Source organism: Amblyomma maculatum, chromosome 2, assembly GCF_055883805.1.
Source record: "Amblyomma maculatum isolate TAMU_Amacu chromosome 2, ASM5588380v1, whole genome shotgun sequence".
Lineage (NCBI taxonomy): Eukaryota > Metazoa > Arthropoda > Arachnida > Ixodida > Ixodidae > Amblyomma > Amblyomma maculatum.
Genome location: NC_139345.1, coordinates 175,696,811 through 175,761,568, shown reverse-complemented (window position 1 = coordinate 175,761,568; position 64,758 = coordinate 175,696,811). Strand labels below are relative to the sequence as shown.

The 64,758-nt window shown below is 47.6% G+C and overlaps 1 protein-coding gene and 1 pseudogene across 1 annotated transcript; both read left to right on the top strand.

Moving 5' to 3' along the window:
• The first annotated feature begins 4,118 nt into the window (after positions 1 to 4,118).
• Positions 4,119 to 6,362, top strand: LOC146200487 (uncharacterized; annotated as a pseudogene).
• A 26,238-nt stretch (positions 6,363 to 32,600) lies between these two features.
• On the top strand, positions 32,601 to 38,755 carry LOC146200486 (iris-like). Its single transcript, XM_084592949.1, has 2 exons — positions 32,601 to 32,883; positions 37,786 to 38,755. The coding sequence occupies exons 1-2, from the start codon at positions 32,628 to 32,630 to the stop codon at positions 38,688 to 38,690; spliced, it is 1,161 nt and encodes a 386-aa protein (XP_084449075.1). The 5' UTR covers positions 32,601 to 32,627; the 3' UTR covers positions 38,691 to 38,755.
• Positions 38,756 to 64,758: the final 26,003 nt, after the last annotated feature.

Below are 64,758 nucleotides of genomic sequence, written 5' to 3'. Positions count from 1 at the left end.
GCCTTTCCTACAGCGGCGTTCCCATTGACTGCGCCTTTCCAACAGAAACCCAACGCCACTTACATAAATTCATGCACAACTTTACAGGAACGACAACACAGCTAGCGCACAGCCTCAGGGATCGATACCTGTGCACCACCAAGGACCCCTGGGCGGTCGCCTACTCGTATGCAGGCAAAGAGAACACGGAGCTGGACACTCCGTTCCAGCTCCACGACCTCCGGGCGGCATTAAGCAAGATGAAACGTGGCACTGCACCCGGGCGCGACAAGGTTACGGTCAAGCTTTTGGCCAACCTTTCCAATGCAGCATATGTTGTGCTTCTAAAATACATCAATAGTATTTGGGACGGAGACACTCCTCTCCCTCTCGATTGGAAGTCGGCTCTCGTCACCTTTATCCCGAAAACCGGCAAAGCTATTGATGTGGAGAACCTTCGCCCCATCTCTCTCACGTCTTGTGTCGGCAAGCTGATGGAGGCAATGGTGCGCGACAGACTCCGAATTTCTCGAACACAGCACATTTTCGCGGACACCATGTTCGGTTTCCGCCCTCAAAAATCAGCACAGGATATACTCCTTCAGCTCCACCACGACATATTAGATCCTGTCGAATGTCCCCATAATGACAAGGTGGTCCTGGCCTTGGACCTTAAAGGCGCATTTGACAATGTGAAGCACGAAGTAATCCTCGATCACCTCAGTCACACCAACTGTGGTAACAAAACTTTCAATTACATAAAACAATTCCTTACAGACCGCCAAGCCTACATACGCATACAAGATGCGGAACACGGGCCATACACCATCAGCTCGAAGGGAACACCTCAAGGCGCTGTTTTGTCTCCCCTCCTCTTCAATTTAGCCATGCATCATCTTCCCTCCAAATTGGCTTCTCTTCCCGGGATACATCACGCACTTTACGCGGATGATATCACAATCTGGGCCACGCAAGGTAACCTGGGCCACATGGAGTCCTGCCTGCAGGCAGCGGCGACCGTAGTCGACGACTACGCGACCTACTGCGGACTCCAGTGCGCCCCAGCTAAATCTGAATTTGTGCACGTACGCCCATCCCCTCGAGACACAACTCAGCTTCGCATCAGTCTCCCCTCGGGACCGATCCGGGAGGCCAAAGAGATCCGCGTCCTTGGCCTCTTCATACATCATCAACGCAGAGTTGACACCACTCTGGCCAGATTTCGCATGATGGGAGACCAGGTGAGCCGTATGGTCCGCCGGCTCTCCAACAAGCGGGGCGGATTACGAAGCAAGGATGCACTGCGGCTTGCCCATGCTTTTGTAACGAGCAGAATCCTCTACTGGACACCCTACTTGTACCTGCGTAAACACGATGAGGATCAATTGGAGGCCATCCACCGGAAAGTCATCAAGCGGGCTCTCGACCTTCCGGTCAGCCCGTCCAACCAGAGACTTCTGGCTCTGGGCGTGGTGAACACGTTCCGGGAGCTACGAGAAGCCCACTTACTAAGCCAATACACGCGTCTTACACAGACCACGTCCGGTCGCCGTCTCTTGGACCGGCTACACATCAAGCACGATTACCACATTGAGGAAAGGGTGAGAGTGCCAGAACTCTGGAGACGCGCCCGCCGGATCCGACCCCTTCCCCGCAACATGTCCAAAGAAGACCATAACGGTCGTCGCCAGGCGCGCGCGGAAGCGTTGGAGCGATACTATGGTCACCAGCAACACGTGTATTATGTGGATGTTGCCGGCCCTTACCATGGGTGGTGGTATACGGCTGCAGTCGTACACAACACCAACACGGTTAACGGGCTAACTTTCAAAGCCTACAGCACAACTCACGCGGAGGAGATTGCTATCACTCTGGCTCTCAGTATTCCCAATTCGAAACACATCATCACCGACTCGCGAGGGGCCTGTCGGAATTATAGGCGGGGATGGGCTCCCCCGCTTGCCCGGCGTATACTGCAATCTAGCTGCCGATACATAGACCCAACTCCGCATAATCTCATTTGGGCACCCGGTCACCAGGGACTCAGGGGAAACGAACAGGCCGATCAGGCCGCCCGCGCACTCTCTCCCCGGGCTATCTCCTTGTCCTTGGAAGCCTGCTTTCAATCAGACAATCTGGCCCTTACATTCAAAGTCATCACCGATAACTACAAGGAGGAGCACAGGCACTACCCAGCCCCTTGTAAGGGACTGGATCGCGCTGACGAGCGCCTCCTCATCAAAATTTTTACCAATACAGTACTGTGCCCGGCAGTGCTTAAAGATTTCAAACCGTCCTTTGATGGTGCGTGCCAGTACTGTGGGAAGGTGGCTGACACATTTCACATGGTCTGGGCGTGCCAGTCAAACCCATCTATTCCCCCCAACCCCAATCCAACTAGAGAGGACTGGGAGGCGGCCCTGCTCGGCTGTCAAGACCTCAAGGCTCAAAAGGCCTTGGTTCAACGGACGCGGGCGGCGTTGCTTGCCAATGGGGCCCCGGAATAGGGGCTCCACCTAGTATTGTGAGGGGGAGACCGATGCGTTTCTAACCCAAACATCTCTGTAACCATTTCATTGTTATTTATAAACCTTTTAACCACCACCCAAGCTGGACAATCGACCCACACATCCCCCAAGTACACTCCACAGCAACGCGAGAAAACCCATGCCAGAGGTGGCTCCAGTGCCTCAAGATCACGATCACACCTGAGAAAGGACTCCTCAAAGCCATTTACTGCGTCCCACGAACAGCCGACCGAGCTGCAGGCAAGAAATCCAGCGAATCCCATGCAGATCCCAGAGACGAGGAGCTACGGGCCCTAAGGATGGAGGTAAGCCGCCTCTCATCCCTGATCCCAGCACATTCTCAAACCGCTGCTCCCCCACCCCTTCCCACACAAACTGCCTCATCCCCTCAAACCCTTCCCCCACACTCTCATACCACTGCTCCCTCACCCCTTCCAACACAAACTGCCTCATCCCGTCAACCCCTTTCCCCACACTCTCCTACCACTCTTCACTCATCCCATCCCGCAAAAGCCCTCTCATCACCCGTCCCTAGCCAACCAACCTCTCAACCCGACCCCCCACCCACCAAAAAGAAACGCACAACAGAATCCTCTCAGATCACCCAAGACAATCACAGGAACCTAGAAGAAAAACTCAATGCAAAATTACAAGAAATGGAGGCGCGCTTTGAGGCAAAATTTAGCTCCATCATAAATCACCTCACGCACCGATTTGAACAGCAGATGGAACAACTACTCACCCGAATGCTCCAGACGCTAGAAATGAGCTTAGTACCTCCCCAACCCTCAGTCCTCAAACCCCCCACGCTCCAATATGGCGGGGCAGACCTTTAATTCCAACATGTTACCTCTCCTGCAATGGAACTGTCGCAGCTTCCGGGGCAAGCGCGCATCCCTTCAACTTCTCCTCCCCACCTTCACCCCCCCCACCCCAAATCCTCCTCCTACAGGACACCAATACACCCGCCACGCTCCCTAGTCATGTTTCAGTTCACTCCGACACTACCCTTACCCCTCGAGCATCTACCCTCTTACACAGCTCGCTCACATTTCAAACCCATGACATAACATCGGACGTGCATTGCGTCATCACCGAGATTATACACCACAAACACACTATGCCATCTATTTTTATAGCCAACGTATACCATCCCCCCTCCCGCCCAATGTCCTCACTGGAAATGCTCCTGCGAGATCTCCAACGACTCGCAGGGAAGAATTGGGGGGGACTTCAATTGTGCACACACAGATTGGGGCTATCGGGCCAACTCGAGCCGAGGGCAACGCCTCTGGTCCTTGGTACGTGGGCTCCGTCTCACTAAGCACAATAATTTTCACACTCCAACGCGAATCGGCAATAGCATCTGCATGGGCACCAGTCCAGATCTGACACTCAGCCGCCACCTCGTGGACATCACCTGGAACAGGACACACCATACACTAGGCAGCGACCACTACATTATCTTTCTCGCTGTACCGTTTACACAGCCTCGTAAGAAATTCCTTACACACAAGCTAACAAACTGGGATGATATCCGCAAAATGCGAATGGACTACCTAGATTCAGCCATCACAGACATCGACCAATGGGTGAGCTCACTCATGACCGATGTCTCCACACACGCAACACATCCAAACAACACAGGACATTCCTACATTACACTCTAGACTCGCCCACTTCTTGGAGGCTTATCACAGCCTCCTAGAGCGCTGGAAAAAGAAGAAACTTAACCGCAAGTTGAAAAAGAGGCTGGCTGCACTGCAGTCACAGATCACCCAACATGCAGAGGAGCTCTGCCGGTCCAACTGGGGACAGGTTTGTGACAGCATGGCCGGCAATCTGACCACCAAGCGAGCCTGGCAACTCCTTCGACATTTCATCGACTCTACACAGTCCAAAACTGCTGCGCAACATCACGTAACTCGGCTCATACACAACACGGACTTAACCCCGGACGTCCTTTTGGACAACCTAAAACAAACACATACATCACCCGGCACATCCGACCCGCTTCCTCCGTATACAGGCCAACCAAATTCTACTCTCGATGTTGAGAATACGGAAGCCGAGGTCCGAGCGGCCCTCCTGACTCTCTGCACCTCTTCCGCTCCCAGTGTTGACAAAATTTCCAACTCCATGCTTCGCAAATTGGATGATCAATCGATCACCAGATTGCGGACTACTTTAAAAAATGCTGGGCGGAAGGTACCCTCCCCCAGTCTTGTCGTCATGCCAAAGATATATTTATTCCTAAACCAAATAAACCACTCACACTAGCAAACCTCCGTCCCATCTCCCTCATTTCGTGCCTGGGAAAACTTTTCGAACGCGTCGTGCTGGCGAGACTCACTCAGCACATGACGGACAATGACCTCTACCCCCACAGCATGGTCGGCTTCCGCCTCCGTTTGTCCGCGCAGGATACCATGCTGCAGCTCACCACCGACATTTTTGAACCGGCCATCCCAGGCCATACAAAGGCCGTCCTGGCTTTGGATTTATCCAAAGCATTTTATCGAGTTGATCACACCGCGATCATGACAGCCCTCTCCTGTCTTGATGTGGGTGTGCGTACGCACACCTATATCGGAGCTTTCCTTAACAACCGCACGTCTGAGGTCCACTTTGGCCCACACACATCACCTCCTTACTCCCTTAAAGGGGTCGGTACTCCCCAGGGCTCTGTCCTCTCCCCTTTCCTGTTCAACGCGACAATAATCTCACTAGCCCGCAAACTTACCACGATACCACACCTCCGGCACACCCTCTATGCCGACGACATAACGTTGTGGACCACCCACGGCAGTGATGGCGACAGAGGGCACACTACAAATCTCCGCCAAATTAACACAAGAACACGCACGAAGCATCGGACTCCCATGCTTCCCAGAGAAGTCCGAGCTCCCCATTCTCCGCCCCACCACCCGTAACCCTCCCAGCGCCCCCATAACCGTTGCTTTGGATGATCGCCCCAATACGGAGGTGGACACTCTCCGGGCACTGGGGCTTCATATCCAAAGCAACGGTAGAAACAGCCTCGCAATAAAGGAACTCAAGCGGGTGACAGGTGCGATCTCGCGCCTCATCCGCAGAGTTTCGGGCCAACATAGGGGCATGAGGGAGCACGATCTATGTCGTCTCATTCATGCCTTTATCCTCAGCCGATTCTTATACACGCTCCCTTACCTCAGACTTAGAGGTGGAGAGATCTCCACCTTGGACGCGATGCTTCGTACCGCGTTCAAAACCGCCCTTCACCTACCCCTCAACACTTCAACACAGAAATTACTTCAGCTGGGTCTCCACAATACTGTTGGGGAGCTTGTGGAGGCCCACAGACAGACCCAGTATATCCGATTGACACAGACTGGCACCGGACGTCATATCCTCAGAACTCTCGATGTTCACATCCCAGCTAACGACCCCACACTCCTCTCCATCCCACGCCCTGTCCACTCCAACCTTCTTGTCAAACCCCTTCCCCGAAACTCCCATCCACAACACCACGAGCCCCGCCTCCCAGCCCGGGCAAAGGCGCTCCACAAATATTACGGCTCCGAGACGGATGCCGTATGGGTGGACGCCGCATGCTCGGGCGATGAGGCGGCGGCAGCCGCGGTGAACAATACCCTTCAGTCCATTGCAACTCTCCGCCTCCCCTCTGTTACCTCCTCAGAAGTGGCCGAGGAGGCAGCGATCGCCCTTGCAATTGCCCACACGGAAGCTAAATATATACTCACAGACTCAAAAACTGCACTACTAAATTTCGCACGTGGGCGAGTTCATGTTTCGGCTTTTTGCATACTGACCTCGCCCACTGCCAACCCACCCCGTCACGTGGAGCTTATCTGAGTGCCTGCGCACTCGGGGAACGCTGGCAACGTGGCCGCCAACAGCTTAGCCCGAGGTCTAATACGCCGGGCACGGGCGGTCCCCATGTCGGAGTTCTCCCGGGAGCGCATGCACACGTTTAAAGAGATGCCTCAGGCCTACCGGGTCGAGAGACAGATCTACCCCCCACCTCACTCCTCCCTCAGCAATCACCACCAAACACTATGGCGCCGCCTCCAGACGCGAACCCTCCCATCCCCTTACATTAGATCCCGTTACCACCCCACTCTCACCGACACCTCCTGCACCTTTTGCAACCACCCCACTGCCACCCTGGCCCACATTCTATTCCAATGCCCGGCGGATCCTCCCCCGCGGGGTCTGGAGCACTTCACCACCCGGGAGGAATGGGAGACCCTGCTACGCTCTGAGGACCCGGTCCGGCAAAAGACCGCCACAGACCGAGCTGCCGATGTCATGAACCGTAGGAACATGAACGCTTGAGCGCAGTGGGGCCGTGCGGGGGCCCCGGGGCTGCGCGCCCCGAACTCTTCTGGTAAAATAAATGTTTTTACTACTACTGCTCCGTAGCCCTCCACTACGACTACTATTTCTCTCTTTCCACTTTCACTCCCATCTTCCACCCTTCCCTTACGGCGCGGTTGCGGTGTCCACAGAAAACAAGTAAGACAGTTACCGCGCCTTTCCCTTTCTATAAATAAATCAAAATCTCTTCTGTCTGCACGAGGCAGCGGAGGTGGCTCAGCTGCAGAGCCAGTAGCAGGCCCGTGCATTTCTTTTCCTTCTTCCTACAGCCACAACAACAACAACAGCATATCACGTTCACTGAGCGGTGAAAGCGACCGGGAGTGTCTGACACCAAGGCTGAGAAAGCGGATGGAATCGTCCACATCCTGTTTTTGACTCACAACCTCAGATGACTCCTTTATATCCTTTCGTAATGCCAGCAGCTTCTTCATGCGCCCCGTTTGCTTTTCCAAAACTCCACGAATCTTATAAATGCCAGTAGTGGTCGGCGTCGCTGCCAGCTTCATAATACGACCAGCCTGCGTTCTGAGCGACGCGCGGGTTTTTGGTGGAGTCAAAGCCTTAGATGCCGACTGCACCTTCTTTCCGCAAACTCTATGCTTGGCCTGGACGCCGCGAACTTTAGCCGTGCACGGAGGCGCCGGTGACGATGTGGCAGGAGCTGCCTCGGTAGCAGTAGGCTCACAGGACAATCCGGGGTCCACCAAGACGTCAGCCGCCGTCGCGCAAGCAATCTCAGGCTGCAAAAACTCCCATGATGGGGCTGGGGCAGGTAGGTCACTGCCGCTTGCGGCGGGGGCTAGCCTGCCACCGAATTTTTATCTGTTGTAGGCCGTCATTGCACCCGCCACCGCTTCGGTGGTGGACGACGGCTATTGCTGCGGCGTGCGTCTTTCTTTCCCTCTTCCTTTTCTTTCTGCTCTATTTTCTCTTCTGTCTGCACGAGGCAGCGGAGGTGGCTCAGCTACAGAGCCAGTAGCAGGCCCGTGCATTTTCTTTTCCTTCTTCCTACAGCCACAACAACAGGCTGGGATGGACCAGTCGTATGCTTGTCCAACTGACGTCATCACTGCTGGCCGTTCCTTCGGCATTGTACCAGTAGACGAATTCGTCAACGTTTTTGATGTCGTGCCCTCAGAGTCTGTTTGCACTTCCTCCTTGCCTTTAGCCGACTCAGCTGGCTTGGCAGATGGGGTCGGCACTGTAGGCTTCATGGGTGTAAGCGGAGGAAATGCAGTTGCCGCTGCGTCCGAGTAGGAACGGCGCACCGGGCACGTCACCATCGGGTGGTCATCACTGCAGCGTCGGCAGGGCAGACTGCAGCCTTCGCTTGGATGACCGTGGATACCAAAGCGTCCACAAAAAGGCGCTGAACACTGCTCCCGAAAGTGATCCGAGGAGCCACATTGCCGGCAAACACACACCTTTATACTCAAAGGTTACGCGATGCCCAGCGACGCTTACATAGTTGGGTACTGGTGACGACGCAGACATCTCCATCCGCACATACCGTGTCCCAGTGAGAACACCCTTACGGGAGCTCATTTGGCCCACAGTGACGGACAGGACTTTACCATGCTGGCTCAGGACCTGGACGAGCGCTTCGTTTGAAACGTAAGACGGCAGAAAAGGCAGGCCACGGTGGTAACTTGAGGTCCAACAGGGACGATTGGTACACACTCGCTGCCGATGATGAGGCAGCATGAAAGCCAGCTCCTCACTGTAACTCGAAAAAAGTGGGCGCCCTTATGCTGGACGCAGTAAACTTCAGGTAAACCCACTATCGAGGCCGCCGCGTCGACGACGGTCTCGAAACTGGTCCCCGCAGGGACGACTATGTCGAAGACCAGAGTCTTCGAAGGATTCCATGACGTTGAAGGCGCCATGGTGACAAAACCACGGGACGCCCCTAACGTGAAACACGCAAGGATGCCCGCCACTATCAACCGTCAGTGACTACTCCAGTTGCACTACAAGTTCTCATTGAAACGCAAAATCCATCATGGGTCCGAGGTACTCACCGCAGTCACCGCAGACGTACCTCCATGCGGCAACAGTGCTCTCACCAGTTATTGTGACGCAATCCATTTATCGTGCAGCGTTGTAGTTGGTGACATACGGTTTCTCGTCGCATACAGCACACAACTTTTAATCAAGCTAGAGGACAAGTAGTACGAGGGATTCGAACCGATGATATATGTACCTTCATATAAGGCTGACGCCTACTGGTCTATAGCTTTTGGTATATACAATATTCTATAGCCAGCGAAAACAGGTTATATGGCTTGCAGTCTGTAGCTTTAGAGGTATTGACATTTCTATAGATAGCTAAAGGTAACTGTAGGACTACTAGTCTATAGCTTCAGGAGCATACACTTTTCTATAGCCAGGTGGCCTGCCTCTGACCTGAGCGGACAGGGCGGACGCGTCCACTTCGGCTCCCGACAAAAGAGCCCATTGTGGTGCCAACTTCCATCGGACCACCTTCAAATTACCAAGCGAAGATCGGAAGATGACAGGAGTCTGACAGTACCAACTTTTTGGTGAGCGGACCACCGATTTTTCGATTATCGCAGCACTTCCATCGACAACGCCGGCGTTAGGCTTAGCGCGGCAGCGGAGAAGCGAGTGGGAACGAGAGCGCCCTGCGGCTGGCGGCAGCCACCACGGGGGCGAGGATCTAGACAAAGGAGGTCCATCCGGGCCAACATTTCGCTCGAGAATGGACGGCACCCAAGGCCAAGATCTATCGATGGACACCGCACCGTGCCCGAACCTGCCTCCACCCGACGGGGAAACAGGCGGAACGCCGGCTGCCAACACCAGCTCCACCGATACAAATCCCACGGAAAACACCTTTCAAGGCGAGTGGACAACCGTAGTTTGGAGACTATGGCAGAAAAAAGCGAAAAAACTGGAGCGTCAGGCCAAGATTACCGAGAATACGACAGCAAACACTCAAGTAGGCGAGACGGCGACGACGGCGCCACCAGCCAAGATGGTCGCTGCGGCGGTACATGAATCCAAGATGACGAGCGGCGCGGAGAGCAGCCGGGGAGGCCGCGGAGGCAGCGCCACCATGCAAGATTCCAGCCAACGTCACGAAATAGCTGACGCGCCTGTTCCGAGAGGACGCCGACCCGGCGCGGAGGAAGGAGTGCGAAATTCGAACCGTTTTAAAGGCGGAGAGGCGGAGTGGCGACTCAAGCGCGCGAAACCACTGCCGATGAATGACGCTAAGGTGATCTTCAGACCCCATTGGGGTCTGGTGGTGAAGAACTTGACAACACCTCAAGCAGCCAAGGCTATAGCGCAAGCCTGCGGAGATCCACACAATTTTCGTCTGAAAGACTTGTTGGTCCGCCTCCGACCGGGATCCAACATCATCGTCACCAGCACCCCAGACATGCAGATGGCGGAGCGCATGATGAGCATCCGAAGCTTGAATTTCGAGGGAAAAGACCATCCGGTCAACGCTTTCATGGCTACACCGGAAGAGTACCTCAAAGGGGTGGCCCACGGCATCAACCACGGGGCAACTGAGAAAGAATTAATGGAGAGCCTGTTCGTCAGGGCCCAGGGCGTGAAAATTATCGCGGCCAGAGCAATGGGCAAGTCCAAGTCGGCCCTCATTGTCTTTGAGGGGCCAATCGTACCGAAGTGGGTGTACTACTATGGGGGAGAGATCCCATGTGATCCGTACAAGCCAACGAAGCAATTCTTCTACACCTGCCGAAAGCCAGGACACCGAACAGACGTATGCCCGAACCTGTCTATCAGGGCATGCAGAAGATGCAACAAGCAAGATCCGGAGGAAAGTCACGAGTGCGAACCTCAATGCGCTCTCTGTGGAGAAGCACATGAGACTGGAGCCACCGGATGCCGAAGCAAGCTCAAGGAGATCCCAAAGAAGACAAAGGGACATCCAAAGTCACGTCAGAGCTGCCCAGAAACAAAGGGCATCATGAAGAAGCATCAGAGGTGGTTCAGTTCGGACGGGGAGGAGGAAACATCGCGTGAGCGGTCCAGGTCCCAGTCCAGGTCGTAGGCCAACGCGGAACTCAAGAAGCCAGCGAAGAAAAGCAAGCCAGGCACCTGGGAGAAGAAGAAAGAAGAGAAGAAAAAAGACCTTGATCAGGTGAGCTGGCCAGCCTTGCCCTCCCAAAAACAGCTAGATGAGGAAAGAACAGAAATTCTAGCCGAGCTAAAAGGGATAAGAAAGGAGAACGCAATGATTAAGCAACGATTAGATCAGATGCAGAACCAAATTAACATTACACAAAACAAGTTCGAAAAATCCACACCATCGGTAAATCAGACACCCCCTTTGACTGCCGAAGACATATGAAGAATAGCAGATGAAAAGCTAGCACAGCTGCTCCCACACATCATTGAGCAAATCACAAAGAAAGCCATGGAACAAGTCACAGGCTATATAGAACAAAAGTTTCAGGCGATGCAAATCGAGATGACCAAACTTATTAGGAAGCAAACAGCCACCACAGTAAGAGAAAGGGCTGAGAAGCCGTATCACAGGCCCGGACTGACCAGCTTGCAATCTGAGACCGATCATGACTAGACACCAGAAGGCGAAGCAAGACCGCTTAGAGATTTGCCAGTGGAATTGTAGAAGCATCAGACGCAAGAAGGGGATGCTGTCACAGCTGCTGGCCTCACAAGCGGAACCACCGGCTGTGATAGCCCTACAGGAGGTTGGCAGTTCCCCTTCAATTAGCGGGTACGAGGTCTTTGCTGCCGATGACGAGAGCTGGAAGGTGGCGACAATGATGGAGAAGACCATTACAACAATTCGGCATGACCAATTTAAAGGGATTGAAACCCCCCATATCCTTGTGGAGGTGGTCCAAAAGAGTGACAAAAAAAGGGCACTTTTATCCTAAATGTATACACTCCCCCTCCCAACGAAAGATCGACTTCGACAGGCTTCTCGGAGAAACATTAAACTTGGTAAGAGGAAATCAGCTAATTATATTAGGCGACTTTAATGCAAACGACCTGGCCTGGGGATACACGCGACAGGACAAGAGAGGCCGCATTATTAGAGAGCTAATAGACAGACATGAATTAACACTGGTAACGGACCCGGGAGTGCCCACGAGAACGGGCAACAGTGTGAGCAAGGACACTAGCCAGGACCTTACGATGGTCAAGAACTGCGGCGATGTTGAGTGAATAAACACGCTTAACGATCTGGGCAGTGATCACTATACAGTAAGCACGACCATCCACACCTGCAAGATCAGGCGTCAGGTTGGCACAGCCAGGATTACCAACTGGCACAAGTCCAGAGAAACGCAGGAGGAGGACCAAGGCGAGATTGAGGATCTTGATAGCTGGTGCGGGGCGCTGCGGAAAAACAAGCAGAGATTTACGCAAGAACTGACACGCACAAATGAGACACCAGAAATTGACGCCCATCTACTCCACCTGTGGGAAGCGAGAAGGGGACTGTTAAGAAGATGGAAAAAACAGAGGCACAATCGAAAGCTTAGGATGAAAATCGTGGAGATCACAAAGAAGGCGGCGGAGTACGCTGAACAACTGACGAGAGCCGATCACGGAGGAAGAAGTCCGGACGGCAATAGCAAGTGCCACTCGAAACACAGCAGCTGGTGACGACAAGATCACTAATGGCATAATTCGGAACATGAGCAACAGCAATATCAAGGCACTGGCGCATTTCATGAACAAGCATTGGGAAGCAGGAACGGTGCCAGCGCAGTGGAAACACTCGGTGGTCATTATGATCCAGAAATCCGGCAAAAAATTGGCAATAGAGAATTCGCGGCCCATTTCTTTAACTTCGTGCCTGGGGAAGATTTTCGAGAGGGTTGTCAATAATAGACTGAAAAATTACTTAGAGGATAGCGCTCAGATGCCGGACACCATGCTTGGCTTCAGAGAAAAGCTATCAGCCCAGGACGTTCTCCTGCAGATCAAAGAAGGGGTCTTGACGAGTATCCCACGCTCGGCAGAACACGTAGTTTTGGCAGTGGACATTAAAGGTGCATTTGATAATGTTAGTCACAAGGCGATCTTAGATGGTCTGGCAGACACGAGTTGTGGAACCAGAGTCTACGCGTACGTTAGGAGCTTTCTGAGTAACCGGACGGCCGAAATCAAGATTGGCAATATAGAAACAGAAACGTTCTCCCCGCCCAACAAAGGGACACCTCAAGGAGCTGTCATTTCGCCCACACTGTTCAACGCGGCAATGATTGGCCTGGCCAGGCGCCTCGAGAAGGTGGAGGGCATACAGTACGCTATGTATGCTGATGACGTCTCCATCTGGACGACCACAGGATCACTCGGGGAGAAGGAAGCGAAATTGCAAGAAGCAGCATCTGTCATCGAAGAATATCTAAAACAGAGGGGCTTGGAGCGCTCATCAGGAAAATCAGAAGTGATCAGATTCTGGCGAGGGAAGGGCAACAGCTCTGCTCCCACAGATCAAGGCCACAAGCTCGAGATCTGGCTGCATGGGGAGACTACCCGAAAAGACAACCGTGAGGATCCTGAGGATGTGGCTCCAATCGAATCAAAGGTGTCAACACACACTTAATCTGCTCAAGACCTCGACCCAGCAGGTCGCTCGAATGATAGCACGGGTGACCAGCAAAAAGATGGGGATGAAAGAGCCCGACACACTCAAACTTGTCCGGAGCCTCGTTATTAGCAGAGTAGCGTATGCTCTACCCTACTTCAATATGACCAAAAGAGAGGAAGACAGAGCGGAAGCCATCATCAAAATGGCTATCAAGACCGCACTCAAGCTCCCCAAGAACACACCGAACCACAAGCTAGCAGCTCCGGGTCTGCACAATACAATACAAGAATTAGCAGAAGCCCAAATCAAGTCACAGCTAAACAGACTTCTACAAACGAGGACGGGAAGACGGGTGTTAGAAAGACTGGGATATAGCACACACCTGCAGGCTTATAGCAAGACAAGAGAGGTATCGCGGGAAGTCAGAAATTGGTACCGAGTTCGGCCCATACCAAGAAACATGGACCCCCGCCTACACCCGGGAAGGAGGCAGGCAAGGGCAGAGTATTATGAAAAAACATTCGGTCAACAAGACACGTCAAGGTTCCCCGACGCAGCCTTATACGAAACCAACGCAAAGAGGGCGATAGCCACGGTTACAGACTGCGAAGGCCGGGAGGCAGTTAGCGCCTCGATTCAAAACTGTACAGTCACGGAGGCAGAGGAAGTGGCTATCGCACTGGCCATTAGGCAAGGAAGAGAAACGGGAGAGAGTCTGACGATACTGTCAGACTCTCAATCCGCGTGCAGAAATTTTCATCGGGGTAAATTATCAAAGGTAGCGCACCAAATCCTTTCTTCCACAAGCGAGCCAACAAAACAATACACTTAAACACTAATGGGGATTCCGGGGCATGCAGAGATCACGGGGAATTTGTACGCAGACAGGGTAGCACGAGGACATGCAACCTACCGTGCGCCCAACAGTCTCGTGACAGAGGACCTGATTCCGCTTGACCCTGACTACACCACAATACTACAACACTACAGAGGCTTGCGGAAAGTATATCCGGAGCCGCATAAAAAGCTCAGCAACGAGGAGGCCATAGATTTGAGGCGGCTACAGACCGGCACCTTCGTTAATTTACACATATTACACATGATGCATCCCACGACATTCAGAGATGAGTGCCCGTGGTGCGGGAAGACCCCTACCCTGTGCCACATAACATGGGAATGCAGCTCACATCTACAAAAAATTGAAAACCCAAATGAAAGACAGTGGGAGGCTTTGCTGGCCAGCTCTGACCCGGAGGCTCAGCTCTACCTGGTCACAAGAGCTCGCAAACTGGCGAAAGCCAGTGGTGCCCTGGACTGGGGGCGCCAACCGCTCGTCAGCCTCGGTTGAAGAGGCGAAGAAAAAGGTCCCCGAGCAGTCAATAAAGTTCGCTCACTCACTCACTCACTCTATAGCCAGGTAAAGCAGCTTATATGGCTATCAGTCTGTATCTTTACAGCCATTAAAATTTCTATAGACAGCTAAAGATAAGTGTATGACTATTAGTACATAGCTTTAGGAGAATACACTGTTCCATAGCCAGCTAAATTAGCTTATATGGCTTCTGGTCTGTAGCTTTAGATACATTCAAATTTATATAGACAGCTAAAGATATCTGTATAATTACTAATATTCTATTGCTTCTAGAGCATAAACTTTTCTATAGCTTGCTAAAACTGATTCTATGGCTTTGCAGTCTGTAGTTTTAGAGGCATTCAAATTGCTATAGACAGCTAAAAATAACTGTATGACTAATAATCTATAGCTCCAGGAGCATAAACGTTTCTATACCTTGCTAAAACTGATTCTATGGCCTTCAGTCTGTAGCTTTAGAGCCATTCAAATTTCTATAGACAGCTAAAGATTACTGTAAAGGCTATATCTTCGTGGACATATGGTTTTCTATAGTTAGCTGAAGAGGTTTTGTATGGTCCCGAAGCTATAGACAAAGTGGTATAGAATTTTTATAGCTGCCTATAGATATTGCAATGGCACTTTATAGCCGACTATAAAAGTCCATAGGTAGGCACAGCTGACCACAAAATTTTACATTGAAGTACATAGGCCATTTTTAGTGCGTAGCACTACTAGCCGCAATCACGGATTTCGCCGAGGTCTATCCGAAGTCGATCACTCTCTCTCTTCGTGAACTTGAAGCGGAGAAAGAGAAGGTGGCTACGTGCGCGTCTCAGCATTGAGGAGGTGGAGCAGCCGCGGAGCTGTAGTAGAAGCTTCTCTCTTTCTCTGTACATCCATCTCTCTGTGAACTTGAGAGGAGGAAGGGAAAGTGGCGACGCCTACATCCCGCGATCTAACACTGAGGGGGCGGAGCGACAGCATGATGCACCCAGTTAGAGAGTAAGACAGTGAGAGAGGGGCGTGTCAGTTGCGGATGTGGCGGCCGTCCCAGGGCAGCGTTGCACAAGCGTGTGTGCGTTTGCTTCGCGTCGCAATGGACGAAACCGGTCCATCTGGCATTGGGGCGCAGGTTCGCCGGGCTTGACGTGCAAGGCAGCGGGAACGTGAGTCTACTGAATCTGGTGTTGCAGCTAAACGGTGCAAGAATGTAGAATCACAAGGAACGAGGAAACGTGCCGAGCGTGCTCACGAAACGACCCAAGGCACTGAGCGTCGGCGTGAAATGGATGCCGAAGCGAAGAGGAAGAAACGTACGGTAGAAACTCCAGGGCAACGGGATCCTGGACAGCAAGCGAAGGCTGCTGCCAGAAAGGTACACGCCGCTGAGAGGCTCGCGAAAAATCAAGCTGCGACAAGGATATTTGAACGCGATTTTCTTGGCAACTGCGCAACCGCCGGCTCTGTTTGCCTTTGTGACTGCTGGCCACCTCTTGCGTGATGTGAGGAAGATTTTGCAGAAAGTGTAAATCGCCGAAGCGTATGCATGAAAGGTATAGCGGGGATAAGCGGTGCTACGCACCTACTTCATATTTGATTAACTATTCAAATCGGCCATATTTTTTGTATAGGATATACCGGAGAGGAACTTTAAAACCTACGTGCAGCCGCGGCCGCGCAGCGCACGGCTGTATGTGAAGTCCGCGCGTGCACACGGAGCAGTAGCGAGAATGAGGAGGAGGGGGAACGGGCGCGTGCAGACGCGCGCAAAGTCGGCGCTCTTTGCCAGTGGAGTTACTTAATTTTACTTTTTTCGGTTCCCTGGCTGACAAAGAAGCTGGCTGGAAATGTTATTTATTGGTGCCTTCGAAAGCGAAAAATTATGATTCATTAATCGCCGTGAACATTGTTTTCAAAACACGCTTGTTGGCAGGCTCATACATAAAAAAAAATCTTGAACGCGAATTCGCTACTCGAGGGGAAGAGGGCAAGCGACATGTAATTTGAAGGAGTTTAGGTGGCACGTCTTGTGTTGCTAAGCTGTGGGAGAATAAAAAAGTTCGCACCTCGAAAATAGCTTTCAAAATTACAGATTTTTTTGAAAGCGCATCGTAATTTAATAATCTTTCACCTTTCTCCTTGGAAATCGACCATGGCGAGAACTGGGCAAGGCGAAAAACAACTGAGTACAAGCAGACAAGCACTCAGATGATGCACGGAGCACATGACGCGGCCGAGCATGCAAACCCGGAGCTTTTTAAAGGCCAAGAAAACGGTGGTGAAGAGGGGGTTCACTTTGTTTTTTGGTTCGTCAGCTTACAAAAGTTAGTTATAAACTTTTTTTGTGTGTCAATGTGAAAACACTGAAATCTATGTCCCCGCTGTTGAGTGAAAGGAACAGTGCATTCTTCTCATGGAGACTCACTGACTGGCGTGTGCACAGCGGTGAGTGGGACCATTTACTTGGAGAAGGCCCACTCAACCCTCTTCGACGACCGACGTAATTGTACACCCGCCGACAAATTCAACGAAACTAAACGTTGCCATCTACAATAATCCATTCGCTTCAGCAGAGGGGCGACTACAGCTACCAACCGGCGCCGCGTTGCCCGTCTTCAGCGCGTTTTTGACGTTTTCTTTACAATGGCACAAAAAAGGTTGGCTGTGGTTTAGCTCTGGTTAACCCTAGTTGAATTGTGAAAGCAACGGCGGAAGCTTCTTTTGCCTGCTGCATTATTCCCCTATCAGTGTAAGGTGACACATTATTGGGAACACCTAAGATCATCCTTTAAGAGTATGACGCGAGAGCGTAAGTTACCAGTCTTTTTCTTCTGCGCCTCCTCCCTGGCTGTAAAAGGTGATGCGTGGCCTTCGAAGGGACCACGCGACGACTCGAAACCTGGCGCAGTATTGCTATAGAAATAAAAGAACTCATCTTCTCCTGCTCAGGGTGTTGTGTGGGGCCCCTAAGCGATCGTAAGATCAACTTTTGCAAACACCAGCATACTTACTGGTTAGTTTTCTAGTTATTTTCCTCGATTTTGAGTAAGCGCCTTTTAGGTATGAGCATTTAAATACTTTAGCTGCCCCCACCTGTTGTCCAATTTCCTCAGGCGTTCCTCATATAATATTTTACTCCGAGTTCCCCTACTTCGAAAGATGCCCAGCCCATATCTCCCTGTACCGCTCATTTGTGGTTTTGCCGTGGGCACCCAGTGCGAATCGTCCGACGGCTGTCTGATTTATTTATAATGTCGACTGTACCTCTGCTTTTAGGCATAAGATCGCATTTCCGAAAATAGGCCCGGGCACGATAATTCTTTTACAAATACCCCTCCAAACCACATACCTGTTGTATCCACACAATGCCCTATGCTTGATCATCCCGGCATTTCTTCGCCTTTTTGCCCTTAGTGATTGCTCATGCTTTTCAATGTATGCCAATCCTTAGTTTACCGATGCCCCGAGATATTTATATACTGCCGCTCTGGATGTTTCATGGCCTTGTATTTTAAGACACTCACCAGTTGAGCCGTTGAAGACCATCAGACCCGACGTAACTGCGCTGAAACTGAAGCCTAGAGCGTCCCCTTCGTCTCCGCAATACTTAACTAGAGTTTGCAAGTCGTCCTGGCTATCTGCTAACAGCACAATCTCGTCTACATACATCAACTCGGGGAGGAGCTGCCCTACCGCCCTTCCATCTATCTATATGACAGGTTAAAACCTAGGTTACTTTCTTGTATCCTCCGTTCCATATTTATCGTATAAGGCATGAACAGCAGCGGGGATAGAGGACAACCTCGTCTTAATCCTTTGCACACCTTGCAAGCTTCCGTACTTCTTATTCCTTCCCATGTAATTTCTACTTTTTTATCCCGGTATATTTCCTGTAGGAAATCAAAATCTCACAACCGACACCTTGTTCTTTTAATATGTTTCGGAGGAGTTCCCTGTTGACGTTGTCGCAGGACGTTGTTTATGTCCAGGAAGGCCAAATACAAAGGTCTATTTTCCACTCTTAGATATTGTGAAAGAAGGCTAGGTTGAGACGGCAAGGTCGTGACGGCAAGGCCAGCGATGCCTTGTCTAGCGTTTTAATCCGATGACAAAAACCCAGGCGCGTGTCGGAGCCGGCGCCACGGGACGATGATGATGGTATGTACAAATGAAAGAGGAAGATCATGGAATGAACAAATTAAAGAACATCCACGGAAGGCTCACACAATGTGCCCGGGGGGTCGGAAGCGGCCAGCCTGGCCGCTCCTAACTAAGCGATGCATTGCGGCGCACAAACGGTTTCAAGCGAGACACATGAACAATTTCAGTTCCACGATGGCGTCGATCAGCTGGGGGATCAACAGGCGTCACTTTGTAATTCACTGGGGAAGTTTGGCTTATGACCTCATAGGGACCTATGTAGCGGTGGTGGAATTTGTCACTAAGGCCAGGGGTGCGCAATGGTGCATAAAGCAGTACTTCGTCGCCAGGACGAAAAGAGACCACTCGATGTGTAGAATCATAGCGAGTCTTGCGGTCTTCCTGGCACGCTGCCGTGTTGAGGCGGGCAAGATGACGGCATCTGGCCACACGAGATAAAAAATGGGTAGGTACTGATGTGGAGTAGTCGGGCGTAGAGAAGAAGAAAGCGTCGAGAATTGTAGTGGGAGGACGGCCATAAACGAGGAAAAATGGAGAATAACCGGTAGTCCGTTGTACTGCTGTGTTATAGGCGAATGTGACGAATGGTAGAATAGTGTTCCAATTTCGATGATCTGGTGTGATGTATGCATGGATATCATGTCTGACAAGGTGCGATGAAATCGCTCAGTCAGACCGTTAGTCTGGGATGGTAGCTTGAGGTTGTCTTATGAAGGGTGGATGACACGTGAAGAACTTCGGCAACGACCTTCGATAAGAAGGCTGTACCGCGGTCATTTAGGAGCACCCGAGGAGCAGCATGACGCAATACAATTGATCGCAAAAAGAAATTTGCTACTTCTTCAGCGGAACCAGTCGGTACAGGGGCTGTCTCAGCGTAGCGTGTGAGGTGGTCGACAGCTGTTATAATCCAATGGTTACCCCCATCGGAGAGAGGTAGGGGACCTAATAAGTCGATGCCGACTACGTCGAATGGCGTGGCGGGACAAGGAAGAGGTTGTAGAAGGCCAGCGGGTGAAGAAGTCAGCCGTTTGCGACGTTGGCACAGAGGGCAGGATGCGACGTATTTGGCAACGGTGGAAGATAAGCCAGACCAAAAGAATCGTTTTCTCACGCGGTCGTAGGTTTTGTCAAAACCAAGGTGGCCTGCAGTAGCGTCATCGTGGAGAGCCGCCAGTATACGTGGGCGAAGCACATGCGGCACGACTGGGATCCAGCGAGTTCCATCAGGGCAATACACGTAACGAAGTAGGATGCCATCTTCGAGCTTGAAATTGCGAAGCTGTCGGCGAAGTCTAGCATTGGGCGGTCCCGAAGCGCCGATAAGGCGGTCGATGATAGGACGGCAGTAGGCGTCAGCTAATTTGCTGCGAGCGGAGTGCGTGTTTGTGCTCAGAATCGTCAAAAGAAAGTGTTGTGATATGCGCCGGGGGAAGAGATTGTCGGCTGTGGTCAGAGGTAGAAATGCGTTGCGAAGAAAAACAGCAGGCTGATTCCGTAAGTGGGCAGCGAGAGAGAGCGTCGGCGTCTTGGTGTTGGCGACCAGATTTATAAGTGACGTCGAAATGGTATTCTTGCAGGCGTAGAATCCAGCGGTAAAGTCGGCATTTCAAATTTTTGAGTGAAGACAACCAGCAAAGAGCATGATGGTCGGTCACAACTGTGAAGTGCCGACCGTATAGGTAAGGGCGAAATTTTTGGACAGCCCAGACGACGGCAAGACACTCCTGCTCGGTAATGGTGTAGTTTTTCTCAGCTGGAGTCAGAGTCCGACTGGCAAAGGCAATCACTTTCTCACGCGATGTTGCATCACGCTGCAGAAGTACAGCGCCAAGACCGTGACCACTGGCATCGGTGTGCAGGATAGTTGGAGCGCTGTCACTGAAGTGGCCAAGAACAGGATCTGATGTGAGGGCGTGCTTTAGGTCATTAAAAGCAGTTTCGCACTGTTCCGTCCATACGAAAGGGCTGCGTGCTTTAAGTAGCCCATGAAGTGGTGCAGCAATAGTTGCAAAATGCCTTATAAAACGGCGGAAATAAGAGGCGAGGCCGAGGAAACTGCGCAAATCTGTAGCCCGTTGTGGACGACCAAAGTTCAAGACCGCGATTATTTTTTCAGGATCTGGGCGAATGCCGTCATGGCTGACCAGATGTCCCAATATTCTAATTTCCCTCTGTGCAAAGTGGCACTTCTTGGTGTTGAGCTGAAGGCCTGCCGAAGCGAGACAGGTGAGGACTTCATTCAGGCGCGTGAGATGGTCATTAAAGGTTTCCGAAAAGATAACAATGTCGTCCAAGTAACACAAACAGGTTCTCCATTTTAGGCCACGAAGCACAGTATCGATCATTCTTTCAAATGTCGCTGGTGCGTTACAAAGTCCGAAAGGCATAACATTAAATTTGTAAAGGCCATCGGGTGTTGCGAAAGCGGTTTTTTCTTTGTCGTCCTCGTGCATAGGTATTTGCCAATAACCTGAGCGGAGGTCCAAGGTCGAGAAATATTCGGAGCCTTGGAGAGAGTCAAGGGCGTCATCAATTCGTGGCATCGGATATACACCTTTGCGGGTAATTTTGTTGAGCGCGCGGTAATCAACACAAAAGCGTACCGAGCCGTCTTTTTTTTACCTAGCACTACTGGGGAGGACCATGGGCTTGCTGAGGGACGAATTATATTGCGATGGAGCATGTCATTTACATTTTCTTCAATTACTTTTCGTTCAAAGAGGGAAACCCGATAAGGTCGTCGGCGAACGCTAGAGTTACCTTCAGTAATGATGCGATGGTGCGCAACACTAGTCCGTCCCAGTGGTGTGGAAGTGGCATCAAAAATGGCTTGGTGGTGTCGAAGCAATGTCAGCAGTTCTTGGCATTGGTTCGGCGTGAGTTTAGAATTAATAGTCTTTGCGAGAACAGAAAGAGAGACGTCTGACGAAACACTTTGCTGAGGCGGAGGGGCGGTGAGCACCATCAGGGAAAAAGGTTGAACATCCACCATGCAATGCAGAGAAGTTCCTTTTGGGAGCACGAGGGATTCACGTGAAGTGTTAGTGGCCAGTACTGTCGCTGAGCCGTTGTGAAACCGGACAAGACTTGACGGGAAAGCGATGCCGCTTGCAAGATGACTATATGATGGTGCTATGAGTACGTCCCCGTCAGTGATGTGGTCAGAAACAACAGTAAGCAGTTTTTCGCACTGAGGAGGCAAAACAGTATCAGCGGCGGCAACGAGGGGATCATGTCGTTCAGAAAAGTTAGATGAAAAATCGCTGCCTGTCATATGGATAACACGGTCACCACAAGAAATTAACGCTGAAGCGGTTGACAAAAAATCCTATCCAAAACTCATCAGGTGCGCACAAGGTGAGAGCACAGCAAACTGCACATGATGGTGGATGCCGTCGACAACAACTCGTACGGTGCACTTCGCTGAAGAGCGCAAAGGGACGTCATTGGCTCCACGGAGTTCAGGCCCATCATATGGTGTTGTCACTTTTCGCAAACGGTAGCACAAATCAGCGTGAATGACAGAAATTGCAGCCCCTATATAAATCAAAACTTCGACCGGTAATCCTTCAACGAAAACAGAAATCACATTATACGGGCGATCTGGAGGACTTTTGGTAAGTTCGTAGAGTGCAGTTTGACCTCCGGAAACTGCAACGCTTAGTTTTCCGGAGGGCGGACAGGGATAGTTGTTGCGGGGCGGAGAGGGGAAACTGAGCGGCGGTATGGGGACGTGGACCGGCGTCGGGATACATGGTTCCCACGAGGCTCAGAGGAAGATACCGGAGGTGGGGAGGATCGTCGAGGTGGGCTTGGAATAGACTGGCGTTGATAATATGAGGTTGAAGGCATGTCAGTTTCGAAGGTGTCGTAACCACGGCGCTTGTTCTGAAGGCGGCGACGACAGAAGCGGGATATATGTCCTCTAATACCACAGTAATAGCAGACTGGTCGGGAGGGACGCCAAGGTGCGTAATAGGGTGGTGTAGGTTGAGCCATCGCCATTGCATTGACGTGATTGTAAGTTGGTGCCGGTCGGGGCGGGGGAACCAAAGAAGGGGGGGATGCAGCGACGTGCACGTAAGTCGGCGCTGGATGGTTTGCAGAAGGTTCGGATGTCATGGGGTGGCTGATAGTTGATAACTCTTCTTTAATCATGTTGCTTAGAACGGCGTCATTAGAAGGTGCGGAAGAATGATCGCACCCATGTCGACAAAAAGAATTGAGGGCTTGGAGCTCCTTGCGTATGATTGCTCGAATCATTGCCCGCAGATCAAGGTCAGCAGAGGTCGGACCAGTTGCGAAGCTGGGCTGTAATCGAGAGGACTGCAGCTGGTCGAGGCGTTGACAGGTCGTTATAATTGAATCTACACTTGAAGGATTCTGGGCAACTAAGGTATGATAAGCCATAGAATTGATCCCTTTTAAGGCGTGGTGCACACGTTCAGGTTCTGTCATGGTGGGAATTATGCGCCGACAAAGTGCAAGAACAGCCTCTATGTAAGACGCATATGATTCATCAGGACCTTGAAGGCGGGAAGCGAGCTTGTTTCTCGCGATCTCAGTCCGAACTGCCGGGTCGCGAAGTATTGTCGGAACTGCTGTTTGAAAGTGGTCCAGTTAGTAGTGTGGGGTTCGCGATTAATGAACCAGTTTCTGGCGACCTCAATGAGATAGAACGAAACGTTGAGAAATTTTAAAGCATCGTCCCACCGGTTATAGGCACTGCAGCGTTCATATGTGTCGAGCCAGTCATCGACTTCTTCGTCGCGACAACCAGCGAACAGCGGCGGGTCACGTTGACGTGGGGGCAGAGTCGGAGGCGTTGGTGCAGCCGAGGTAGAGGGTCCGGCCTGGTCGGGATTGCTCTCGGTGGACATGATTATGGTGGAAGTTGCCAAACGGCGACCTGAACGTGGCTCCAGCGAGAGCATTGCATTGCATTTCGATGCATTGGGTAAGCACGAACAGGTTATCATCTAAGCGCCTACCATTTCTAAAGCCGTCCTGAAGTTCTCCGAGTATCTTGTTACTTTCCACCTATGCTTGCACCTTTAATTTCACCGCCTGCATGGCCAACCTGTACATAACAGATGTTATGGTAACCGGCCTGTAGGATTTTATGTGCATCCTATCTCCTTTCTCTTTATAAATCAAATTCATTTTACTCTAATGCCAGCTGTCCGGAATTCGCTTACTCGGTATGACTGTTTCTAAAGATTTTAACATTTCCTTAGTTCTTGGATCAAATTCATTAATCAGCTTGATAGCTTGATTGGAATTTCATCTATTCCTGTTGATGTGCTTTTAGGAATATTGTTGTCTGCCTTTTTCCAGTTAGGTTGGTCAGTTCTAAGATGCTTTGTATTTGGCTATCTTGCGTTGCTTCCTGATTGGGGAGATTACCCTATCGGCACTCTTAAATGGCTCGGCTTTAACTGATGTAATGTAGTTCACAGCGCTGGCTCCCTTTAAACAATTTTCCTGGTTGTCTTGAATTCGGTCCTGCTTCCTCTGATTCTTTTTCCCAGTCAGCTTATATGGTTCTAGCAATTTTCTTGGTCCACCTGGCATCCTGTATTTCAGCCATCCGGCGATCGGTGGACTGCTTTATTTTACTTTGGACGAGGGCCTGTACATAAAGTTCCTTTTGTTGATACGATTCCCATTTTTGGTCGATTTCATCCTTAGACACCTCCTCCGTCCTTAGACCGTCCTTGGACCTCCTCTTTGCCATTTTGTTGGGCTCAGCCCCCGTTATTACACTTTCTCCTGCTTCACTCCGGAGCCCTCGGCGACCCCCCTAAAAAAGCTACAGCCCTGCCTGCCAGGCGCCAGCCGATCTCTGCTCCCTTCCTTCTGTTAAAATGGATGCTATATCGCTGAAAAGCGCTGCCAAAATCTGCTCTATGTAACTCCCTATTTACCTCAACCACTTCGAAACGCTTCTCTAGGCCTTACTTTCTTATTTGATAAGTAACTGTCGCCACATGCTTTTCAAGTTCTCCGTTCGTTCCTAGCACCTCCGATACTGTGCACAACGATCTGCGCTTGCTGTGCTATCGCCCTGACATCGTCAACTTCCTGAACTAAACTTTCCACCACTCCTGCAGCGTCACCATTTACGACATCTGTCAGCCCCGCGGCTGCTACCAGAGTTGTGGTTACTTTGATATTATGCACGAATAAAGTGATTATGTCACTCGTTTGTGTAAAACCGGAAAACCGGCTTTCTCCCCTATGGTTCATGCGCACCGAAGAGCACATGCCCGTGTAACGGGCACACGTCGCTGCTATAGTAGTGCTTTTAAAGTGATGGGTCCCGTCACTGTAGTCATTACGGACTGTTGTCACTACCAAAAAAAATGGGGGGGGGGATAATGAAGTTCACTATACAGGCGAAGGAAGGAACTGCACTCGCTATGCAGTCGCGCCAGGTCGCGTCACGCTTGCATACAGCTTTCGAAGGCACACTCCATAGCCTGATATATTTATTTTTGTGCAAAATTTAGAGGCGAAAAGTGTTGGGGTAAGTGTACCCGAAGCTTCATTCGACCGCGTGCTCGGCCGCACTGACGATCGAAGGCGCGCGGATTAGGCGCGGCGGCCGGTGGAAACGAAACAGACCCCATTGGGAAGGCCGTAACAAAAGAAAAGCGCGCTCTACCTCGAGAATGCTTTGATGAGGCATGGCCGTAGTAATAAGAAATTGTAGGGAATAATAAAAAGAAAAAGAAGTTATATAGTCACTGGATACGCGAACGGCCCCGCGTGAGTTAGTGACGCACCTCGTCACCGCACAGCGTTGTTGTTAAAGTCACGGGCCCCGTCACAGTACAGCGCTGTTATTAAAGTGACGGGCCCCGTCACTCTAACGCTCTTGTTAAAGTGGCAAGCCCCGTCACTGTAGTCAGTGCCAAGAAAAAAAAAAGAACCGCTGCAAACAGCTAGAGCGCAAGGGGGGGGGGGGGGGGGTCCCAAATTCTAGATATATTGGGCTTGGGCTTCAGAAAGGTCAATAGACCACCAGCACAAGGTTTTCACCACCAACACAACGGTTGTGCACAAGGTTTTCACCACAAACACAACGGTTGTCTCCTGTTGCAAAGCATGAAATATATGGTTCTTGCAATCCTTAGTAATATATGCGATACATACTCTAATGAAACATGTATGCATACACCTCGCATAAGACGTATTGTGGCTCTAAATTACTTCACAGTGATGCCTAAAATTAGGATTTCTTTGTGTGCTCTTGATACCTTTCATTTATACACCTGCCAGCTTTTTTTTAACATTAGCTTTACATTTTAGCCGAAAGGAATTAAGGCGATGTGTTACGAGCGCGTTAGGGGTTTGCGGAGAAGCTTTCCCACGGCATACTCCGATAAGTCCGAAAAAGAAAGACGTAAACATGGACTGCGCATACAACTGCTCGTGCCGTTTCCCCTTTTTATTATCACTGGTCTATGGTGCCGCCTCATGGTGGCGCCAAGTGAAATGTCGTATATAAATCCGGCCGAAAACATGACGCCGATTGCTTGTCACGAGGCCCGCCGGCGTTAGGAGACGATGACGCGGACAGCCTTATTGCAGTATAAAAGGCGACACCTACGGTGGTTCGACAAGGGCATGATCCCCATGCTTCGTCAGCTAATGACGCACCTCGAAGGAGACAAAGATGTGGTACCTCGTGTTTTTCTGCGTGTGCTACCCACCTTTAGAATTAGGAATGGCGTCATGTACAATAAAGACTTTTCTGTTCACCGAAATCACGGAAGCTTGTTAGGATGATCCTACATGCTGGTCACCTTCATTACAGCCGAACATTTTCACGGATTCGGGAAAGTATTACTGGCCGAAACTGGCTGAGTACGAGCGTCAGTACACAAAAACTTGTCGCGAGGGCCAACGGCGGAAGACTCCATCCACACATCCGGCGGGCCAATTCTTTAGTCAATCGAACCACCGAGTGCTCCGTTCTAGACAATCGGAATGGATTTTCTGTGCCCATTTAACCATGTCCCAGTCCGGCAACAAATACATTATCCTAGCGAAAGACTATTACTCACGCGCTGTTTGCTGAGTTCCGCGCAATTCCGTGTGCGACGGCTGCAGAAGGAGCCAAATTTTTCATCGAGTGTCTTCCGGCGTGGCGCACCGGTAATTTTGATCACTGGCCGGGGTACCGCATTTCTGGCACAACTTCTACAAGAGATCCTGTCTAAGCTGTACCAGCCAGAGTTGAACTATACCGCGAATTATCATCCGAAAACTAGTGGGCTGACGGAGAGGCTGAACTATACGATGACCGATATGATCGCCATGTATACGTGGACGGCAACCATCGGAATTAGGACCAGGTATTACCTTATGTTACGTTCGCCTATAATCCAGGATCGACAACTCGTATGTCACCGTTTCAGCTGGTGCGTGGAAGAAAATAGATAGATAGACGGATTTATTGAAAGGAAAAGGCAGAGAGGTTGGCCCGAATAATTCAAATCTGGCCTGCTACTCTGCACTGGGGAAGGGGAAGGAGAGAAGAAAGAAGGTCATGATGGGTGAAGATGTGGGAGAAGGCACATGAAATATATATACAGACACAGCAGCTTGCTTTACAAGCGCGAATCAAGTCCGCTGGCGCTCAAATAACGGCAAAGAGCACGCACTGCCTGGATGCCCTTCCCCTTGTCCTGCCAAGCGCCCAGCAGCAGTTCCTCCGACAGAGGCCTCTTGTCTAAACGCTTCAAGGAAGCAGCTAGCACTACCATGCTCGATGCTTTGCTGCCGCACCAGCCGCCTGAAGGCGTAGCTGATGATGTTCGATAAGAGGCACGACTACACATACAGCACCAACAACATACCGGCGCTCATTGCTACAACGTCCGGAGACGTGACATTGATTTTCGACCAGGTTATAAGGTCTGGGTTGGAACACCGGTTCGCCGTCGTGGTCTGTCGAAAACACGTATGGAGCGCTACTTTGAAGCGTGCACGGTTATTCGTCGCATCGCTGACCTCAACTACGAGGTGCTTCCCAGCGGAAGCTAACCCTGCATCATCACGTTCTGTAGTTGTGCATGTAGTTAGGACGTGTTACGTGTGACCATAGAGGAGCGCTTACTTGTTTCCTCCGCTTTTCCACTCGGAAAGCAACACGTGCAGACAATATGCTTGTAATTGTGCGGGTGTTTTCGTTCTTTGTGCTCAGCATCGGGACGATGCTTATTTCGGAAGGGAGGCAGTGTAAAGCCCGAAGAAGACGAAGCGCGATCGCTTCGATGATGACGACGCTACTGCTTTGACTTGCACGCGGCTTGGTTCCGCTGCTGTTGCGCTGGTTCTTCCCGTTGCCCTATAGACTTTTGAGGTCTCTGCTGCCGCACTGTCTCTGTGTGCCAGGAAATCTATGCGACAGTGACGGTTGCACTCAGCACAACCTATGTGTAACGTGGATGTAAAACATTTGTACGAATACTACTTGTAAAAGTGCGTGCGCGCTGCTCATCGGTGCCGATTGTTGCTCGCGTTGCAGAATTTCGTCAGCGATGAAGCATTGCTAATGATAACTGTGGATGTGTCATATATTTAGGTGCATTGTGTTTCTTCCTATTGACCTCAACATTTTTATTGACCCGATAGCGTCATGGAGCTCGAGGCACAAAAAATCCGGTGGTGTCGGGTGTCTGTAAGAAACAATGATTTGAAATTATTAAATTAAGTCATCAAATTATGGAGGGTGCAAATGGGAGAGCACGATCCTGTAATAACTGCTCATAATTCTACAAAGTATTGTGGCGCAATTTCCGGTGTTGGGGTTAAACCCAAGCCTAGTTCGTGTCGAACGTGCCCGCAATTCACAAAATCAAAGGCTCATTGGTCCAAGATGTTAGAGCAGCGCCGAGTAAATGTGTTTTTGTGAATGCATATTACGTAGCGGCACGTGTATGAGTACTGCTTGATATCGGACAATAAAACAGAAAACAAGAGAAAGAAGGAAAAGGTGCTATTGCGTTTCATAATGAAGACGTAGCATATGCGACGTCCAATTTTTGTTTAACATACGGGTTCCTTGGTTTCGGTGATTGTAAATGTGGGTTCCTGTCTGGCTGTCTACCCTTTCATACACGCCCCTTTCAGGGACGTTTCGTCACGGGCGCCGATTCCGTCGCCGCTGGATCCGTGGGTGGAATTGAAATCAGTATTTCAGTGCGTTCGTTTTGAGGCGACATTATAAGAATGAGGACGCAAGGTAATTGCAATGAACTAGACCTGGTTTCTCTGTGCCTGCTCTACCTTCATTTCGGCAAGTGTTTATTCAACACCGAGTTGCGATGGTCTTCCTTCTTGCGTGCTTTGTGCGCGCACGTGTTTCAAGTTTTCTTCGTAATTTTGGTACTCTATGCCCACGACAGACGTATTTGTTGTTTTTAGTCCAGAGTATGTTTCATTGAAAAAAATATGCAGTGGTGGGATTACCATCTCTCGAACGCCCAATGAGAGCTGTCAGCTGTAGTCGCTCTTATTTATGCCCGGGTCGTTTTCAGACCGTTCGCGAGCAGCATGTGCTGGGCACTCACTCATCCACTATTATTACATCCATGGGTTCCTTTCACAAAACGGAGAGTTGAGCTAGTTGGTACATTATCGAATGATCGTAGCGAAGGCTTCCATCGGCCTCGGGCTCTACAAGCGTCACAAAAGGCAGCTACCCATTTTCAATCACGCTAATGTTCAAAATTATCAAAGCATTCTCGCGGAGCCCCGGAAGAACTGGTGGTGGTGCTTAGCACTGCTGATATAATGAAGGGAGATTGTCACCATATTTGTGAAAGTTTTTTTCCAGCCCACTTGTCATTGCTTCATAAATTATGTTGTGTATTACAGTGGCAAATGTTATCAAATGCCAGTAACCTGTTCTGGCTTCATGGTAAAATAAACTGCATTTCCCTTCGCGCATATTTGTCTAAGCATCAAAATGTACAGTCTGAAGACATACCTGCACGCTACTAAATGGATTAAACTTCGCAGCGAATAGTACTTATTCAGTGTTCTAATTGATTAATGATATTTTAAGAGCTGCCTTGAACGATCGGGCTAAGTCATGCTTAAAGCTTTCCCGCGCAGCCTTATGGATATACTCGGTATCCAAATCGTGCATATATTTATGTCACGGGCGTTGGCAGGCTGCTAGCCTACTGAGTACAGCGCCGACCGTGGGCCGCCAAATGGCCGAGCAACCGTTCTCAATCAGGTCGGTGGTAAGTCGGGGTTGCAAGCTCGGGCCATGAGCGCAGGCTGACGTCTGCCCTACCTCGTATGTGGCCGACCATCTTATGCCGATGGTTGGTCATTGGCCGGCAGTCAGCCAATGCAGTTGAGTCTTATACTCTGACGTCAACTAAAGCAAACGAATGTTCATTTAATTGAAGGCACACTTTGCAAAGCTCAACGCCAGTCTCTCACTAGTACCTGCAACCGCTATCATGCCAAATCATGCCAAATAGTGCTTCTGAACGTCTTAATCAATTCAAAGAATGTCTACCCCAGAGCATGCTGGGATCTTAGTGCCGAAATGCTGTCGCCGTCATTGTACAACAATACATGTCGGGTAGAAAGTTGGCATCTTGCCAACTTTTCTTGAAAAACTACGCAGGGGAATGAATGAATGAATGAATGCAAACTTTTATTTTCCACCGAAAAGGGGCCCTCCGTTTCCCGCCTCCGGCACGCAGGCCAGGGGGGGGGGGTGGGTCGGGAGGAGCCCAGCAGACTAAGGACTAGTGAAGGTACAGGAATTCTTCACGGCCTCAGCCGCCAGGCGGCAGGCCTGCTGCTGAGTTCCTAGCAAAAGTGCGACGCCACCCTTCTTTGCGCGGCGTTCGGTGACATACCGTTTGGCTTCCCTTTTAGCATTTATATATGCTAGTCATATGAGAGGCTAGTTCTCGATTGTGATTCGAACTCATGATATGTGTTCAGTCAGGAGCAATATGAAAGGGAAGAAACGTTTTGCACAAAATTGAGAATATTTGCGAATTGCGATATTGTCAATGCAATACCAAGGCCAGTTTGTCTGCTATGCATTAAAAAAACTCGTTAGAAAACCGCAAAAGATACGCCTGCCACATATAAGTACGCAGTAATAAACAAATTAATGCTCAAACAATTGATTCCCTCCCGCAGTGTTCACGACTGTATACCTCGAATTCTGTGCCGTGAATTCTAAGTGCAGCTGTCCTTTGAAAGTGAGGCAGTAGTACGCCTTCCTTTCTCCCAAACCAGTTTACAGACCAAAATACAAAATAATTATCGAATGAAACGACGGTATTAAAGGCGCTATATATTGCAGCTACTTACTCTTAGCGGATAGTTTGAGCGTCCTCTAATTTCTTGGTCAATGTTTATCAGCACCTACGGAGACCCTTGATAGTACCAGTAGGAAAAAATGGAGATCAACAAGCTGCAGAAGGACTCGTTTCTAAACACACTGCCGGCAGGACACCTCAGGCCCTCTCTAAACCATCCGTACGGGGGCGCCGCCTTACAAAAGAAAAAGCAGAAGCGTTACGTGCGCGTGCTTCCCTCGGACCGTGAGTTTGCCACGCGCAGAAGCAGAGGAAGAGACCATGTCCACCCGATCGCAGGCCTCACGCCGCCGTTCGAGCTGCGCGGCGCACATGTCTTCTGCCCAACTCAGGCGGCAGAGCTTCTGGAGCACGAGTTCCTCTTCGGCCAGCTACGCGACCAGCACGGAGGTCAGCTTGGAAGCCGTCCGTGCCCACGAGTCCACACATTCGGTCGATCAGCACGGCGAAATTGAAAGGTAGGCCCTCGGCGATGTCGCACCGTTCTTGATCGTAATTCGATATTCTTGCTGGGTAACCGTAGCGGTATAAGCTCACAGTATTACGCTGGAGAAATCATATTCGTACAATTGTCGGTAATTGTAAACCTTGCGGGAACTCGCAAACGACAGTGCTCTTGCGGCCTCAGTGCCACGCCACCTTCGCCTTCGAGTGAAAGTAAACACTCTAGTCCGAAAACTCTCTTAAGGAATGGGTCCTCTGCGGTCATGAATATTGAGATGTGTGTTATATAAAAGAACCGAAAACTCGCTGCGTTGGTGCGTCATCGAAGATCTAAAAACAGCGCCGCGACGACGGACACGAAAGATCAGCGCTAGAACGTTTTTTCGTATTCGTCGTCGCGTTGCTGTTTTTAGTTCTTCAATGACCAACGCTCTGAGTTTTCGGTTATGTTTACTCCGCGCTAGTAAGACCTAGTGGCATCTGTGACTGTGGATTGACGTTAGTGCCGGCCTCCCATCAGCGAATTCCGCACACCAATACCGTGACAACAGAGGCGACCCATGCAGTCAATTAGTGAGTCCCTAATTCCCGACAGCACCCATAATGTTTAGAAAGGCCTAGTAAGCCGTTGTTACGAGCGACTAATCGACATGCACTAGATCGCGCTCATACCACAGCAGTGTAAAGAGGATCACGTGTTCTCACGTATACTTCTAGTCCGAAATTCCTCATTTGCCTCGTATGCTACGTTAAGTTTGATGTTCGTAAAGCCAAGAATAATCAGCAGCAAGCCGGATCGCAGGTTTCTGCGCACCCCGTTCAACATCGAGCCCGAGATGGCCGGACCGCTGCTGCAGTTCCCGCTGGAGTTTTATCTGCGCATGCGCCAGGAAGGGGGCAACGTCCTCCTCTCCCCCTGGTACCTGTCCTGCATGCTGGTCATGATGTACCATGGCTCGGGCGGCGCCACTCGGCGCCAGATAGCGCGCGTGCTGCACACAGACGACGATGGAGAGATAGTCGCGCGCTTTGACAGCCAAGCCAGCCGGCTTTTCTGCCGGGACTTCCACAAGCCCCGACACACACACTCAGGTAAAAAAACACTGTTCACTGATTTAACTGTCGATTCACGTAAGGTCGGCATCAAGATGCAAAAAAGGAGAAAAAAAATAACATGGCATCTTTTTTGCCTCGTGAAAGAAAACACGATTACTCTCAATCTAAGAACACACGAAGATCCGAAACCGGTGTTTAAAATGATAATGTCGTTAAGAACATTGCTTATTCCGAAAGTCTTTATTAATTCTTCGCTTATGATTTATACTTTGTCAGAAGCTGCCTTACATAAGAGGGGAACTTACGGAATCTCCCCTCTCCTTCGAGCAAGCATCAACATGATTCTTCATGGCAGCGACCGACAAGCGCGCGCCCATGGCGATGGGCCGCAGCAGCGCAGCCATCCGAGAGTATAAAAAGGCAGACAGCAGCAAGCCCGCGGCAGTGCTCTTTGGAAAGATCGTCTTCTGGGCCTCTTTCGCGGCCGCTCGCACTCGGAAACGATCCTGTGTTTTTCATCGAGCCCGCGATCAACTCATCGTTTCTCCTCATATTGTACGGCCGCCGCTAGAGATCAACTCTGTGACTTCGACGCCTCATCGAACAAGAAAACCGTGAGAACTCCCAGAAAAGCAGCGCAGAAAAGACGCGGACAAGGACGAGATGACAAGGACGGGCGCCCGTCCTTGTCATCTCGTCCTTGTCCGCGTCTTTTTTTGTGCTGCTTTTCTGAGAACTACGTATCAACACGCCCAACTTACCACATTAACCGTGAGAATTCCTTTTTGCACAGACTGTCGGTTAATGGAATATTGTTTTCGTCTTTGCATTAAACCTTGATCTGGGTTAGTAGTTTTTCGTTGTGTTTTTCTTTGTAACTCTTGCCCTACTTATTAAATCTGGAATAATTGCTTTTTTATCTTCATAGTCTTCTTTTATTGCAGTGTTTTTTCATTGTCGAGTTTTCCCTCTTGTCATCTACCGAGTCGTCTTTTATCACTATCCTGCCGGGGAGTTTCTTTTCTTTTTTTTTTTGCTTGTTCGAATATTATGCAGTGTAATTTGGACTACTATACTCCGTTTCATACATCAGGTGGAACACAGTGAAAGCTACGCAAGTAGTCCGCAAGGGAAAAAAAAGGAGGCGTATCACTGCGCGCTCGGTTTGTGGCCGAGTAGTTTCTGCGGAAACGGGCTCTATTACGAGCATACACGTTTGCAATACCTTGCTTCGCGTACCTGGACATCCTCGTAGTGCGGATGTTATAGAAAAAATCCGCTGCGAAGAGTCAACTGACGTCTTGGCGTTGCGCAGCGCGGAGGGCACAGCTGGCAGGGTTGCGGGGCAGCGAAAACGCGACCCGAACGAAAACGACAAACAAAACATACAAATTCACCGAATCCGATTCTTCCTCCTTAAAGAAAGGTGCTTTTTATGAAGTTGATGGCAAATGTAAGATCTACTAAGCGTGCAGACAAAACAACTATTATTTCCTCTTGTCAAGAGCATGCACTATTTTTGATCACGGACGCGGGGATCGCAAACAAGAGCTCTAGCTTTGGCAGTATTGCACTTGATGTTTGAAACGGAGTATAGCTATAAATATTCCATTTTTCGTAGAAGGAAAAGGTCACTTTCGTGGACGCATTTGTCAGTTACACATTGACATACGTACTTAACTGGTTGACCGGCCTAATTTTTAACTGTCCTCAAATCTGATCAACACCGCTCGGGTGGCGCAGTGGTTAAGGCGCTCGACTACTGTTTCCAAGGACGCGGGATCGAATCCCGGCCTCGGCGGCCGCTTTTCGATGGAGGCGACAAGCAAGGCGCCCGTGTGCTGTGCGGCGTCAGTGCAGGTTAAAGAACCCCAGGTGGTCGAAATTTCCGGAGTCCTCCACTACGGCGTCTCTCATAGCCTGAGTTGCTTTGGGACCAGTCATCAAACCTCATCAAGGGACGGCGGGTAACCGTAAAGGGGATCCCGCGCTTCTGTTGACCCCAAAGGCGGGCGTTTGGGACATACTCGCAATTTAACGCATTTCTCGAAGCAAGGAATTGAAGTCGACGACTTTATCGCAGTCCACTTTTGCGCTGCTGTAAAGGTCGCGCTCTAGACGCACCTGGAACACAGGGTCACAGACAGAACGTTTGAGAGGATGCGTACATCATGAAAGTTGAGGAGAATATGGGTTGGCTCCATCGAGGCAGCATGTGCACTCGACACGTGGAAAAAGTAGAGTTTTTATTGTTGAGCGTGTAATCAGCTTAAGAGAAAGCAGATACAAGTCCTGTATCCGAAATCGTTGCAAAGACAGAGAAAAATAGCACCTGCCTACGGACTGGGCTTGCCGGAAATCACAGCGGAAACCTGTAATTACCTGCGGTAGACGTAGTCTGGCTGATGATACCATGTATCATGGCAAGGCACCGACACGCGCAAATGGGAGAACTATAACACGGGTGCATGTATATGCGACTGCTTTTGACGCTTGAAAGGACAATGAAAATAGATTCCGAGGAAAAGAAAGGAGTAGTAAGGATTCTTGGACAGCTTAAATGCTTCGTGAGGGAATGGGGAAGGTGGGAGTGAAGGAATACAAGTTCTTTTTCGTGCCCGAGAGTGATGAACGCTGCACGAAGGACGCGGGTAACAGGGAAAGGTAAACAATAAAGTTCGCCCAGAAAATAAATGGCGTAATAACTGTCTCAATGCTTGGCCGGCACCTCAACCGTACGTAAATGAATGGAGAAAGATTCGGGTAGTAGATGATTCCCTGGATTTGGACGCTTCGACGTACATGTGGTAGAGTACTATGATCGAACGCTACTAACAACGACCGGAAGAACTCGACAACGTTTGTTTGGTCTAGTATGCTAGTGAGTGTAATATGTTCGATGATATGAAGCGAAACACGCTAACTGCGCCGCGCTATGTGTGTTATAGCTATAAAAAAAAGCGCGTGTGCGTGAGAGCTCTACATACTAGATGATATCCTGAGTTCAGGCGGTCATAGTTAGGCCCACGCAACGAGGGCCTGTTGGGCCCCTACGTCGCCGCAACTAAACAGCGTCGCCTCCCATTTCCAGGCCGACTTAGATGCGAGGATTTATAAAAAAAATGTCATAAATGCACAACTCACTGAAACTGCACAAAATGAACTCAGGTGGTGTCCCGAAGAAACTTCATCAGAAGACCGGACTGTAGATTTCACTAGCCAAAAGAAGTACTTGAGACGGTGGCTCTGTTTGTACATAAGGATTACATGGGTCGTAGAGTTCTGAACGGTGACCATGAAATTAGCCTACACTTGCACATGAAAATTCGTAAGTATGCTACTGCGATGCTTTAGTCCCAACTCCAATTTCGTTGCTTTTCAAACAAGTCATTTCCCGCGGCACAACGCTAAATGGCATGCACAAGTGCCTCCATCCTCGAGCTTCCAATATTTTATTGTAAGCGCCTGACAGACGGAGTAAAAGGTGCGCTTGCCAAAGCTATATAGTAAAGATTTGCAACATTAATTGACGGAATTACATGTGCAGACGGCCGCTTGACACCTTCACGAAATAAACAAGCCTCTTTAGGATCACCCGCGAACTTTTCACGTAGACTGGCTCATTGAAATGTGCGATTTAACACCAAGAGACCATATCCTAACTGTGTCGTTGGGATTGCTGGCTTACATTCAAATGTCTTTTCTATGTCTTCATCTTTTTGGTGTGTGCTCAGAATCAAAGCTAACCAAGCAAATGCGATATCGCCGCGCCGAGTAAACTGCTTATACTAATTAGAGGAGGATGTGGAAGGGGTGAGGGGAAGAGAGAAAGGCAGTCACCTTAAGTTCTCGGTGCAGAAGTAAATAACCTTCAAGTGGTTGCGTGGGATATTCTGGCGGTTCCACCACACCATACCTTTCGGCGGATAATCGCATCACTGATCCGTTAAGCTAACCTATACCAATTTTTTTCTTTTCTTTTCTGTCTCTAGAATACTCTTTCGCATGGTGAGTGGTCTATTTCGCATCAGCGGCATCATGGGAATCGTTCAATGTTGCAAACAGACGTTCAGTGTGTTCATTGATAGCTCCTTGATATTGCTCCGTGGGGGTTATTGAACGTTGTAGAATTCATCTGCTTCACTTCTCTTCTGTTCCCTTCCCTTCCTTTACTCCGTTTTACTTTATTTTACTTTATTTACTTGCTTATTAACAGGACTACAAAATCACTACAGAGGAAAATCTCTGATATAGGTGATGAAGAACCGAAAATAAAATGCTTGGAGACGATACAGAATGGCAGGTGTTTCCAGTCTTAGCTGCTCTTGGGGAGGAAAGAGTAGAAACACTGGCTACTTCTGCAACTAGGAACATTAACTTTGAGCGATAGTCAATGCGGGATGATGCGTAACTGCAGCGCTAGTCAAAAAGACCTGTTACTTACTAGGCAGGTATGTAATAAAGGCCTCTTTCCGTTCCTCTACCATCACTTCAGACATATTTCACCGACTCGTGGCTTATTTTAAACACCCCTAACCTCTCTGGTCGCAACATTGTTTTCCTCCCAAATGTTCAGTTCGTCTGATCTTGATTTGGCGTTTAACCTATATTTGAACATGCCAAACTGAATAACCCTATTGCGAATTCCAAATTGGGGTGGGAGGCTTCAACCGTTTGGTCACATGACCCTCAACATTTGACTTCCTCCGGAAATAACCATTAGAAATGGCATTCAAGGGACGCGAGCAACAAAACGCTGAATTAACGAAACTGGAACGGAGCTCTTAGTGCATTCTCTGTTCTGCGCGTAGCTGACCTTATAGCACACCTGTAATTTTGGAATATGCTAGATGCGTGCACGACAGAATAATACATCTGTCATAAGCTAGGAGAAATTGTTTTGAAATGTTTAAGATAATTTCTGTACCATGTTCGCAGGTCTTAATGTGACCTCCTACGCCGGCCTGTATCACGACGCCCGGGTGAGCGTGTCCAGGGAGTTCACGGAGCCGCTGTCAAGCTTGGACATGCACGTTCACATCCAGGACTTCTCCGAGAGCCCCGAGCAGAGCCGGCTCGCACTGGACGGCTTCCTGCGAGCCTTGACGGGCTTCTCCTTCGACCGAGACGTGTTCGCCGGGGATAGCGTCGACCTGGACACGTTCGTGGTCCTGGCCAGTGTGTTCTGTTTTAGCTCGCGCTGGTTCACTGCTGGAGGAGCCAAGCGCTCGACTGGAAAGTTCCACGCCGAGTGTGACATCGACCGTCGCGAGGGCGACAATGTCCCCACGCTGACTTTGAAGGGATGCTTCCAGTACGCCCAGTTCAAGAAAGGCGATCCCTTTGAAGGCATCGTGATGGACATCCCATACCAGGACCCACGGCGCTCTCTAGCAATCTTTTTCCCGGCGCCCACATCAAATTTGCCGGCCTTGGAGAAGAACCTGAACGCCGCCGTAATACTAACGTGCTTGGCACGGTTAGAACACCGGGGTCTGGTGGAGGTAACCATCCCCAGAATGAAGGTGAAATGCCTCACAGACCTGAAGGAGTACCTTCCACCGATGGGAGTGGTGGACGCCTTCAGCGGCTCCGCCGACTTTGTCAATATTGCGCGCATTGTGGGTCTCAGGGTGTCTGCAGCCAAGCACCTCACTGTGTTCAGAGCCGGTCACAGAGGACCCAAAACGGCGGAGGCCGAAGCCGCGGCCAAGGAAACCATGCGAGCTGCTAAGGGCAAGGGCGTCTTTAAGATAACGGTTGACAGGCCGTTTATGTTTATGGTCCTTGCTCGCGACCCAAACACCGTGCTGCTCCTTGGGTCGTTCACGCATTTTGTCTGACATCTTGGACGTAGTAAATTAAATATATCTTGGGGAGTAAACCATGTGACAGTTTCGTGGTATCTGTATTATTACCTCCACTTGCGATTTTCTATTAAATGAGCTTATTTCGTGCTTCCTGTATACTTCCGCGTGCGAGTTTCCTTAAAGGAACTTAGAGTAACCCTTTAATATTTCCAGATAGTAATAATAAAGCAATGTTTTACTTACAGACACTGCCCCGTTATCGGGGTGTTGATAAATCAGGTGTTAAAGCGAAAGGCATTTTATAACATGGTACTGCTTTCATGACTGCTTTGTGAAAAGTGCAGTCCAGACAGTTCTTTTCTACAAGGAGCACTCGACAAAATCAATTGTCGGCCGAAAACTATAGGCAGATAGAACGCACTGTACGACGACATTGTGTGGTATGTAAAAACTACTTTTATGCTGCAAGTCACGCTCTCGCTATAGAAACTGAAAATACTAACTCCATCAGTGAATGCAGAATTTGAATTATCCGCGCTGTCTCGCCTACTGTATTCTTTGTTATCCGCGCTACGTAGTTTTATTCTGTCATGTGGACAGTCCAAAAACTTCTTGTGTAGCCTCTCAAGTGCTGCTTTTTATAAACTAGTGCCGTAAAGTACGCCAGGATGCAATTTAAATTTTAAAAGACAGCCAGAGGAAAATTATTTTGCGTGATTTAAAATGCGCTCTGGAATAAAGAAAAAAAGCTTAGTGTTTACGCACTCGTCCACAGAAGAAACTGTGCTGACTGCTGCTAAGTTCGTTGTTGCGTGTTTTCAAAAGTAACCTGATTTCGTCTACAAGCCGCGGTTGACCTGCTATTATGGCCTCTTCGTGGTTCATAAATACGCGTCCAAGACACGACTAATATCTCAATGATACGCAAGTCGGGTTAACAATTTCGCTTTACTTTTTGTCGTATGTTCACGTCGTCATCTCATAAGCATGTTCTCTCGGTGGATGGTTACACCTGAATTTAGGATACACTCACAGGCAGCCTGTGAACTGAAGAAGTGATTTCAGCCAAAAATATATAGAGCAAAAAAAATATATAACACAATATTAGCGAGGATGACAAATAATTCAATAATTCACCAGTCGTGGTTTTTAGGTTTTTAGGGGATAGAAGACTTACTAGTAGAGCATTCGGCTCCCATGCAATAGAACGGCGGCTCGAATCCTCCCACCCCTCCATAGACAAAGAAAGTGGGATATGGCTTGGTTCAGGCAGTACAAGACCGCACTAGAAACTCTATCGCCAGAAGAGAGTTTGGCCAACCTGCAGGAAATGCTTGGCCAGCACGTAAACATCGGAAATTTTTTGTACATGTTATTTACAATGGCATTGCTGTGCTCCCGTTAGATTCGAAATTGAGTACGTTTCAGCTTTAGCCGATCCCCTCGTTCCTATTAAACAGCCTGACACTGTTACTGCGAGATAACACAAATCACATGGATTTACAGGCTTTGCAGAAGGTACACCCTTTGTCAAAAGTTTAGAACCCAGGGGGTCTAGTTCTGAGCCATACTATGTGACTCGTAATGCATTCCCAGGTTCCCAAACTTGCTGAAGGCTAGAACTTCCATGAAAGTTAGAGAAGTCGTACTATACGGCTTAAAAGCAAACTCTCCGGGCTGCAAATGTTTGACAAAGGCTGTACATGCATTATGCGCATAGATTGGAATAGGGGCTAAGCTCATGATTCGCATATGAACATAGACACGAGAAGACATCGTGGCGTGTCGAACGACCTGCCATCTTCCTCTTTTCTCTATTGTTCCTCTGCCATTTACCTACCTCTAAAATACTTTTCTGCAAATGGTGTCAAACATATTCCCGTGGCACTTATTCCTGTTGAAGATGGATTAATTAAAATAAAAAATCCTCGTCTAATCCAAGATGAACTCAAAGCTGCAACCAGCCGGTACCTGCAGATTTCGGAAGGGCGACCATTTGGTAGAAGAGGTTTATTATGCAAATCTGATGACTTGGAATGCGTTGCTGTCTTACTGCATTGCACTTCATTTGCCTCATTGCATGTGAAGGCATTTATTCCAGAACAGCTTGCATGCGTGAAGGGAATATTCCGCAGGGCTGATTCATTCGCTACGCCAGCAGAGATTCTTGAGGAGCTTCATGAGGCCGGTGTAGATATCATGTCAGTGTACCGTTGTAGCAGACAGGCTGGAGGCTCACGCGTACCAACGGAGTCAGTAATTGCCACATTTGCAGGGTCCTCTTGCCCAAGTGAAATTAAAGGTTGGCCAATTAAGTACCGTGTTCACCCTTTGCATCCTCGGCCATTACAATGCAGAAATTGCTGGAGTTTTGGGCACAGTTCCAAAGCGTGCAAGTCAGCAACGCGCTGCCGCGTTTGCAGCGGTGATCATGCTTCAGATCAATGCACATCTGAGTCTATTAACTGCTGCCTTTGCCAATGCAGTCACACAGCGGATGATCCCACTTGTCCAAAGAGGACCGATGAACAGAGTGTCCTAGACATTATTCGACGCGACAGGTGCTCGCGCGCAAAAGCTTATGCCCTACTAGCAAAAAAACAGAGTGCATACGCAAATGTCCGCACCTCAACTCCTGATGCTGAAGCAAGCTTAACAAAGTCGGTTGCTGCTGTAGTAGAGAAGGCTGTTGATGGGGTAATTGATCGCTTGATTAATACATTCAGCGATGCTTTGAAGCAAGTAATTTCCGCGCAGGCTGCATCGTCGTCCTTAGATACTCTAGCCCCGTCTACCTGCTGAATTTCCTATAAAATGTTAGATAACATTCAACCAACCTCCTTCTGCGTCCACTCCTGTGGAAGCAAACGATACTGACTCAATCCCTATTTCTACCGCATGTCATTCAGATGTTGACATGGCCTGCCCTTCTCAGAAGCGTCGTGCTTCCTCTTCTCCTCATAAATCGGACCATCCGCATGTCAAACCTAAGAAAAGTACTCAAGGAATTGCAGAGAAAACGGATGTGTGGAAAGAGGCTTTTGCTGCCTCATTTTTAAAGCAATAATAATGGTGGGAACCTCTGTACTCTAGTGCAAAAAGGTCGCTCTATCTTATCTTCTATCGACGACCTACAGCAGCTTATTCTTAAAATTATTACTGCGAGATTATCTTACTGCGAGATTATCTCCCCAGAGATTATCTTACTGCAAGAAACTTGGCTCTCTCCTAATCGTCCTTTCACAGTTAAACATTACTGTGTTTTTAGAGCTGATCGCCCACACGGCAGGGGCGGAGGCTTGTTAACATTGATTTCAACAAATTTAGTTCATCGTGCTAAAGTGGTTCATGAATTTATTGGGCCTGGTTGTGAGATACTTGCCGTTGAGTTAATTGTCCCGCAGTGTGTCCCGGTCATGATTGCAAATATCTACTTGGCCACAGGCGTTTGTTGGACAGATTGTTTAGAAGCTTTGCTGGCAATTAATTCAAATCTAGTTTTGGCTGGGGACTTCAATTCCCATAATGCCATATGGCGTTTCTGAACAGACTATTGTAGGCAGTTGCTTCGGTCTTGGTTGTCTAGAAATGAGATTCACTGTTATAATAGTCGCGCCTATACTTATATGAGAGCAAATTCTCATTCAGCTATTGATTTAACATTAGCTACAAATGGTGTTGTAGTATCATCGTGGTCTACAATAGATTTCGGAACGTCAAGTGACCGCACTGCCCTATCACTTTCAACATTGCATGTAATTCGGTTAGGTCAACTGGTACATCGTGTAAATTTGTCAACATTACCCTGTTCAAAAAATGTCTAAGAGAGGCCTTCAGGTCATCTGCCCCTTCTAATAAATCGAATCGTGGTCCTGAAGTATTGTCTTCGGTTTTAGACGCAACTCGGCGATCAGAGTTTACAGTGCAGTCTGCCATTAAAAACAATACTTCTTCGAGCTGATGGAATGAAGATTGCGAAAACTCCTATCGTCAGAGGAAAGCCGCACGGAAGCGCCTAGCCCATAATCAGTGCCCAAACAACTGGATTAATTACAAATTTTTTGCAGCTTCGTTTAAAAGAACAATGTTCAAGGCTAAGGAAGAATATAATGCGAATCTGAACACCTATTTGTCTAACCCAGTCAACCGGAAATCTCTCTATAGATACATGGAACGTATAAAAGTTTTGCCCCTCCTTGCATACCACCCAGTCCACGGTTTTGTCTAAAAAAGATGAATTAGATCAATTGGAATCAATTGCCCGAGGCCTTGCGGCGCGATTTCAAGCTTGCACTAGCTTTTCTTCAGACCGAATCTGGTTTGGTATAAACTTCACTGAGGTAACTATATCTGAATCAATGTTTGTAGTTAATTGCCTGCAATCAGCTGCCCTTGTAGTTGACATAATATCTGTTGCCATGCTGAAAATAATATTCAGACTTTGCCTCGCACCTTTTGCAAATTGTGAATTGGTCTTTGGAAAAAGCTTGGATTCCACAAGCTTGGAAAACATCGAAAATTATTTTACTACTTAAAGACCAGAAGAAAGGGTTTGATCTCGACGACATTCAGCCGATTGCTATATCACTTCAAATTTAGTTAAGCTTATAGAACGGATAATCTGCTCTCGTCTCACGGATCATGTTCTATCTTTCCAAGGATTTAGCGAGGCTCAGATTGGATTCCGACAGGGATGCTCGATTTGGAACGCACACGTAGACTTGGAGAGTCGTATTAGGGTTGCCATGAGGTAAAAAGAGGTTTCAGCTCTAGTTACTTTAGATATTGCCAAGGCGTACGACAGCGTAGAATACAGCAGTTTGCTTCATAAGCTCGCTGATCTACATCCTCCATTATACATCTTAGCGTGGATTAAGGAACTTTTAAAGGATAGATCATTTTTCTGCACAAAGAATGCATTAAATTCCAACACTTACACTCAGTCAAGAGGTGTACCCCAGGGAGCAGTTCTGTCGCCGTTATTGTTCAATATAATAATGCGTGACCTTCCTATTCATCCGGCCGTCAAAGTTTATATGTATGCAGACGATATAGCTATTTTTGCTTCTGCCACAAGTATTCAAACCCTGTATCAATTGTTGCAAGATTATCTAAATGCCCTGGAGGTCTGGCTGGACAGCCTAAGGCTAATTTTAAATGTCAGCAAATGTGCTGTCGTAGTATTCCCACAGACATCCCCCGTTAACATTTCGTTGCATTACCATTCTGTCCTAATCCCGCCGATTGATTTTATTAAATATTTGGGTATAATATACGACCCACAATTAGACTGGAAGCCTCAAATTAGAAGCCTTGTGCTTAAAGGTGAACGTGCCCTTGGCCGGTTGATAAGGACCAGCAATAAGAATTATTGTATGCGTCGGGACACTCTGATCTTGCTTTAAAAGACCTATGTACGACCAATACTTGAATGCGGCTCCTTTCTCTTTTCTGGGTGCCCACGGTACAAGCTTGAGCCCCTGTTAGTTTTAGAACGACGAGCTCTGCGCCTTTGTTTATGTCTGCCCAAATCAGTGGCGAATACATTGCTATACTTGAAAGCTCGGATACCTAATCTAAATTCGCGGTTTCAACTTCTAACTGTGCGAACATATTTAAGGTCTTTGGAGCCAGTCCCTGGAGTGGCTAACCTTATATTTACTTCGATCCCATCATACTTCTTTGATAATATTTGGCCTAGGTATAGGCTCCCTCAGGTTGTGTTTACTAATTCCCTGATGTCCAGACTTTCAGTATCGGTAACCTCTTTAGTACAAGTTGACCACCGGCGGTCTGATACTATAATTTCATTTGATCACACCCTCCCAGGGAATGCTAAGCATTTGCCTGCCAATGTATTAAATGCCCTTATAGAGTATTACCTAGACAATGTTCCGAGCCATATTGCCATTTTCACAGATGTGTCTCAGCAGGATGAAAAAGCAGCTATTGGCATATACTCTCAGGATCTTGACTGGAGTTATTCATTTCGGGTCCCAGACCATACGCCAATTTTCGCTGCTGAGTTTCTGGCCATTAAGTTGGCCTTGAATAAAATCCCTAGTAATATTTCTAAGGTTATTTTTCTTTCTGACAGCCTATCCGTGCTGTCACCACTCGAAAATTCGAAGGACACTCTGCTTTGCCGTTCACTTTATTTTTTTCCTTCCTTCTCACATTTCAGATTTGCGTTTTTAATGGGTAACAGGTCACTGTGGTATTACATATAATGAAAGGGGAGACTTTTTAGCAAAATCTGCTCTTAGTGGACCTCTGTTATATTCATAGCTAATACAGTTTACTTAACTTTAGCACGATTTCAAAATTTCCAACGTCTTCATCACCTCAGTAACGAGCCTCTCCTTTCTGCATCAGATTATCAACACCTCAGATGGCCTTGGCGTGGCCGCATGTGTGTTTCAAGGATATGTGAAGTGTCTATGACTCTCTTGCGCTGTAGATTACCAAAACTAAATCTGTATTTATGTCGTTCGGGGCTATCCGCTACAACCTCTCTGAGCCTTGCAAAGAAATTGAATTCATAGATCATTTTTTTCTCTTGTGTCGGAGGTTCGCATCTTTCCGCAAAATGTACTTAGAAACTCCCCTTTCGAGATTAGGCCTTCCGCTAACCATTCCAATTCTCCTCTCCTTCGGAGCAAGGGTCGAGGGATATGCCTTAAACCCAGTTTGGGATTTCATTTTTGATTACATAATTTCAACAGGTAGATTCTTATACTAGGTACTATTTGATTATTTTTTCTTTTCCTTTTTATTTTTTCCAAATTCTAGTTTAAGATCCATATTTATCTCAATACTCCAGTCCTTGAACATATATATTGACAATCTACAATGCACCCTGGCCAATCCCCCGCCGTGGGTATGTGCCATTTTGTCTCAGGTCATCATCATCATCATCATCATCATCATCATCATCATCATCATCATCATCATCATCATCATCATCATCATCATCATCATCATCATCAGAATCTGAAGCTTTGCGCTAGAAACAACGGAATCAAATTTTTCCTTGTATGGAGGAGGACAAGGCATTTTTGACGCAAGGGTACTCGGGGCCCCCTTTGTCCCTGGACGGCCCCACCGCTCTCAAACGTGCATGTTCAAGCATTCATGCGCTGTGAATAAGCAGGGGCTCTGTCCGTTTTGTGTGTAATAGGTGAAGTGACAGTCTTGTGCAAGTGATTGAGAAGTGCCGTCACAGGGTTGGTTCACCGGACTTTTGTGATGTGCAAAATTTCTTGTGGACGCACATAGAAGCGGTTTTGAGCGGGAACGATTCCTCGGGAAAATGAGCGTGCATTGCAACAGATTTTGCTACCAATGATGGACCGCGGTAAATCTCTACACCGACAACATAAGCGACTACATGAGCACTACTTTGTTTTTTTTTTTAACCTTCTCTTACATTTTCTTCCCTTTTGGTCAGTGTTAACATAGTGGTGCCTTTCATATCACCCCCATAGCATAGAATTCAGGAGGCAGCGGTTCCATAAAAAGCGCGATGCTTTACAATGTCCAACTAGAAGGTATAAAGAAAGGCTGTGGCTAAGGGTACGTCGGACGGACCCGATCAACGGTCTTAAAGATACGTCCGACAGACCCGGTGCGTTTTTCTCCGGTATACGTCGGACGGATCTGGGAAATATTTTTCAGAGATACGTACGGCAGACGGACCCGACCAGGGGTGGACCCAATGTTGCTTTCTCCGGAGTACGTCGGGAAAGCCGGACGGATCCGGGAAATATTTTTTTAGGAGTACGGCGGGACGGACCCGATCGGTGGGGTTCAGGTTTACGTCCGACAGACCCGATGCATTTTTCTCCGGGACACGCAAGGTAGATAGGCCTTGGGAAACATCGAAGAAGCCGGACCACGCCACTGAGTAGGTCGTGAGCCGGACGGATCCGAGACCCCCGAATGTGTGGTTGTAGTTGTTTTAGCACCAATTTGGTAGCGATAGCCAAATGTAGCCAAATCGAAGTTGATACGAGGCAGTTACGAGGTGTGCGAGGTGCAAGAAGTATGTAGTGTATACGTCAAATGTGAAATTACGACGAATAGTACATTGTCAAGAATAGTGCCTAGAATGGATGACAATACGTTGTGGCATGATGATAGGTTTACATGAGTTGGACTGCGGCAGAGTGCAAGCACGACCAGAGCGCAAGCGCATGTAATCGTGCTGTTGACGGCCAGCCCGCGGTCCACACGCCCGCTCATTTTGATTCTTCAAAGTTTTCTCACTATAATGTGTGGTGAGATGCGTCACGTAACGCGTCGCTTTCTGCTCGTATTGAGGTTTAAATGTGCTTTGCGGTGCCGCAAGTTCTACATACACACAAGCGGCGCTGAAAAAGCTGGGTACCGCCGGCGTGTCTCCCAAGCATCACGTCATTCCTGTTTGCTGTACGACTGGAGGTGTAGGCGCCGGTTTGTGCTTTTTGTGAGATGCTGTGATGTCCGTACTACTTCCTACAAGAGGGCTGTGTGAGGCTACGAGAGTGCTGTGATGATTACGCCGATGTCCGGACGGACATCAGCATATGTCCATTTATGATCGCTAATGTTCCACATGCATGTCAGTGTTTATTAGGTGCAGTGGTAAGTCCAAAAACATCGCGTAAAGAAAGCGTCGTGGGAATTTATTTACATGCGCTGTGCAACATTCAGATGATATTAAGTGCTATCAGACTGCACTACAGAGCTCAAAACTCGGAAAATGATATTTCTACAAAGTACACACCTATTGTTTACATTTGTGCGTTTTGAAGCTTCAAAAATATCAATTAACGGCAATAGTTTAACCTGGCCTTGCACAAAGTTGTTGGGAATGCACATGATACAGTTATCGCATGTTGAAGTGAACCGAAAATTAAGTACCCAGCCCACACTGCCAAGATGCGCATTACTACAGGTGAAATGGTTCAGGCTTCTGTAAAATATTAGCTGCCTGACACAGGACCTTCCTAAATGTTCAGGCTTTTTACTATTGTTGAAGGCCACTTTATCATTAATAAAGGAACGAATATGGTTTATGTGTTAATGACTAGTGCTTTTTCAATGTATTATGTTCTTTTTTTCGTTATTCCCTCAATTTCTTTTGCTTTTTCATACAGGACAAACACGACTGGTACACTTTTAATCTTGTCAGTCCAAAGTTGAATACTATGAATATCTACCATGCATGTGACAGCTGTAATGCTGAAAAGGTTGACGTGTGTAGGACGTAAATACCCGCTGCGATATCTCAGCGGCGCGTTCGGCTGCTTGCCCCAAGGTTGGGATATTTAATCCCAGTGATGGTAGCCGCACTTTGTTGGAGGAAAAATGCAAAAGCATTTGTTTCCTACGAGATGTTAACGCAAAGTACAAAGCCCAGGCAATCAACTTTATCTGGAGCTCTCCACTACAGTATTCTTCGTAGCTACTATGTCCCATTAGGTTGTGAAACCCTACATGCCACAGGTAGGTGTGTTGATTTTTAGATTTTGTAACCTCTCAGCTATACTGTGCAACATTTGGCTAATTGTAGTTCTCAAACAGTTGTTGAAGATAAAATTGAAGCATTTCTTTTCATGGTTTCCTGCTTGGATTAATTTGCTAATTGTAGTTCTTTGCAACTTGCATCAATGCTGGACAGCTCAAATAGCAGGCACTTGAATAACGGCAAAGATGCGGCTCATGCATTTCAGTTCTGACAATCTGAAAGTAATGGTCCCCTCCATGCATGCACAGGTGCCCCTAGACAAATACATAATCGGGTGTGTGATTGTGATACACATCAAGGGTCTACAGAAGGCCATGTGGAGCCAGTGTGGTATTCTTCATGAAGGCTAAAATAAAATTGTACAACAGCTGCTGTCCCACGCAGAAAAAAAAAAATGGGACATTTTGCCTATGATTAACGGACCATGAACAGCATCTTACTCAGAATATGATGTTCTTGTTATCTGGTTTAGCATCCCAAAACAACTACGGCTATGAAGGACGCAACAGCTGGGGGCTCCGGTATATACTCGACCACCTGGGGTTCTTTTACATGCACGGACACCGCATGGTGCATGACAGCCTATTGTTTTGCCTCTATTAAAATGGCTCTGCTGCGGCTGGAATCAAATCTGCATCAATGGGTTCAGCAGCCAAGCACTCTTAATTACTGAGCCAGCACAACAGGGTCAAGTTACAAAATGCATGCCATTACATTTCCTTCTAGTCTGTGATTTCCTTCACAGAACTAATGTATACAAGAAACATTAAATAGCAAAAAACACACCAATTTTATTGCACATTATATTCACGTATCAGCAAACATTCCATAGGAAGAATATTTTCATATAGTTCGCATGGAAACCGTGAACATCTTACAAGAAAAAACAATGCACTTATTGTACTCCAATTGGTAATGGGCAAGGTTGCATCTATGCTAATACACTGCACTTCTCACAAAACCACGAGCCCCATCTACTTTTGCCAATCATTTGATGAAACTAACGGAATACAGGTATCGCACACCACAGACTGGTCTTCTCGCAACATATCTCTGCATTCTTTGCATTTAAATTTCATGTCTTTCCACTTAGCATCAACTGTTGTCAACCCATCTTTTGTGAAATATTTTTTTACGCTGTTGAGGTCAGCATCCTTGTTAACGATGGTCTCGGGCATTCGCGATGCTATCATTTTCCTCACCTGGCAGAACGAAGAAAATGACAAGCCTTGAGCAGACAAAAAATTAGGGAGACACCTAATCTCAACCTGTAAGGGTATGATGCGCCAGCGTTAATGGATCTTGTCTGCGGAGCCCACTGTGGATTCCCGTTAATTTACATGCCCTTTGCTACAAACCTAATCACTATTTCCTTAATTCATGTCTCTGTTATCTTACACATACTCATTAGCATACGGTCTTAGGCTGCTCTGTTATTTTATAGACAACCTGGCATAGACCTCTGTAAGCCTCGCGTGAACCCAACTACAAACATGCCTCCATGGCCTAGGATTACCCTTTCTTACTCAGAGTTGAACCGTCCCGGAAAATATTTCAAAATATAATTTGTAAGCTCGAGTTAACAGCTCCTGCAATTCGTGTAGCCTCGTGACATTTATTTTGTGGCACACTGGTTTCTGCACAGGGTCCATCTGTTAATCATGCTGGTTAACATGCATGAAAAATACATTTTCGCACAAACATTGGCGGAAAACTGTAAAGCGGTGCACTGCAGATTCTGAAATGTATACCTATATGCATGCAAGGGCGGCATCATCACATAACATGATCAAGAGCTCTGTCAATACCTGCAGTTAGATGAAACTTCAAATCCCATTAAAGGACCACTTCATACAATGGCTGTTGTTACCACAAGACATGTTCTAACAGCGTGATGACACCATTCCACTGAGCAATGGACATATATGCATACCTTAGATAGCTTATGATTGTGGGTCTCATTTATTTCTACGACTTGCAAGGAGTTCCTGTCGTCAGAAGCCCTACATTTTATGAAAGCGGGACAGGGTGAATATGCTGCATGAAGATACCAAGGAGCTTGTACAAAGAAAGCTGAGAGTGAAATGGCAGGAATTTTACAACATTGAAATAAACAACAAACTACACTTTGTCAAACCTGTCATTGAGGAATGAAAATCATGCAGTCATCAAAAACATATCATGAAATATATTTTGGGTCATCTTCACAAAAGACACACCCACATTTGACACACAGCTTCATACTTATGAAAGAGGACAAACCATTATGCAAAGAGTGTGGAGATGAACTAACTATAAACCATATCTTACATGTGCACCAGACTCGAGAAAATAAGAGGAAAACATTTTGTGCAATTTTGCAACAGATCCCTCTCCATCCCAGCAGGATTCTAAGAGACTGCACTAATTCAAACCCCTGCATTTTTGGTTTCCTAAAATGAAGCAATGTTCCTAAAGAAGCTACATCATTAAGAAAATTTTAGTCATTACACACAAAATAAATACATTAAACCTTGTTCTTGGCACATTTCAGCATTAGTCGCTTATGCACCATAACAATCAACACAACGCTGTAAGGTATAGCTTGGTTAGCTATGTTATACGAGATAAGCTTTCGGTCTCGTGTGGTCCTTATTCACGTGACAGCGCTGTGATGTGGGTCTAACGTCCCAGCGATCGAAAAGTGACCTTTTCCAAATTCTAGCATAATGTTAAGAACCGTGAAGGCGATTCTACAGATCTCTAAGGACCTGCCAGTGTTTGGTTTCAACTGGAGTATTCAACTGTTTTATCAGTGCCAGCCTGCTTTGTTTCTTGAAGACAGCCTGGAGTGAGAATGTTAAATATAAGACATTTTTGAACGTTTAGTGCGTTTCTGAAGGCGTTGCTTTCCATTACGGGGCCCACAAAAAGCAGCTGAATGTAAAATTCCGCTTAGGTAGGCTTTTTAGCAAGACAGCGATGTAGCGTGGAAAGTAGCTCCGCCGGTCCAGCGATGGCCGCGGACTTGAAAGGCGAACAGTTTGAACTTAACGCTACTGACCACACCTAAAACATTGAGTTGTGAATATTATGAAAATCCGTCCTCTATGAGATCATTGTACATCCACAGTGGAGCATTTAAGCGCCTCAGGGCAGGCCAGCTGTGGGAACACGGATGCGTGGTTGTAGCAGCGATCGCTGCATGGCACCCTCTGCAAAATTCCAGGAGTCAGCTTCTGATACGAAATGTGCAGCGCACATTTTCTACCGCGTACCGAAATCCGGCGACGCATGCATATCTCCAGCTCGTTTCAAAGCTGAGGCCATTCAGACGGGTCACGCTAACGTCGAGCATGTGGGTGTTTAAACTACATGTTCGTAAAATTCAACGACGAGAAAAAGATGCAGGCTCAGCACTTGTCTGGTCTTCCCCTAAAGTAGTAGTAGTAATGCATTTTATTTAGGACTCAAATGAAGCGTCCAATATCTTGGCTGCCTGTTGTAGCAAGGCTATAGCACCAAAGAAGATTGCGGTTCGTAAGGAAGCGGGTCATTCGCGCTTCTGGCTTTCCGGTTGTACACTCATGTGTTGCGGTGCAGCGGGTCTTCGCCTCGACGAGTCGACGCGCAGCTCGCCACTGTTGCAGCTTAGGCTTCTAGTAGATAAAGTCCTTCAATAATAGTAGATTCGGCATGTTTTTTGCCACGGCTCTGAGATAGAATCTAAAGGAAGGATTTAACTAGCAACATAATATTTCCTTTGTCTGCATGTGAGGAACGAGCATACTGCCGCGAAACCTACAAAGCTGTACTTGTTTTTTGGCAGCCGCACGGCATGCGGCCTTATCACTTTGATTCTGGATTGCGTATCAGTTCTCTATTCTTTGTTTGTTAATGCTCGATGCCGCGAGACACACCTTTATCAGTTTCGTTGTGGCGCAAAATGCGCCGAGATTTGTCTCGAAGATTCCGATCACTCGCGTATGTTTCTACAATGTTCCAGGTTGTGCTGGTAGCAGTTTTGAGACGTTATCTAGATTGTTCTGAGCAGCCTTTAAATTGAGCGTTGACGAGTGCGACGGGCACGTTTGTTGTTATCGCCGCCGCCGAGTTGCTTAGTACTTTTGCGGGTGCAAGTCAGCCCAATAAAGAGTTTCTTCCCTGCACTCCAAGGCTCATTATTTGTGTCATCGGCATTGTCACCACCACGTGACTATATGGCATTTCGCATACAGCGTGTATATATACTTCGGACGGCCGAATGTTCTGCACGGCGAGGTTTGTGTGTTGCGCTGGCACTCGATCTTCGGAGGTCAGTGCGGGATCTAAGACAGCGTAAATGCTAGAAATAGTTCGTTTGCATTACGGGCAGATCGAGATGATAGTTTAGTGCGAAGCGAAAGCTGCTAGTGAATGTGCGTATCTCGGTGCCAGCTGGTGAAGCTGCTGCAGTACGTTGCAGTGCCTGTAGCTATGTGCGTGACAAGCGATGCTTGCCGTACACAATCCTGAGTGAAGACCGTGATCTATGTTAGAATGGTCGAACTCTTCCTAGCATCTCATCGAGAGTCGCTGCTAGCTGATATCATAGAGGATAGATTCATTCACGTAGCAAGCGGAATGCGGACATACGCGTTCTACGCGCATAAAGCGATGAGTCTTTATATCGACGTCCGCCGTATCTTTACGAGAATCGAATGGGTACGTCGGACGTATCTTTAGACACTTCGATGAAGAAAATGTAATTTTCTAAATCTTGCCGAGGTAGATAAAAAGGAGGTCAGGGTAAAATATATTTATCTGAGGAACAAAAATTCTACCAAACTGTCTATTATATTTTTACATCGTTTTAACTATTGAATCAACTTATAATATTTCATAAAAATACAACTACAATGCATCAGACATTACAAATCGTAGTCAGACCACAACTGTCATTGACTCTGGGTGGTAATTTATGCTATCAAGTAAGCAAGAGAAATCTAAGTCTGGCTACAAAAATGAACTGTTAGAGCAACTTAAAGGTGCACAGTGACATGCGTAAGGCTGTTAACTCCAGCCAACCTCTAGGTTCTTTGCACCGTGCCGATGTCAGTAAAAAAAAAAAAGGAATTACAAAAATCGGCGCACGGAAATGAGAATTATTCGGTTTATAAAATTTTAAATAGAAGAGAAAAAAAAAAAAACCGCGCGTCTGAGCTGATGCGAGAGCGAGCCCCTCTCCAATTTCGCTCGCCCAGCGCTCGACTCGGGCGGAACCTATCAGGAACGCAGCTTTCTGCGGACGTGTCCGAGGCTATCCGCCATGGTTGCCTGTGCAACCCAACCTGCAGCCGCACTTTTTGGCAGTGTGGTTGCCATGGTAACGAAGCTGCGATGCACAGCTGGCTTCTTCGCCTGCTTCCTTGGTCTGCTCAAAGTTAGCCTGGCCCACCAAATGCTGCTCCAAACCATCTTTGCCATCTAAGTGTAGTGCCCATACATCGTTCACGGTTCCATGCTGATAATTTTTTCCAACCCAATTGCGGGGTGTCGACGAGGTGGACCCGACGGTCAGCAAATCTGCGTCGCCGTTTTGGTGTTCCGCTGCCGTCCATCACTGCTGCTGTCACGGATAACTCGAGCGCTACTTGTGCGAAAGTCCGAGAGCGAGTGCGAAAGACAACGACGGGAGAATGACGTACACAAGCTAAGTCGAAGGCACACAGCTGAGAAGCGAACGTGCTTCACGAGCGATGGATGGATGGATGGAATATAGGAGCGTCCCCTTTGAAACGGGGTGGTAGCAGTATCTATTATGCTCATTTTTCTCCCTATACCTTAATTATTGTTTTAGATTGGTTGACTATACCATCATTCTATTCATTGAATTTTTGTTCCTACATTACTAACATTATGTCACTTCTCTGTTTTTAAGCGACCAATCTTCCAGTCGTTTTTTGCTAGCTTCCACCGTCGGGTTATTCTCCCGGCCACTGGCATCTCTAAGCCCCTCCCCCCACCCCCTCCACACACACACACAGAACTTTTTGACACAACTAGCGCCATCTGTGGGGCGTCGGCAGAAACGATCAACCACGGGATTTGGGCTTGTCCAGCGATTTTGCCGACCTCCGAAATCTGAACGCTATCAGCTGCCTTGGGATTTGAGGAGCCTGTGGGAGTGACCTTTGTGCTTGTGACCGTAGAGACTGGACAGCGTATTGACAGACTTTTATTCTTTCTGTGTTCTTTTTTTTAAATTTTTGCATCCGCCGCGCCAGAAGGCAGCAGTGACCCGCTACTAAGGGCAAAGCCACCATCACCATCATCCCAGCAAGCAGACGCTCCATCGCGCTTGTTGACAACACTGCATTTATCTGAGTTTACAGTCCCCATCTTTACAAGCACTCCACGAACACACGCAGAATTAAAAACACCATTTATTTGTTTTCTGCATAGTAACTTGAAGAACATTCGATTGTAAAATCTAAAGTGCGTGCCCGACCAATTAGTGAAGCACCGCCCCAGAGAAGGTACCGTCACATCTTTTAACTAACTTCGCCGTCGTGTGTCGCTCACATCGGTGCCAAAACGCGGACTGTTGAAGCGGATTAAAATATTACGCGCTACGATTTCGCCGTTATGATTGGGCTTTGGGGCATCGGGAAGGTGTAAACAACTATAGCGGCCGGCTGGAATCAGTGGTCTGGCGAACGTCACGGCGCCCCTTTAAGACTAATAAAGCGAGTATATACTTGCATAACGTATCAATTTTGACAATGGGCTCAATTATGGCACCTTTAAAAGCGAGCATATGCAGCGCAAATTTCGTCTGCTTATGTCGAAGACTAAACCCAGTCTTTACCTAGTGAGTGCATAATGCTATTAAATGGAGCCGGTACCGCGAGCCATGGATTCCTCATACCTATAAACCGTAAAGTTTGTTGCTTAAATATTTTCATTTATATTTTTAAAAACGGAGTTTGCAGAAGTCGCCCGCTACTTAAAAGGGGAGTGAGGCGTCCTACTAAGCCGCTCAAGTTTCTAGCTAAATTATGATGGAGAAAGCAGACGCTTTTTTCAAGACGGCATGCTACCTGGGCATATACTGCGGTTGTAGAACACCATATATTTTCACTTCTTCAAACTGCGTTAAATTAACGACGCTTTAAAAAATTTTGAATGCAAACCTGTATGCTTACTGTCCTATCTCCCACCAGAAAGCGCACTTGAGAGCCTTGGGAATTATAAATGAATTCGGAATTAATAAATAATTAATTCAGAAATTTATGGGCATGAGCTACTTTAATAAGCTGTTAACATGGACTAGAGAAAACTGAATTCGTTTCCACGGACTTCTATTTGTCCGGATTTCAGGCCTAAGTTTTTGCTTTCCTGCCATAATTGTATTGGCGCACACTCAATACCTTTTGGAAGCTAGTAGTACAATTATCTCTCTGTCATCGCTATTGCAAATTGCTGATACGTCGCACTGCAACGCTTCTATTTACTCAGAAGGAATGATATATATACCGTTTGATCGTGGGCGCTGCCATTTCGTGTAGGTGGTGCCATCTAGTGGCTAACTTGAGAACAATCGCAATGCTGGTATATGCAGTCTCATCCGCAGAACTGAAGACAAGTAGCGCACATTAGCGTTTTGAAGCTTTTGCATTACACTTTTTGCGTTCGTAAAGTGCCTAACTGAAACACGAAAAGCTGGAAAGCAAGAGTTAAGCCACTCGGTAAGAAATGATATTAAATTATGCGCCAGGTTCGGTCTGCCGGGCACACAATCCTGATTACAATTAGTGTGTAACATTTATATGGTACAGGGGGGCGGCGGCGTACCCCTGGCCACGAGGGCGGCGAAGCAAGCAATGCAGGACAGCTTTCGATCCATTTTTATCCTTGAATTGTTTCTGCAGACTGGCATCCCCTACAGTTTGAGCAGTCAAAGCAAGCGAATGTCGCCGTTACATGATATATTTAGCAGCAATGCTAATCGCACGCTACACTTGGTATCCAACGACCCTGCAAGGCTATGTTTACTGCTTGAGCGGCTACTACCTGGAGTTCTCACAATTCTACTGAGGTTCTATTCTATAAGGATCTACAATTCATTTCAGACCCACTTATGCCCCTGTTGCTCGATAAAAAAGCCGCACAGTTCAAGCGTCCGTGGCACTGGCTATTCGGCGATCGGATTTCAGCACTGGCTGCATTATTTAGCCACCGGTTTGCTGGTGCGTGCGGCCAGTGGCGATGAGTGTTTCTCAAGGCAGGACCTGTTGTCCTGAAATTTCTTTGTGGCCGCTAGCTGCATGCGTTCATCTGATGCTATCATCATGCTGGTGTCCAGCCAAGTGAAACTGAAAATGGACAATTGATACTTATGAAATATTGACCTCATAGAATAATGTCCTTTAATGAAATCAGCGAAAGTTGCTTTAATGAACAATTATTTTATAGCTCATTATTTGTCGCAAAATTTGCTTATTTTAAGTAGTGGCTGTTATTCCCATGACCACACTCAAGTTTATTATCGGAAGCAAAAGCTTGCGGTATATGTGTTTAAAAATATTGCAGGACTCTTTTACTAAATGATACTAAATTTATTAGATATCGTTGCCTTCAAGCGGGACATTCACGATGTTTAGTGCTTTTATTTCTCATCAGAGAAGCTCACATTACAAAGTCCAATACCACAATTTGGATTCACTTTCCCAATTCCGCTTCTTCTTTCCTCGCACCGAGGAGAGAAAAATCATTATTTACATAACTACTTCACATCTACTGCCAGATTCCTTTGCTAATTGCTACAAATTTACAAACTTCAAAAACTTTGTCAGGTAATTTTTTTGCTGTCATTCATTTTTACGATCTGAAATTCTAGGCTTTTTGTATAGTGAATAATTGTTTTATTGCACTAATCCAGTATCCGCAGTACTTTTAGTTCTCCACATTGAATCCTGGCAACTCTAACACAGCGATTTTGACCAGTCCCCCTCTCCCACTGTTCTGAACTTGGAGGCTTGTATTCCGTACCTTAAAGGGGTGATGCCAGGGTTGTTCGATGTATTGCCGCTTCATACTTTTATAAATAATACACAGGTGTGTGATTCTACTCGCAAAGTTTTAGTGCCTAGTGTGCGGTGCATATTAAAAAAAAATGCCATAGAATTCGGAACCGGGAAGCTCCTCCCACCGAGAGCGACCGCCATTTTGAAATGCTCGTGTGACGTCACAAAGGATATGCGGCGGAGCGTCGTCTGCAATGAAGGCTGCAATATCAAAGGACACGTCACGCAGAAGTACTTGATGAAGATTTGACAGCACGAAAGCGATATAAAGTAAGGCATGTTTTCTTCAGCATAAGACACGCTCACATTGAGTGGGCTGCATGGTTATATATTCCTTAGCTTATCGACGCACTGATCTTTTGCATTGCACCGGCAATGACGCCAGCACGGCCAACGGTCGCCTATCACCGTAGTGGGAGGTTTTAGGCCCTGCGACGACGACGGAACTGATCAGCGTATGGTCGTTCGATCTCTTTTGGTCAGATCGGAGGCCGAGCGAGTTAACACCCGATGAGAATGGCCTGAACAGCTGCGCTTGTCAGTAGCTTAACCGATTAGAAAAAGGAAAAAAAAAGAAGCTACACTTTATATGTTCTCCCTTATCATCTTCAGACGGCATACTTAGCGCAAAAAAAACAGACACGCACACGAGAGAAAAGGCGGGACACGGGACAAGCGCTACCTGGATCTAAGGCAAAACACAGAACTCGTAACATGTTTTGACAGCGTCGCACCTGCCGCCAAAGTTCACATTTCAAGCACCTGCAAACACGCCTGAGTAGTCCTAGTGGCGGTCTCAAAAACCAAACAAGGCACTCACGTCCGTTGGTACAAGACCCTTTCGAAGGCAGAATGCGATGTACCTTGCGCGGCACGTTGATGCAGCTAAGAGCGACACGAGCGTATTCATCATAACAGACGACGACGAGGAAACTTCACACAGAAAAGGGCCCTGAGATGCAGACAAATGGTTTAAAAGAACTTTTAGACGGGCTAGATGGTTTTCACTTTCAGACGGCATTCTGCCTTCGAGAGGGTCTTCTACCACCGGACGTGAGTGCCTTGTTTGGTATTTTGAGACCGCCACTAGGACTACTCAGGCGTGTTTGCAGGTGCTTGAAATCTGAACTTTGGCGGCAGGTGCGACGCTGTCAAGACATGTTACGAGTTCTATGTTTTGCCTTAGATCCAGGTAGCGCTTGTCCCGTGTCCCGCCTTTTCTCTCGTGTGCGTGTCTGTTTTTTTTGCGCTAAGTATGCCGTCTGAAGCTGAAAACCATCTAGCCCGTCTAAAGGTTCTTTTCAATTCCTTATCATCATGACCTTGGCCAGAAATGGTAGTCGGCGCCGAACTGCCGGCTCGTTCAGCGACGAGTAGGCCTAGCGCGAGTACGCGGGGTTCGGGTGTATAGTTTCGACGATTACGGAGCGCGCATTCACAGGCTTTAACGGTTGAATATGGCCATCGAGTGTAGTTTGGCAGCAGCGACCCCGAACCGACGACTGCTTACATCACAAAGCGAGTGCACATTGAACAGGAAGCTTCGATATGCGGCCCTGTCTAGCGAGCGCAGCCGGCAGCTGTCGGCGTCGCTTGTGTACACCCGGCGCAGGCAGGGGCGTAGCATCCACGGCGCTTCTTGCAGCGCAGTTGTAGTTTGTGAAGAAATCAAGGTGCAACAGGTGCGAAAAGAAGTGGATAGGTTTGGTATTGCTAGGTTTGCATTTTATGCCACGCGAACGACCAACATACATCCAGTCATTGCAAAATATGTAAACAAACACGTTGAGTAATAATCCGCGAATGAGCGCATTCCTGAAGAATTTTAGGGTTCACACACTAAATACCAAGTCATATATATTTACTTTGGAGCATTCACGAGTCATTTGCTGGAGAAGCACTAGAAAAACGCAAGGTAAGGCTCGGGAGTCGGTCGCAGTCGCGCGCGTGGCTGCGGGGAAGGCGAGACGGAGACGGCGGCGACTGGGAGGCTCGTGTTCGGTGCGGGCATGCAGTGAAGCGCATTCGAATCACGTTGGGTTTGCGATGACGGGACTGAAGCGGCGGCACATGCTTTCATGCCCTGGCCGTGGCCAGACTGAATATACAGTCTTGCAAAAATGTTTTACCAACCGAAAATAATTAAGTCTGACTAATATGTGCATAATATCAAGTCAAGAGGTACCGCTTCGCTCAAAAGTTTTGTCTGCTCCTCTAATGTCGCAAGGTACGCTCAGGCGTCAAAGTATGCTTGTTTGAGATTTATTCTTAGTTTTTGGACCTAAACAGCGACCGCAACAGCTCGCTAATCAGGAACATAACGCTAACCCCTCCCCCCTTTTGCGGCGTATGTACACGGCCGAAGGAAATGTTGGACAAATGCCTTTTGATATGCTGGAGCGCTTGTTGCTAAAACAAGCTAACTCTCATAATGTAAGAATAACACGCTTATGATTGTACGCATAAACTGTACAGCATGAGCCCGTCAATTTCGGCCTTCCGGCAATTTCTAGACGAAGCCCAAAACAGTCCGAGGATCACTAAGGTAGCATATTACAGTGAAGGCTTTTCTAAAAAAAGGACATGTAATTAAATTATTTTTGCTGAAGAACAAAAGCTCAGTGACCACCACCCACGGCGTGCACGCAAGAGCGCAGCCGTCACCGCGAATACGTCAGTGGACAATTGTTGCCAGACCAGAAAGCTGATTTCAATATTAATAATAAAGAGTAATTTTAAAACTATCTACTGCACGGAATGAGCTCAAATTTCCAAGATTTATAATTTAAAGTGTTAGGAGTGAAATGGTGTAATAAGTTTATGCTCAGTTGTTAGCTGTCATGACCCCTTTAAATCCAGTTTCCGCCTTCTAACTCTCAGATCATTCTTGCGGTAATTTGAGCCTACTCTCGGTGTGGCTATACCTATTTCTGTGTCCAACCCGGCATTCTTTCTCAATCACTAGTAGGCAATGTTCTGCATGTCCCAGGTTGTTTTCTCGCAGATCACATAGGTGTGGACCTCGGTTCTATATCTCCTATTGGTTACACAACATCAATTCTAGATATCAATTTTTATTCTATATTTCCATCTAATGTGCCTTCAAGTCTAATATCCAGTCTTCTATCTAATCATCTTGAAAAGTTCTCTGATCACACTGTAATTGCTACTGATGCGTCTGTGACCGCGCAGAAGGCAGCGATTGGAATTTTTTGTTTCTTTCCTGGAGTTTTTCAGTGCGCGTCCCGGATTACATATATATATTTTTAGCAGAGTTTGTGGCAATCGGGCTTATATTTTTAGCAGAGTTTGTGGCAATCGGGCTTGCACTTTTAAACGTTCCCTGCAATCAGTCGAAAATATATTTTCTATCAGACTCTGTCTCTTTTATTGTCACAGCGCGCGATGTTCTTTTGAGCCGCTCACTAAAGTATTCCATACCGGGATGGGTGAAAGACGTACGGTTCATCTGGGTCCCCGATCACAGCGGTATTTTCCAGAATGAAGCGGCAGATTTCTTGGCTAAAAAAAATTAATGAGCACTGAAGAATTTGTATTGGAGTAATCCGAAAGTGTGGATGCTGCTATTGGTTGCTTCTTCTTCTTCTCCTTCCCTGATATTTGGCACATACCCACGAAGGGGGATTGGCCAGAGTTCAGTGTGGACTGCCAAATTTCCTACATAAACTGAATTAGTGCATTAAAGTAATTGATAACTGAACAAAAACATAAGATTTAAGATCACAAAAGTTATTGAAAGAAAAAATATGAAGCAGAAATTTGAAATTTTGTTAATTTGGAATGCAATTAGCAAGGGAATCTGTCCGTAGCTGTGATGTAGTTTGTAAGTACTGACAAATTTGAGGCAACGCAAATCCTTTCGCACTTGCACCGAAGGAGAGTAGAAGCTGGACCGACAACGTAAATCTCGAGCGTGCAATTGGAGTTTCTAAAAGCACTCTCCTCTGATGGGAAAACCTTCGGCAAGCGAGAAGGAAGTGATCAATACTTCCAATCTCACCGCAAGCCTCACACAGGTTTGTAGGACTGATCCCGCATCTACATAAATAAAGATTTAGGCGAGGAATCCTGCATCTCAGGAGTGTGATCGTTACCTCACACTGCCGTGATTTACATGAACGAACTTTCCATGAGTATATTGAGATGCTGGTATTCGGCTGTAGATAGCAAAGGATCATTGCATCAAGCGGCTAGGTATTGATATCGCTGGAAACGGGAGATTCCAAATATCGCGATATTAGGGATGGTACACAAAAACATGCATCAAGAGCTTATTTAGCCAGGAAATCTGCCGCTTCGTTCTGGAAAATACCGCTGTGACCGGGGACCCAGCTGAAGAGTATTTCTTTCACCCACCCCGGTATGAAATACTTTAGTGAGCGGCTCAACAGAGCATCCCGTGCTGACTCCAGTGACAACAAAACAGAAAGAGAGTCTGATAAAACATTATTTTTGATTGACTGCAAGGAACGTTTAGTAGTGCTAGCCCAATTGCCATAAACTCTGCTAGAAATATTGGTGTGTAATCCGGGACACGCACCGAAAACCCCCAGGAAAGAGACTGAAAAAATTCCAATCGCTGCTTTGTGCGCTATCACAGACGCATCAGTTGCAATTACAGTGTGATCAGGGAGCTTTTCAAGGTGTTCACATAGGAGACTGGATATTAGACTTGAGGGTAAGTGCTTCACATTAAATGGAAATATGGAATCATAATTTATATCCACAAAGACGTTGAGCAACCAATAGGACATATAGAAGCAAGGTAAACACCAATGTTTGCTAAAATGCTCTGTGTGAAAACCACCTGAGGCATGCAGACCCTTGGCCACTGGTGAGTGAGAAAGAGGGCGGGGTTTGACACAAAAATAGGTATAGCCACACAGGGAGTAGCCTCAAATGATTGCAAGAATGATCTGACAGTTAGAAGGCGGAAACGAGAGCTAAGGTCCGGAATGCGGGCCTCCAAGTACAGAACAGTGGTAGAGACACTGTGGAAGCCCTAGGCAGAGGCGCAGCGCCTGTCTTTCTAAAAGCAGCAAAGGATGTCACTTATCCGTATTAGCCTACCAAGGGCACGCTCACCTTTCCGAACATTCCTGATGTGAGGCCTCCAATCCATACTAGCATCATACGTAATGCCTAAATACCGCACAGATTCCACTTGAGGTATGACATCTGAGCGGTAGTTTAACGAAACATATACGGGGGATATGGTTTCAAAAACTAGCACGCTACTTTTGGACACATTTAAAACCAATTTAACTTTGTCCAACCAGACCTCAAGTGCATTTAGGTGAGCCTGTAATGAACGATATAGGTCATGAATACCTTTTGCAGCGTCGAAGAATGCTATGTCATCTGCATATACATATACAGTGACATCAGGATGAACAAGAATATAGCACATTAATATATTAAAAAGGAGTGGGGAGAGCACAGAGCCCTGAGGCACCCCTCTTGTCTGTGCATAGGTGTCTGATAAATATGAGCCATCAGTGCAAAAGAATTCTCGTTCTTTCAAAAATTCCCTGATCCACGCATAAATGTAGAACAGAGAACGTAATAATGACAACTTGTTTAGTAGAATGGAATGTTCAATGCTGTGATAGGCCTTAGCAATATCGAGCCTCACTAACACTTATACCTCCTTGTTGCACATTGCAAGACGAATCCTGCTTTCTAAATCTACATGTGCAGACCATATTGAGCATCCATTGCAGAAACCAATCTGGGAAGAACTGAAAGCATTAACCTCTGAGATATGCTTTGAGAGGCGGCCATGCACAATTCTTTCTATTAATTTTACTAGATTCGAAGTCAAAGCTATCGGCTGAATGTTTTCAACATGAAATCCCTTACCAGGGTCTTTCAAGAGCAATATAATTTTCGCCACTTTCCAGACGTGCGGCAGCCATGCAGATTCTAAACATTCATTAACCGGGTCCAGGAGATCATGAGTGCAGTCATTTGCTAAAATTTTGAGCATACCTACCGTAACCCCGTCCCAACCTGGAACCGAGTTTTGCATGGAAGAAATCACAGATAGCAGTTCTGACCTATCAACCTCAACACAGTCTGAGCAGGAAATGGGAGCGTGCAAGGGAACTCTGCACTGCTCCTGAAAACGTAATGCTAGCCCTTGTGTAATTTGTTCCAACTCATCCTTTGCCTCCTGTGGAGACAACTCTACTGAACTTAATGACTCAGAAAGGTGCGAGTTTCTATTTCGTTCCATGAAACGATACAAAGCGTTCCTGTGCTTAGGGTTTGACAAATAAGTATTTAAATTTTCGTTTTACTCGTCCTTTGCCTGCGCTATGGCTCTTTTAAATGACGCCGAACACAATTTGTAGTGTATCCATTTTACTGGGCTCTGGTTATAAGAAAGGCTTCTCCATGCTGCTTTCCTACGGCGGAAGGCTTTCTCACACGCGTCAATCCACCATGGTGATGTCGACTTATTGTTTACTGCAGACCGCACAGTGAACTGGGAATCTACAGTAGCATTCGCAATTGAGGAAAATACCTTTCGTGCTTTGTCGGTCCTACATGAACAAAGGTGTGATTTGAGGGAGGAGCGTAGCGAAGCTGCATATTTGACGTTGTTTACTAGTTTACGGTCAATAGTGCTATCTCGTGTTGTGCTCATCATGAAGGTAAATGCTATTGGAAAGTGGTCACTAGATGTACCACTGTCTACTGTTGACTATCCTCCTATACCTATCCCACCTGCTGCCAAGAATAAATCGATGACAGATCGCGAATTTCCGCGCATGAAGGTTATAGCCCGAAAATTGCAGCATCGCACAGCATTTGCCGACATCCCCGTCCATAACAGCTGTCCACATGCGTCGGAGTAGTTATCCCAAAGAGTATAATGCCAGTTAAAATCGCCTGCAATAACGACCCTATTAGAATTTGTAAGTAATCTGTCAAAATAGCCTGTGCTACGTACACCTGTGGGACAGTAGACGTTAGCGACTGTAACAAGGCCACAATGCGGCAATGTGATATCTACAGCCAAAATCTCACACTCAGGATTCATTATTGTTTTGCTTTTTTTTTGCCCCGTGACAGAATCTTGACGATATCAAAGTTAATAAGCCACCGCCCCTACCGTTTACACGATCGGCGCAGAAAACATGAAATTTCTTTAAGATAAATGACTTTGCGGGGGAGAGCCAAGAGTCTTGCAAAATCACTATGTCTGGCTTATGTGTTGAAAGGAGAAGATATAAATCTGGAAGTGAAGATACAATAGAGCGACAATTCCCCTGCAGAACTTGTACACCTGCCATGATTACTTACCTAAAATTGAGGCCGCAACAGCCTCTTTTAACACATCGGTTTGCTGTAAAACTTTGGAAGGCCCTTTTTCAGTTTTAGTCTGGGAAATGGAGGACTTAGAGGGTGAGGTAGAAGCGCGGCGCTTGTGAGTAGGGAATGTCATTTCAACATCATTAGAGCAAACACGTTTGCGAGAAATGCTTACAGGGACATTGTCGATAAGCTGCACTTG

Bases quoted from the DNA above. Each gene is read 5' to 3' on its own strand.
- LOC146200486 (XM_084592949.1), top strand. From the start codon at position 32,628: ATGGCCGGACCGCTGCTGCAGTTCCCGCTGGAGTTTTATCTGCGCATG. The intron at 32,884-37,785 runs GTAAAAAAACAC...CCATGTTCGCAG, and splicing joins GCCCCGACACACACACTCAG to GTCTTAATGTGACCTCCTAC.